Below are 72,089 nucleotides of genomic sequence, written 5' to 3' on the forward strand. Positions count from 1 at the left end.
AGGTACAGTACAGTACAGTAGTGTACAGTAAAGTACAGTAAAGTACAGTAACGTACAGCACAGTAAGGTACAGCAAGATACAGTAGTGTACAGTAAAGTACAGTACAGTAAAGTACAATACAGTACAGTAAGGTACAGTAGAGTACAGTAAAGTACAGTAGAGTACAGTAAGGTACAGTAGAGTACAGTAAAGTACAGTATAGTAAGGTACAGTAGAGTACAGTACAGTAAGTTACAGTACGGCATAGTAGAGTACAGTACAGTATAGTACAGTAAGGTACAGTAGAGTACAGTTAAGTACAGTACAGTAAGGTACAGTACAGTAAGGTACAGTACAGTACAGTACAGTAAGGTACAGTAGAGTACAGTAAAGTACAGTACAGTAAGGTACAGTAGAGTACAGTAAAGTACAGTAAGTTACAGTAGAGTACAGTAAAGTACAGTAAGGTAAAGTACAGTAGAGTACAGTAAAGTACAGTAAGTTACAGTACAGTACAGTACAGTACAGTACAGTAAGGTGCAGTACAGTATAGTAAGGTACAGTACAATACTGTAGGGTACTGTACCTTACAGTACCTTAAAGTATCCTATTTGTTGGGTTGGAATCGAGCCCACACTGTTTCGAAGGAACAGTATTTCTAGTTGGTATTGTTTTCTGAGGTGGGGGCCCCTATGACGTATGGTATACCTTCACTGATGTCTAGTTTAAACCAAAAATTGGTAACCCTGGGCAAATTCAACCGCTTCTTGTAAATTGTATACAGCATTGGTTCTCAAGTGGGGTCCGGGGACCCCTAGCTCTGGTCTGGTCCATAGTGATTGAATGTTCCAGGCAGGGGGTGCCCAGCTAAATGATGTAGGCCTACAGTTAAATTAACATTGATTTTACAATAAAAATGCTAGTTCTCAGAGATAGAAATGCCATTAGATTGGTGTCTGTAGCCTAATATAAATGTATGTACCGGTATGTGAAACTGGGGGTCCTTGAAATTAAAATGGTTTGGAATCACAGCTAGAGCTGTAAATATCTTCTTTTTGGGGTCCCTGGCATATAGGCCTATTTTCAAATGGGGCAGGCTCATAAGTGTCAATTTGGGTGTCCTTGACATGAAAATGTTTGAGAACCACTGTATACTGTTGTGTATTTCACCCATCTGTCCACTAGGAAGCTGTATGGTTCTTTATTTGTTGATGAAAGCTGCAGGCCTCCATCAAGCCTCATGCCTCAATGGTGTCCATCGCAGTGCTCTTCCAAGTCCACAGGGAGGACTAGTGCTTCTCCTGGTTCTGTTCTGTTCCGTTGCACTCACTCACTGAGCTGCGGCTTTCTTGGACAATATATACAGAAGGTGTGCAGAAGGAAATTCCGAAAACTGGACATATCGATCATTCATGAGTGAGTAACCATAAACAATGACACAGTTTGCACCGTTTTCCTTTCGGAAGGTGCTGTTGTTTAGTGATACAAGAGTCGTGTTTTGATTTCTCTGACTTTTGGGTTTAACTCAGTAAACTGTGTTCCCTGCGTTCTGCTCTAGACATCATGCAACAAAGAAACAAATGCCACGACCAAGCTGAGCTGGTTGTTTAGAAAGGCGGGTTTTGTTCAGGTTTTTGGTGTAATAATGATGATGGGACTGAGATCGAACCGAACAAGGCCCTGTGTTTGACAGCCACTTCTGTTGTGCACCTTGTCTTGTTTCTCTCAGGACACATTTGAGTTAATTCTAGTTTATTACCAAGTTCGTCGGACACAAAAATGACGTAATTTCAACTTAGAAATGTGTCGACACCTTTTTTCCCCACTCGAAACTACGTAATTTTTGTTTAAAACACGTCATTTTTGTCGTCGAAAGTGACCGACGGAGGAATTAAACATTTATTTTGTAGACAATGGAGCTGGTCTGACCAAAGTTAACTATTTGCACAAGAATACAAGTGCTATTTACTGGATCTGTTTATAGGCTACACGTCGTTAGCAGGGCAGTTGGTTTACATTACATCTCATTGTTTGAAAAAACCTGAGACGGCTGTTAGCAGGTATAAGCTAACTATTTTAGCTAGCTACAGCCATCAGCTTATACTTCATCGCGCGAGGGTGTCGCTCGCCCAAAAAGAACAGATCTGCAAGTTATCAGATGTGATCTGTTCTTTTAACACGCGACACCGCCGACCTACCGCGTTTAAACTAGGTTTAAACGGTTATCCAACAGTGCATATGAGGTCATTTTCGATCGTGCATGTTCTAAAATAAATAAAATAAAACCCATTATCACTGATAATGAGTGTTAATCCATTTGTTGACTGATAATTTATCAGTCAACAAATGGATTGACACTCAGTAAACAATACTCAAAAATTAGGGAAAAGTGTTTTTATGCAGTGTTTTTCAAAGTAGAGTCCTGGAGTAACCCCATGGGTATTTGAGAGGGCCAAATGGGAGATCATCTTTTCATATCAGGGTCTTACATTTTGCTTTTATGGGAAAAAAACAGCACAGTGGCCTTGTGGTTAGATTGACCGCCCTTGAGATTGGGAGATGGGGGTTTAATCCACTGCAAAGACTATGAAATATGGTACCCAGTGGCACTCAGCATCAAGGGTTGGATTTGGGTCAGTGCCACATACTAGCATCATGTCCATAGGCAAGCTGGAAGTGGTTTTCAATAGGGCTGCAAGGGGCTGCTAATGCTATGACGTGTTTTTTTGGTGCACCACCAGATACACACAGATCTCCCATTACTATCTTCGCCGTTTAAGATCATTTGGTGCTAGTAGACAGATTCTTCTTATGCTTTTCACGTCTGTCATTTTGAGTGTTCTTCAGTACTGTAGTACCACCTGGTATGGATGCTTGTCTGCAGCCCTTAAGTCACAACTGCTGCAACAACTGAACATTTGGTTCAGAGATAGTTGGACAACCACTTCAGAGGCTATATACGACTACGTATGATAACAGCATGCTAAGGTTGGCAAGAAATATTACCTCTAATAGTAGCCATGTGTTGCATAGAGAATATAGGTTGCTGCCTTCAGGAAGGCGATACGGTGTTCCAGAATACAATAAGGTCAGACTAAAAAGGTCCTTTGTCCATCAGTTGACATTAAGGCTTAATCAGGAGTTTGGCCATAGGTAGGCTTAGCGGTGGACACTGCTCTTATCTATATTATCCTTATGTATGTAAACCTGTCTTGTTTTTGTTCCCTGTGTCAAATGTTTGTATATATGTTTCGCATACATGGCTGCTGTGTCGCAAGACAAATTTCAGTGTAAACTGACAATAAAGTACTATATCATATCATATATCATTATTCACCTTTTCTTTTTTCTAGTGTGTTGTACAGTAGGTGCACCATATCCACAAATTTCCCAACAAGCTTACTGGAGAAAAAATGTGTGCTTCACTTCCTCTACACAGCTGATTAAAATAAATCACTTAAAGCACCAAGTAATCACAATGCAGAGATTAGTTTGCCACAGCAGCACAACAACCAATCATATGAAACAGCTAAGAGGACAGGAAGTGATGCCCATCTTTCACGCAAAGGCTCATGGGACATAGGAAACAAATTAATACACTTCCACAAGGTGCACCGACTGTTAAGAACTTGGGAGAATATTTTTTTGCTGGTTTTTAAGTCTGAGAGTGTATCAAAAAAGCAACTGGGTTAAGCACCGTTAGTCCGACCAGTTTAGCATTCACCAGGTTAGCATTCACTAGCGTCGGCAGGTTAGCATTTCACCAGCGCCGGCAGGTTAGCATTCACCAGCGTTAGTTTTACTGGGGTTAGGGTTAAGGTAAGGTTTAGGTGTATCTCCGTCCCCCCCGACTTTCGGCACCTCCGCGCAGCCAATTGCAAGCTTCGGTCTGCCTTAACCCAGTTGCCTTTTTGATACACTCGGACTGAACCATTACATGTCTCCATTCCGACATGTCTCCTTTCCGGGCATTATTTCATATATCCGTTTTCAAAAATATCCAGTTTCACGGCCGAAATATCCAGCTTTGTGTGGCTGCAAGCCCCAATCGCACAAAGAAATGTCTTGCTTCAGAAATATCCAGCTCCGTGTAGCCGGCACCTAAAGCCATGCCTACCTGATGGGGGCATACACAAATGTAGCCTTGCGCTCTTGTAATTGCTATCTGTGCAAGTAGAGGTGACAGACCCAATCAGACTTAGCAGCAGTTAAGTGGGAAGTTGTTATGATTTTTTATGAAGGTCTGTTAGACCACTGTTTCTCTTGGCTATTTTCTACCAACTGGCTATACTGTAGGTGTAGGGTCCTCCCTACATTCTACCTATCAGATCGGATATCGGCCCGATAGGGAGTCGCTCTCCATTCCGACATGTCGCCACTCCGAAATTGACTTCTAATTGTCGGAGTGGCGACACTCCCATAGGGGTTAAGTTTAGGGTTAGGGTTAGAGATAGGGGTTAGTGTCGGAATGGAGACATGTCGGAAAGGAGACATGTCGGAGTGGCGGGATGCACCCGGCCCGATATATCACATCAGCCAAAAAAACGTGGATCGGATCATGTGCATTTATTTTAGTTTTATTTTATTCATATATCATATTTCATATATAACTATCAAATATGTGCTATATCGGATCAGTATTGATTCTGTCAAATCAGTAATCGGATCGAAAGTGTAAAATCTAGATAGCAGCATCTCTATGAAAAGTTGCATATATTATGTTGTGCTATTCATTTGCTGGAATTTTGGCATTTATCAAAGGTTATAATCATTCATGTAGTTTTCCTAAAAATATTTTCATATAGAATTGTTCTTGATCTGATAAACTCAGATCTACAGTATGTCAACTTTAATCTCAGACATCACAGTCAGAGCATGTCCGCCTGTGTGGGTCACAGCATGGCGTCTTATCGTTGCGTTCATTCCATTAACACTACATCATTGTCCTCCATAAGGCCTGGAACCTGTTTGTCCACTTTGGCGGTTAGCATCATCATTCATCTATAGCTTTCGGACAAAGCTGCTAATCACGGAGGAAGCATGATGGAGTGACCCAGGGTCCAATCTTTTCTTTCATCAACACTTGTTCTTGCCAGCTGGAGCCACTCCCTCCTCTTCAGAGCAGTCCCCAGTTTGCATATGTCTCCTGACCTCCTCCTCGTCCCTTCTGAGGGCGCTGGGAAACAGGCTGATGGCATAGCGGGGCCCATCTGGACACCACTAACTACACACACACACACACACACACACACACACACACACACACACACACACACACACACACACACACACACAGACCTCTCCTCACACCTCTCACCTTGTGCTGCAAGCCAGCAATCAATGCACATGTGACGCCTCATGGGATGATGGGAACACTGTGTGTGTTATTGAATAGGAGGGTTCGTTTGCTGGTAGGCAAATACTTGTCTTTCAAACTCCCACTGCTACATCTATAGGGCCCTTTCTCTGTGCAATGTGCTTTGCTCTGTACATCAACCACAGAACTTTCAATAAAGCTCTGTAACCATGGGAGGAAAACATCATGTGGTTGCCAGTCATTGAAATTCTAGACAGCCATAGTGGTTGGCTAGGTTTTCCTCCCCTTGTGTTGCTCCCTGGTCTGATACAGCAGTTCAAAATAGATTTTTTGGAGCCGTGTGAAGCACAGGCTCCCTATACGTGGCTGTGTGGGTCTGTGTGTGTGTCTGTCTGTCTGTCTGTGTGTCTGTGTGTGTGTCTGTGTGTATGTAGCCTGAACTTCCTAAACTTCGGCACGCCACTAGTCCCACAGTTTTGCCACCACACACTCGCGCCATATGTCAAATCGACCGCCTTACTCGGGAATCGTGGGCTATTACTTTTCTAAGAGAAAGGTTCTATAGTTTAATTGAAATTAATTTATTAGTGAATTAATTTTCCCCATTGACTTATAATGGGAATCGCAAAAACTCACATTCAATTATTTGTCTCTCGCAAACCATAGGGGCTAGAGTTTCAAGACTTGGAGAGGAGGTTCATAATGATTTCAAGGATTAAATAAAAAATAATTGTGTCATTTGGCCGCATGGTGGCGCCATAACACCCCACTTTACGTTTTGCCCTGTAACTCTTGAACCGTAGGTCGGAAAATTAAAAATATTTTTTCCCTGGATTCCTTGGGTCATGACGCATCTCCCCATATAGGCCACGCCCATTTGCGCCATGATAGATTTTCCGCCATCTTGAATTTTCTCCAAAACACACTTTTTGCTCCTTTTCCTACATATTTTCTTCAAATGTCACAAAAATCGGTACACATGATCCACACACACACACACACACACACACACACACACACACACACAGCTCCACTTCACACGGGTGTGATTTTTATGTATTTGATACAGACATGTATGCACTAAAAAAGAGCACTAAAAGCATGCAACTATTTGTGGAAATTCAGATTAAAGGCTAAACAGAATATTTTTCGTTAAAGCATTGGAATGACCAATTGGATGATGAACAAAATAACGTCTGTTGTGGTGAAGGATCTCAGTGAGTTGTGTTGATGTGTGTATTGTAGCTCATCAGTCACTCAGGGCTAAATGAAGAAACAACTCTACCCTATTTCCCTTGTGTGGCATATGGCTCTGGAAGGGCCTGCTGCTATCATTATTGTGTCATTAGTTTTATAGCCCTCATTTATCAACGTAGAAACCAGCTTAACGGAATAGCTCACCCAAACAATTACGTATTTTCTATCAATTACCCCATGAAGCCTCAAATTCATGTTTTTCTTTTTCTCTCGCTTTCCTAAGCCAATATTAGCTATAATAATCTTGGACAGAAGCCTTATATCTCCATAGTCTCCGGTAGTATACTCAATGGAGACTTGAGTCTCCTCCGCTGGTTATCAAATTATAAAAAAAAAAAAAGGCTGAAATATTCTCAAAACGCCACGATTACATGTCATGAAGAACCAGAATACGCAACGACCAAAAAAGTACAGAAAGCCAATAAGAGAGCAACTTCTCTGACATGGAAAGATCCCCCCGCCTCACCGCATGTCGTCTCCAGTCACATACACAAAAGCACCTACTTCCCACTGGCAAACACTGAGGGACTGCAGTTTTCACAGTGCGCCAAAATGCATACACAGTTGGGCTTGAATGCAAGTAGCTGGGATTACCATGTATTCCATCACTTTCATAGTTTCCGTAGCAGCATAATCTTTGTCAAATAGTACAGGAATGACATCAATCACATTTCATCATCTTTCTACTATAATAGACAGGCCAGCTCCTGGTGTTGTTTAAGCATGTCATTGATAGACTCTCACACCACTGCTTCTACAGATTCCTCCTTTCACACATACATCGCTGCATTTCCCCCCTACATTCCTAGCTGCTTTCCCTGAACGTATTGTACTTGCACGATGTACAATTAAACAAAACAATAATTTAATGCTATGACGCGAATTACATCATAGTACGTCCATTATAAACCTTCCGGCCGAAACACAGACTTACAAATAGTTCCACGCTGCAGTGTACTTACGAGTGTAGTAGGCCTACTGTGTCCCCTGGTGGCAGGAACAGTGTAGTGCAGACATTACGACACACACACACACACACACACACACACACACACAAAATACAAGAAGAAACAGTGCTTTTGGTGGGCAACATGGCTTGGAGCAGTTGTGCGTGTGTGCATGTGAGCACGCGAAGCGTGCGATTTCTAGATATGAGCGGCCGCGTTAGCGGCCGCGATTTTCTAGTTTGTATAATAATTGAACCCATTATCGAGCAGAGCACGATCAAGAGACATCCATCCATATACACAGCTGTTTTGCTAAATAAAGCAGTCATGTATCCCCCGTGGGTCAAGGGCTGCCTTGACACCACCATATTTATGAGAGAGATCCTGGCAAGTCATTAATTAATGAATCGATGAGGTCCTGGTGGCCTAAACCCACACCGTGAAGATCACCTGTGCTGGGCACAGGTATAAAGCGTCGGGTTTGTCCTTACCCTGCTTGCACACAACTCCAGAGGATGTAGCTACTCTATATACATTGGGAGACCTCCCTCGCCATGAAAAGATAAAAGCGGCGCCGGTCCTGACTCCTGTATTCCCCTCGCCTGTACTCGCTTGTGTGGCCAAGGTCTGAGAAATAGCTGCAGTTGTATAGATCTGAATGATTGTTAAAAGCACTTGTTTTTGGTGAATGGTTAAGCACCTAAACTTATAACATTGCAAATATGTTAGATTGTTTTCTTCGCTTGATTTTAATTTCTTGTCATTATTAGCATGTGTAAGATTGTGTGTAAGAAAAAAAACATTAGCATACAGTACACGTCCTGGAGACCTGACGTGAGATTTGTGCAGGCCATACATTCAAGTCAAAGTGACGATGGAATGATAAATTGCAATAGTTACGGTGATCTCTGCGTACACCCGCTTTTTCAGTCTGATTAAGCTTGTTAAATGAGGGGTCATTGTGCTTCCAGGAAGGCTGGAAGAGACAGGGTGAAGAATAGGGAAAGGCTTTGATGTTTTCATTGACATGCCCTGGCTGTCTGTCACTTTCTCCTTATGTCTTTTATTTTCCTCTGCTCAGAAGGTCCTTATGCAGGAAGATTACGGCCGTCAGAAAGTAACACGCTTGGTGTCGTGTCTGTGGGCATTAGGGTGGGCATTATCTCTTCTAATAGAAATCAAATTGGTTCAGTAGAGTAACATGACCCAGCAATTGTACCTGAGAATTGACCTGGAATAAAGGCATATGTAGTTAGACATTAGAACCAGTAGAAAGAAGTAGAAAAAGACAAACAAAAAAAACATAATTACGCAGACCCTTGTGGCACACATTAAGCCCAGCACCAGAAGAAAATGTTGATGGGTGCAAATAGGCATTTACACACTGCCTTTGCAATGGAAATGAGCACCCAAACCCAGTAGGAGGGACTGCCTGTTTTGAAATGCATGCACAGAGTGCATGGATATATTTCTGTTGGCAAGGACAGTGGGAGAAAGAATGCAGGCTGATATAGGGCCAGATCACTGAAGTAGATTGTACACAATGGATCACTTGAACCAGCATGCGGATCTGTGTGCCAACAGTGATGAGATGTCAAATAATGTGGTCACTGAGCTGGAGTACTGTACCTGGTATTTATATGTAAGATGAGCTCACTGGCTCTCACCTTCAGCTGAGCTTGTCAAGAAGGCCAAGTAAGATAGATAACCTGGGATGTAGATTGAAATAATTTCCATGGTAAAGGGCAATGCATCAAGTCAAAATCTTGTATGGAGTCTTGGAGTGAACATATCTCACCAGTCTTTGATTCTGATGGTAATTTTGTCTGATAACATAGAAATATTTTTCTTTTCGCTTCATTGCAATACTTTTTTCTAGTGGTGTGCGATATCAAAATTCTGGCCGATACCGATATCCGTACCTGGTATTTATATGTAAGATGAGCTCACTGGCTCTCACCTTCAGCTGAGCTTGTCAAGAAGGCAAGTAAGATAGATAACCTGGGATGTAGATTGAAATAATTTCCATGGTAAAGGGCAATGCATCAAGTCAAAATCTTGTATGGAGTCTTGGAGTGAACATATCTCACCAGTCTTTGATTCTGATGGTAATTTTGTCTGATAACATAGAATTTTTTTTCTTTTCGCTTCATTGCAATACTTTTTTCTAGTGGTGTGCGATATCAAAATTCTGGCCGATACCGATATCCGATATAATTAATCGGTGTTATGGCCGATAACCGATTATTGCCGATATCGATATGATCTCATTGTATGCCAATTCTGAAGAATACATGTAACGGGGTATCTGCAGGTCTAGGAAAGGCAGATTTTAAGACCAATTTATCATTAACAAAAAGGCACACAAAGACAACAATATCTCAGGGGAAATTTTGTACCCATGTTTAGTGATTAAATATGGGTTCCTTATCGATCCCACTATAAATCCTTTTCTATTGTTGGTAGTTGTTGGCTAATTTGGAAAAGATTTGTGTTACATTTACATTTTAGCACACAGAAGCGCAGAAATTTGACACAGAAGCAATCAATCAATAATCGGCTGAAATAATCAGAGCTTTTTGAATATTGCGCCAGTACCGATTAATTAAAAAACAGCCAATAATTGCCGATAATGAATCGGCCGCCGATATATCGCACATCCCTACTTTTTTCCCCATCAGTGAGTTTACCTGTGTGAACTGAAGCTTGGTGCTGATTGAGTTGAAACAGACCTGTCCTTAAATATTCAATGTGTACATCTGCTTTCACTGTTGAAGTAGCTTCCAACGTGTAGTGTGGAAGTGTAGAAATCCTGCAACATGTATTTCCTTTCCTTCAACATAATGAAGACCTCAACCGTGTGTCATATATTGGGAAGAAATTCCCACGTAAATAATTTATAAGAAGTGACTGGCAAATACTGATAAGCTAACCTATCATGCAAATGTGACATGATTCAGTTTCAACATCAGTATCCATTTCTAATGTTTTGGTTCCAGGTTCAGTCCATTTATTCATTGTTTTAACTAAACCCTACATGATGGCTACACTAGTGAGTAGTGACTATACAAATATATTTTATTTAGGCCTGTATTCAGTTTAAGCAAATCTTGACAAAAGCACAAAACGGTACCTTCAGAGCATCTAGGTTTGTGATGTCATAGAGAATCAGGTGTTTATCTAGAGAAGTGAAAGCTTGGAACTCTGGGAGCAGACATTTTGAGTGCATGGCAGCAGCTCCATCAATCAATTTGCTCTGACAGTGACAGACACGTCTGCTTGACCCCAGTGACCTTGCTGCATTGACTCATAGGATATCTCACAGCACTTTGGTGCTTTAGACCAAGGTTTGTAATGGTCTTAACATATATAACAGAGAAACGTAGGTTACATCTTGGTCATCCCTGTATGGATTAACTTTTACAAATGAGGCAAATTGATTAGTGGAAGTCTGTTGGATGGCTTGTTGTTAGGGTAATTGCCTGGGCTCTTAAACACTTTGCAAGCCACGGGGAGCCCCTTAATATTAAAACCGGAATATACTGGACATCTGAGCAAGGATGTCTCAGCCGCGGCGTCTTTTACCGTACTGGGTCATTAAAAACGAAATAAATGATTTTTATCCGAAAATCGGCGATCGTCTAACCTTCCCTAGTCCATCGTCCATCGATAGCTCATGGCTGCTCTGACATGAACCGGAAGTGACGTCTGGTCCTTTCCTTACAGAGGCTTCCCAGAAGCCACCCATTTACTGTTTAGACGATAACATTAGCATAGCTGGAGTGCTAAGGGCTAAGCTAGCCAAAATGGTCACATCGACTGTTCAGTCATTATATATGCTTGGATTATATGCGCACGGATCGCACACGCGAAACGCACGGGGAGAAGACGCCTCGGCCAAAACCGCCACTCTATCCCAATGGAGATCCAGATATTCATGGTGAGCAAACGACCGGGGGATTGAAAAAAAAGAAAAAACAACGACGCGGTCCAAGAAGGAGGGGTGGCAGGCTCATGTTTATAAACATAATATTATGTCTCAGATCATAATACAATAATAGAAATTTCACGGCTAATCTATCAACAAGCCATTCTATTTCGGCTAGCAAAGTGTTAAAGTATTTGAAGTCCACCCCTACTAGATGGTTTAAGTTAAGGAAACCGTAGAGAACAGTCACTTCAAGCATGACTAAAATCCCTCGTTGTATCCTATCATAACTTGTCTTCCCATTGCCACAGCTCCCACGGTGCGGGTCCAATGAGAAACGCCTGAATGCTGGGCTACATCTTTTAGTGTGGAGAAAACCAGACATGACGGACTACTGTATGTGATTTATTACACCACCTTTCTATTGCTGGCTCTTGGCTCCGCTCCCCTATCACTCCTGTCATCCTCCTGCCAAGGTGTTGGGTTTGGCACTGGAGACGTGTCATGAGCAATGTGTAAATTATGCCGCATCAGTGAATGGTACATCTCCCTTTTTATCATAACAGCCATTTTTGCATTTAAATCTGTGCCTGATGACAGCTGTATAGGGTAGATAATCTGTTAATTAGCTTTTTGAGCGGTGGTCACAACGCTCCTATACGTGGCCGTGTGTGTGGGTCTGTCTCCGTGTCTGTCTGTCTGTAGCCTGCAGTAACCTTTTCTGACCACACATGTTAAGGGAGGGGCGCTGTTGCACACACACACACACACACACACACACACACACACACACACACACACACACACACACACACACACACACACACACACACACACACACACCACCGCTCAGTTCACACAAGTGTGATTTTTTTCCCTTCTTTTGACAGCTCTGCACTTCAGTCAGAATACTGTGTTGCCATAATAATTACTACAAGAAATTGAGCTGTAGTTGAACTTGAGAAAATGGCTTGTCTTTTTGCACACCATCTCTCATATTTTAATTATGCGGGCGTACGCAAGAAGCAGTACATGGCCATTGATAATTGTTTGGTGCTTACTGTATGAGATGGTCTTTTTAAAGGTTTAGACCATGAGCTGTTATGGACCATTGAATTATACTTTTAATCAAGGAACTCTTCTCACTTACACAATTCTCAACCATGTGCAGAGAGGCTCCAATTCTGATAGGCCTTGTTTTAAGAGACGGCAAATGGTGTTTGGAATGACCCATGTGGAATGTAAAAAAAAACCTAGTCTCACTCAGTTCTGCTTTTGTTGAGGAAGACTGTCTTCCTGTTGCGTGACCTCATTCCTACAGTTTCCTGCTCTGTAATTGAGGGTCTGTGGCACGAAAACCTGATAGAATTGAATCAACATTTGGTCTGTAAGCCTATTTGCTTCTCAGTGGACTATCAGATTAAAACATTGAGATTGGAAATATTCATTGATCATCACTGACAATTTATGAAATGTAATACATTCTCAGAATGGAACAATAGTCTCATAACCCTGCTGGTTAGGAGAGCTCTTCACAGGGAATACTGTGGTATGGTGCGGTTTGCGCCTTGCACTTCAAAGCAATGTGGTCTTAAGCGAAGTATCATTTGTGACTTTAGCAGCTGCTGTTGTAACTTAGAAAGAAGTAGGCTAATGCAGTCCTCCAATCCTTTGAAACAGTAGGCTAATGCAGTCCTCCAAATCTCCAATCCTTTTGAAACGGTATTTTGGTTGACGTTGCAAGCTGTCAAAGCAAGATGAGAGTGAATCAGGCCTGTTTGATCTGTCTGGGCAGTCGGTGTGTGATCCTTTTGCCCCATGGACTAACATTCCAGATCTGAGGGCCCTCCTGGTCTGACTCCACTCACTGTGGAAATTCGACAGTGTTCAAGCAAGAGTTAGTTGATTGGGAAAGTCTGTATTGTAAATAAAGCATTCAGACACTGAGTGAGAAAAAAGTGGAATTGTTCGTTGAGTTTTAATTGTTCACAATGTTCACATTTTGCGTTGGCACGTTCACGTGTGGCGTTTTTATCTGCTTGAAGCTGTGAAACCTGATCTGAAATATTTTCAACTTTTCAAGCGTTTGAGCGTTTTCAGCCTCAGTGAGCTTTTAAAAATACATATCTGCAGTGGCGGTCATATTTCAGTTGAGATGGGCAATATAAACTATATTGCAATGTTTTTGGAGAAAAGAAAACTATGTCCCCATCCATAGAAATAGAAACCAATGGTACAAGTCCGGCCCTGACAATCCGCTCATCCAGATGTCCACCTTCCAGTAATTAATATCAATATATATAGCAATTTATATTGCAATACAGTATGTCGCAATATGTACAGTATTGCATTGAAATATATTGTGATACAATCGTAACGTGACCCAAGTGACCGCGTGGTTCTTCCCAATACCCATCCTATTTCAGCACCACTGAAATGCTGAATGCAAATAAGGGAAACACTGATGATATAATAACACCCTGGGCTGGCTGGGTTTGATTCCTGCCTCAGGGCTTGAGTTGTGTGTCATCCAACATCCATCCCTTTCTCTTGCCCTATTTATATGTTTAAATGTTTTTTAAAAGAATGTCTCCACCAAGTACCTCCACAAGTGCTTGAATGTCCTGTGCCTCCGTCCTGTTTATCTGAGCCTAGATGAAGTTTACACTAATATATGTCAATTACTTGTACTACAGGAACAGTTTATGTTTTCCTGTGTAGTTCTGTAATGCCAGAACACTTCATACCAAGCAGGCATTTCAAAACTGTGTTATCTGAGAGCTTGTAACATCTGGCTGTCCTGCTTGGCCTGCAGCCAGGCAGCCATATAGGAGCCCTGTTATAATTCTCATCATGTGCAGCAGTCAGATTCTTTCTACATAGCCCTTGAATGGGCCTGGCAAACCCATCTGTTCTTGTGTATGCTTGTGCACGCAAAGTGCCTGCTATGTCATACGTTGCTGTAGCTGCCACGCTCGCTGCTGTAGATGTTGCCCTGTGACATGGACACAGCTGCAAATAGGCTTTTATAGTGTTCTGGCTCATGTGCCCAGATGGCTTTATGTCCTACTAGCTTACCAGGCAGTGTGGTGCTGTTTATCATTATTGTTATTCAGCAGGGGAGAGAGTTGGGGGAGGGGAGCCTGACTGAGGTCTTGGTTTGCCTGCCCCCTTTTGAGGACGAGTGGGGCCTCTCACTCCAACTGGTCATTCAAATTATAGAAGAGAAAGACACATGGTGCAGGCCAGAACTGAGTGCTAGTGTGTGTTGAATGGCATACCCGTTTACATAGTGCCCAGTCATTTAGAGCCAAGTAATTTAGAGTTGTACAAGATTCAAGAAGTCCTAGTCTAGATCAGTGTTTCTCAAATTGGGGTATGCAGAGGTACTACAGGGGGTACTTGAGAGAGAATGGAAACATTTATTTTACTGTTATGTTTAATGATAAAACATTGACACATGTATGTAAATGTGTTGCTCTGTAAAGCTTTAAACCAAATGAAGTACAAATGTGGACTAGCACAACTATTACTGAATAGAAAACAATAGGCTACTTTTATTTTCAACATATTGACATAAAACTGGACTTTTGTAGTCAGTATTTTCTTATCAAAATGTTGTTGTCGATTAAAGGGGGTACTTGGATTCAGCAATCAGGAAAAGGGGGTACTGAAGCCCAAAAAGTTTGAGAACCACTGGTCTAGATTACTAGTAGTAATTAGAGTTGTAAAAATCAAACCCAGTTTGAAGTGTGTGTGTGTGTGTGTGTGTGTGTGTGTGTGTGTGTGTGTGTGTGTGTGTGTGTGTGTGTGTGTGTGTGTGTGTGTGTGTGTGTGTGTGTGTGTGTGTGTGTGTGTGTGTGTGTGTGTGTGTGTGTGTGTGTGTGTGTTTATTTGTGGGACTGTAGTAGGGCTGTCCTCGACGCAGGATTTATCAAGTCGATTCGAGTCGCGGGGGTTAATCCGACGCGTCGACGAATCGTTTATGTAAAAAAAAGAAAAAAAGAAAGAAAAAAAAGTGGTGCTTTAAGCTTTTAAACCACGTCAACGTAATACAATAAAACAGCAATATGTTTTAAGCCTTTAAAGTGAATTAGATCCATGAACTACCGTGCATATTGAGACATGATAGAGGTGGACACTGGACATTAATGACGATAAGATTGCGTCCAGCCGTGCGTAATTTGCCGTGCGTAATTGTGAATTGTGGAGCAGAGTAGAACAACGGAGGAGAGAATAATGCATCTCTTTGACAGCATGTCGTGTATTATTTCCACAAGTTGTATTTTCTCAGAGCACAGCGTTGCTGTATCAAAAGAGCTATGTTGCCGATCTGGTGCGAGATAATAAAAAGAAAACAGTTCGCCCGTCGCTATTCATTCCTCAGCCTGAGACCACCACACACCCACGGCTGTGAAAGTGAAAGCGCATCGCGCTGGCTCTGCTGCTTCTTTGGCCAGCTCTCAAGTAGAATAACAACTCGTCGACGCATTTCCTCTCCAAGCGGTTATAACTTCAGAATAAGAGCTCCCTGTCATATGATCAAGGCAACTTTCAAGTCACGTGAACTGATTTTATTTTTAAGTCTAGTTTACAAGTAGTAGGAAGTATGGACTCAATAAGAATTACATGACAGTCACAGTCCAGCGCTCTCATACCGCACCACAGTAACTGGTGTGATTAAAAAAAAAGAAAAATTGACGGCTCGACTCAAACAATTGGCGTCGATTCCGGGGGCTTAAAACGACGCGTCGATTCGTCGATTTTTAGAGGACAGGCCTAGACTGTAGAAATTCTTCAAGCGCCTGCGTGCTGTGAATGGCCCTGTATGCTGCTCAGCAGCACCACTTGAAGGTACCCAGCGGTATTGCAGCTGTTGGAACTGCTTATGGACATGACTACATGAGCTACACACAAAGTCAAACACTGGAATCAGTTAGCACTGCTCCAAAAGAGTAGAGTAGTAGTGATACTGTTTAGCTGTCATGTGGCGTTATTGGATACTTCTTCTAAGCCTAATGGTGCATTCAAACCCAAAGAGAAATATTAGTTTCTAGTCACTTCAATCGCTTCACTTTGGTCACACTGGTCAGCGTTGGGAAAAAATTGTCACGTCAGAAATAGAATCAAGGCGAAACACCTGGAAAAAAGGAGTCCCAAAACCAAACACCGAAAACGCGCGGCATCTTGTCTTTGCATTGACTTAATCGCTCCTCTGCTCAGTTTTAGAATGAATACCAGGCTTTCCTCTGCGGTGGCTACATACTAGGGATGAGATGATATGAAAATGTCGAGTGCATCTCTCCACTCCGACATGTTTCCTTTCCGACATGTCTCCATTCCAACACTAACCCTAACCCTAAACCGAACCCCCATGGGAGTGTCGCTACTCCGACAATAAGAAGTCAATTTCGGAGTGGCGACATGTCGGAATGGAGAGAGCCTCCCGAAAATGTCATGTCACGATTATTGTGACCAAAGACATTTTGATTTACAGTATTATCGCGATAATCAAAATACGTCCAATATCCTCCTTGGGCGGAACATTTGCCAAAAAATAGAAGATCTACAAGCTCACAACATGTCGCAGCTTGTAGATCTGCTATGTTTTGGCAAAGAGATTTGGTAGAGTGAAAAAAAAAAGTAAAAAGTATCAAGTAAGTTATTTCCAGGTCCATTTTACCAAGTTATAGAAGGTTTAAATGGTACCGGATATGCAGCTCTACTCCTTAGATTGGGCATAATACGTTCGACTGCCTTTTGACAATATCCTCTATGAAACCATACTCTACATTTTTATATATATATATATATATATACATACATACATACATACACATATATATATATATATATATATATATATATAGTATTACACGTTGTGTACAGTGTCCAAGAATTCAACCTACTGTGCATTCTATAATATAATAACATTGAACCTTCAGAAATGTACCTATTTCAATTTGTCATTGAGCACCAAAGCTTTCTTTTTTCACGAGAGGAGATACTGAGGATTACTGAGACTGTCTTCTCTGTGAATAGTCTCTGTGCGATTGAGCTTGACAGGTTGTAACCTACAAAATGATGTTAAATAAAAGAGAGGCAATAAACGCAGTGACTGACAGTTAACCACAGATGTAACCAAACAACCTGACCCAAATAACGTCCAAATAACGTTAATCTATATCATTTGATTGTTAATAAAGCCATCATTTGCTGTAACGGTAGGCAACAATGTAGTCCCAGATTGATCAGCCCGACTGTTTCAAATTTGACACAAAGTGTAACATCATTTTCTGTAGCAATAATTTGGTTTGTGTGGACTTAATGCCTGTGTAACTAAAATTACTCTTACATACATTTTTCCAGATCATTTTACAGTACCCTTGCTTTCGCCAATGTTATATCATCTGCATCTTCAAGTAGTAGAATATTGACATGCCCACTGCAGTTTAGGGTAAATAAATAAACCCAAACATGTTTTGGTTCTAGTTCCGAACCAATTAATTTGCCATCAAAACACTTTAAACTGGGCAGGAGAGCCGGAACCGAACCGGTTCCACCCTGGCGGAGGAAGCATAAGGCTGTCCTCCACATCATTTCCCCTGCATCCGTGATTACATTTGGAGGATTAGTTTCAGCTGAGAGTCTAGGTTAGCTGGTTCGTGGGAGAAGGGTGGGGGTTGTGCAGAGGTGGGCACTGGTGTGGGAGCTCTCCTCAACTCTGAATAATGTGATGTAGCAGAGGTCAACCCAGGAGCCCAGTTGCCATGGGGACAGACGGGTGGAATCTGAATTACGTTGGGAGCAGGACTCTTTCTGGTCTAATGAGAAGCATGAGATTTTCAACAAGATACCACCGGTCAGACCTTTTCTACCCCTTTATATTTTTAGTCTGGTCTACGTTCATTTTTTTCTCCCGTAACCATTTAACTCGTTTTGTCTTTCAGTGTTATTGCTGTCCACATTCAGATATTATTTTCCTCTTAGCTGGAACAATTTGTTTAATATTACACTTAATCATAGGCTCCATACAGCTCATAAATGTAAAGAGAAGTGTTTCCATTAAGGTTAATTTATCTCTTTTTTGGTTAACAGCTTATTATTTGTGAAGCCAGAGCTTTTAACCTTTTCCAGAGTCTGCGTGCGGGCGCGCGCGTACACACACACACACACACACACACACACACACACACACACACACACACACACACACACACACACACACACACACCACACAGGACAGAGAGCCCTGGATTCCATGCTATTTATAGCCTTGTTCTTAGGTGCAGATTAATATGTTGTTGGGAAGATGTCTTTCTGAGTCCATGGCCAAGAGAGGGCACAGCTACAGTATACTGTACACTGTACACATTACACAGGACATGCGTATGTGCACACTCATTCAATGTCAGAAATAGCTGAAAGCTTGCGAGCATGCAAAGAACTGAATGCCGTTGACCTTGTACGGCCATATTGTTAAAGGGGAAGTTCACCCACAAAATTACTTATTTTATTACTCACCTCGTGAAGCCTTGCCTTGAGGCCACGGCAAAACTGTATAAAACATTATATCACCTCCAAATCACTAGGGGGTCACTAGGGGGACTACTACTGTCCACATTTGTAAGCAAATGTTTTAAATATCACATTGGTCTTGTTAGGCTTGGCCTCCTATTCAGTTCAGATCAAATATTGGAATATTGGATCAGCAATGCAATACAAACAAATCCATGAATTCCAATTACCAAGTAATTGATGGGTAAAAAAGGCATTTTGTGCAAGAACGTCCCCTCTAAGCCATTTAGATGTTAGACCGTGGCCATGTCAAATGGCAAAATCTGTCATAACCATTTTTGTTAGAATGGAATGTTCACTGCAAACCTCTCCAGTATGTTTGCTAACATAAGTAAGCATCTCCTAAAATAGGATCATGGTGTTTGTACACAAATATACTGACTTCCGTTCAAGAGGAGAATGTTTGCTTGAGCGCACCTCCAGGTTTTTACAGAGATTCAAACTGCCTGGGTGTTGGGAGATGGCTAGAAAGAAAAAAATGTTAACACTTTATATTAAGGTTGCCTTTATAATGCATTATAGACCTTTTCTTGTTTACAAACATTGAGACTAAATGCAGCACAGGTGACTGTATCATGTAATCAATTCCCACCAATCCCCAAACCTGTTGTTTTGGGGAGCGCTGGTTTCATTGGCTAATTTTGGTACCGACCTGCGCGCGCATCTAGTTCTTCAGTGTAACGTGGACCAGATTTATAATGCATTATAATGCACTTATAAGGCATTATAACATTTATGTTTATGGCAATAAGAGACTATTTAGTCAAACAGGGTTAGAAATTGAAGGACATTGACAAAGGGTTTTAGTTTAGTCAAACACAGGGTAAGAAAATGTAGGGACATTGACAAAGGGTTTTAGTTTTATAACACTTGAAAATGCCTCCCTCTTTTAAATGGCAGGTAAAAGCGCAGACATGGCCTTGTGATTCAGTGAATATTGGCTTTTGAGAGGGAGAGATTTATTTATCAGGCAAGGTAGTGCATACAATATTTATTCCATTCCACACGGTTCCATTCCACTGTGTGGATAAGTGCAGATGTTGCCGCATGTCTGTGGAATATAAAAGGCCTTTTAACCTTGTAACAACAGCATATATCCTCGCTGGTCCCAGCTATATTTGTGGAAAACTGGCCTGTTACTTCTGGGTGTTTCATGATCATACTTCGGCGTGTTTCATCACATTGTTTTATCATCGTCCAACATCCTGTTCCCTGGCTGACCAATCACAGCGTTTGTAAATGGAGCGTTTCCATGTCACTGATGACACATTCTGTCATCACACAGAGACACTGGGCCTACGACAATGGAAATAACTGAACATTCTTTTGGCATTTTTTTTATCAAGTTGGTAGCAGTTGCATTTCTCAAGGATACATTTACCTTTTTTTACCGGTATTTGTGCATTTTTTACACTTTGCCCATGTATATTTCAACCTAATTTGATTCTTAAATGTATTATTTATTCAAAATGAATATTGAGTGCAGTGTATTCTGTTTTCCTAACTGTAGATGACCTCTCTAGACGACTATCCTCACCATGAGCTAAACAACAATATCCCTCTACATGCCATAGATTTGATTAAGTATTCCAGGCTAGCTCTTTCCTATTGATCTAAATTTAGATCAAACTACTAACTACTGTAGATGAGATGCCGCCACAGTAAGGTAGTCTACTTACTTTGTATTCAGTGTATTTGGTTAGCATTGCTCTCTCCTCTTTCATGGTGCTTGGCATCAAACACTGGCAAAAAGCTTCTAACAAACTGTGGACTGTGAGCTTTGCAATGGAGTTTATTTGTCGAGTTGCATATACACATAGACTACTGTGGAATTTGTATGCTGGCTGCGTGCCCAGAGATGGGTACTGTATGTCGAAAAGGTGTTTTTAATGGCCAGATGAATTGCGCTTAAAAGCCCCATGTGGTGTTGGTCCATCTAATGGTTTTTTGGCTCCTCACATCAGTATAAAATCCCATTGAAGACAGCTGCAGCGGTTGGCTGCCCGGGAGGTCTGGGAAGAGAAGTGGAGCTCTTGATTCAGGCCATTAACGAGTGAGTTGTGGTTGTCCGTTTAAACACCCAGACCAGCTGGGATATCTGTACAGTTGTATAGCTGCTGCTCCCCCTGTGGACAAAAGTAGGAGTCACTGGTTTTACACATTGACCCACATAAAGCACTGTCACCAAGAACTAACGGTAAAAGTACAGTAACTATAAACAGTCAATACATTGTTTTAAAAATCATTCTAACTGAAGTTGATCTTGGAGTGAGCCCACACTACAATTATAATGACGACAGTCAGACTAACGGTTACACGTACCCATGGCATGCCGACCCTGTTCAGTTAACGCCTGTACCAAATGAGTGCCCCAAAAATTATGTTTTTGGATGCAAAAAAAATAGTTTCCACACAGTCATATATTAAGCTGTTCCACCTAGGGCTGATGAGCCAAGTTTAAATCGGTTCGACTCTGTCTAAACTAGGTTGGCTGTTCGGTGCTGCCGAGATGTTGTGACACCCCGAACCTGGCTCTAAAAGTGGAGTATGAATCGCTTCCACCTTACACATTCACAACGACACCACTCCACATTCAATGGCGCTTATTATTTATTTATTTTTCACCTCGACTTCCTTACATTACTTGACAACGAGGCAGACGGTGCAGCTTGAGGCTTGCGAGCTGCTTCTGTGCGATAAGTAAGCACATCATAACGGTGTATGCTTCAGAACGTGTCCGCATCTGCTCTGCTGTACTGATGCATGGGCATGCACAGCTACAGAGAGCCAAATTGGCTACCCATCACATCGCCCTGAGTGGTACATGCTAAGCCATGTTCTGCAATCTCGCCCTGTTTGACTGTTCACAGTAAAACACAAGTTTATTACAGTAAAAAAAAACTGCTAGTTTTCCACTTCAAAATCAAATGCAAAAAATGGACGAGACGTATCACTGACACGGATTGGAATGTGTTTACAAACTGACTTCTCTAAACATAGCAGCTGCTGTTTTAATTGTCACTGTGTCTGACCTAGTGTTTATGAAATTAAAGGTGTATTCAGTGATAATGAAAGTGGCCGGGGGTCATCTTGTTCCTTAGTGGCCTTACAGTGTGGAAATGTCTATTTTTTTATAGATCTTTTACACCATTATATGTTCTCGTTTTGATCATTAGACCCAATCACTGAATATCGCTAGGCCTAAGTCTCCAGCTTCAGGATATGCATGATACTGATTTACTACGAGACTGTGGCATTTTATGAGTTCAGTAGTTTACAATCTAGGCATTTAGCAGACGTTCTTAATTCAGAGCGACTGTGGTTCTCAAAACTTTTATTTTGACCATCATAACTAAACATCATAACATAACTATGGCCATACTCTACCCTGATTGGTCGAGGACTGGCTGGCCACCTCTGAAACCAGAATCTAGCTATGCTCGTAACACGGGCCATGGTGGAAATCCTTATGGTCAGCCCACATTCTAGTGAGGAGAATGAATGGAAAATGTACCAATTATATTTTTATTTGAATGAAATACAATCACTGAATATACCTTTAACTTGTTACATTAAATGAATGAGTCACAGATCCTGGGTTTAGCACAGCACCGAAAGATGCACCAAATTTGTATGTACCGTTACATCCCAACTCTATTGTTGGGATCACTTTCATAGCCATATCCCAACACATCACTCAAGTTCTACAGTAAGTTACAAAACGTTATCGGTTATAGTGATTCTTACTGGATGGCCCTTAAGTGTGCATAACAAATGACATACGTGATGCTGACTTGCTGAGCAAGGATTCTCTGGTTATAAATAAAACATAGAATTGAAAGTGGGTCCAACGGAAGGATCGATCCTCGTTGCCATAAAGTGTTTCCTTTATGTGCCCCGATGGCTCACCTGGTAACGAGGGCACATACCACATGAATAATGAGGATATAATGTAGAGGCCCGGGTTTGAATCTCACTCAAGGTTTGCATGTCGGTCACTGCCTCTCTCTCCTGCACTTACTGTCTATTCACTGTCTATCAATGCTGAAAAATATAACACTAAAACTCATGGGTCTGCAGAACCACTACACAACTTAACTGAAGGGTGGCAGATCATACAAACTTTTCTTTTTTCTTAAACTTGGGTTTTTGGAAAGACAAAGGTAGCCTGAGGAAAGAGACCTGTGAATGCATGTGACAATCCCTGTGAGATGGAGAGAGAAAATCTAGATCAACCGAGAAGTGTCTTCACTTCTTGCAATTGAAAAGTCATCATTTTTGACAGCATACTGTAGATATATACATGTACTAGTGGTTTGATTTGTTTACACCTGATGCCATAACAACATATTGAGGTTATTCTACGCACACTATATTTGGGCGGAGCTGCATTGGGAACTCCTTACATGGTTGTGGCTGAGTCATGGTGACATGAGCGTGACATCAGAGTACAGTCCTCCCTTAGGAGTATTTTGAGCGTTGCTCCTGGAAGGAGCTAATTTACAACATCTGGCTTTGTCCGGGCTCTGAAGCCTGGCCTAAATCCGGCCTACATCTTGGCACAAAGCTCTCAAAGTTTGTTGTACGCCCAGGGTCACATTGGCACTATCAATGCTGAAAAATATAACATTAGAACTACACAACTTAACTGAAGGCCCAGGGTCACATTGGCCAAGCTTTGTGCGATGCTTAATGAAAGTAACTCATAAATAGCACCGCTCACTTCACACTAGGTGTGATTTTAATATAGGAAGGATATATTGTGTGTGACTGTATCTATAATATTATTTATATACACAAACGTATGCATCTTGCCCAGCGTCACTGCGCTGACAACGTGTCGCTTTGTGATGCATCAATCAGTATGTTCAAGGTTACTACCTCAGCATTGGCCGGGTTATTGCATGGGTGAAATGGGCTCTCTGGACTTCTATGGTACTGTGGAAAAGCCCTAGGCTAGAAGTTTCCTCATCCATACTAGAAATGTACCAAGAACCAACCCATGTATCCTGAGTGACTGAACCTTGACTGACCCATTTAGAGTCATTAAGCATATGCAAAGTACACTGTCCAGTAACTTAATCCCAGAATTCAATGGTGCTCTTGGACAATGGGTACCATCCTAGAAGTGTATCTGCTTAACACGCATGTTTCCCCAAACCGCCTCCTTCTTTACAGTCTTACTGTTCCTCTCTTTCACTGACATGCATTTCCACTCAAGCATGTCATTTATTTGCTATTTTGACCCATTTTGTGTCATTTGTCCCACTCTGCTGGTCACTCATTTGTGTGCACAGACATGCATGCCCCAAAAAACAAACACACACAAGCCTGGTTTGAACCGAGGCTAGGCTATATGAGAGCTGTTTACTTCAGAGACAGTCTCTGGTAAATGAGAGGCATCTGTGGAGGGAGGGGAAGAGGGGAGGCTCTATGCCACCCTGTCTGTTGACGGGGGCTGGCACTGCCATGTGGCCCAGCACTGCCACTGGCTGCATTGTTCCCCACAGCAAGGTTTTCACTCACTTGAACTAGAGGAAGGGTGTGTGTGTATTGTTGTTGTTGTTAGCTACAACTTGACTCTAGACTCTCACTTTTGGAATTCCTTACACCTTTGAAGCCATATTATTCTGAAGAATCAATCCAAGCCTACTTGTCGGAGGTGTTTTTTGAATGGCAATAGGAGTAAAAAAAATTAAACATTAATACAAAATCTGTCCTTGCTGTTAGCCTATGCTGGGGGCAATAGGAGTAAAACAAAAACATTAATACAAAATAATGTCCTTGCTGTTAGCCTACGGCTACTAAAAGTGCGAACCGGAAGTACAGGAAGATCTGCCCAAGGAAGTGACATTGATGCTGTGCAGATCTGGTTATATTCCACTTGCATGAAAACCTTGTGTGATTGATTTGAAAAAAGGCTGATTCTAGGCGAAGTACATACAGCGGAAGTCCTGTCCACTGTTGTGCCTTTTTAGGTCGTTATCATGCTTTTCTTGATGAGATGAAAGATGTCTGGGAAGGAGGTTAGTTTGCCTATTGTCTATAGAATGGGTCACGGCTTGAAGCAATGTATTTTGGGCGTGCGACACCGTCTTACGACAGGGCGTGTCATAGCCAATGAATCTTCAAGCCCACATCTGCGTCACGTTGTGGCCTTGTAACTCAAATGTAAACCGTCACACAAAATCATTTTTCAATGAGAAACCCAGCCAGACAGTGAAGTAGAATCAAGAGTCAAGACACATGGCATCTCATCTGCTAGTTGTGGCCATGCTCCCAACCAATCTGGTTGTTGTGGGATATTTGCGTAGCCATTGCACTTCTTGGCAGCCAATATTTGCATCCTCCAGACCTCTTTAGTATGTAGTGCTTCGGCTTTTTGTTTTCACTACAGTTGCCATAGCTACGTGTGCGTCTGGACAGAAAAGAAAAGGGGAGGGCAAAGAGAAAGTGTCAGTTAATGTGATCACACCAGTCCCCACACCGCATACAGAGACATGGTCTTCTTATAGCTTGATGACATGACCTGTTATCTGACGTGACATTGAGTCCCACCTAAAACTGTTTTATTGTAGAGCCTGACCGATGCCATCTATAGTTCTAGACCACCAATTACTGATGCTTTCAAAGTTACAGTTTCTATTTGAGAACATTTAACTTCTTTATAATAAACAAATACAATTTTGATTAGAAATGAACACATGATGAAGTGAACTTTACGTTATTCAACCACTTTAGCCCCTGTGTTACCCCTGATGATCCCTGGTCCCTAGTTTATACGATAACCGTTTTCCATATTTGATTTTAAATAAATGTTTAAATCGCCTTTCTTAGAATATCACAATATATTGAATAGTCACCCACTCACCCTGTTTTGAGATATGAATCGTAGCGCCAGATGCCAATACACTAATTCCAGCAAGAAGAGCCATAATGTTGCAACTCATTTCTGTAGTGTAGATGGAAGCAAAACATGAGAAAAACAAACAAAAACACAGATGTCGTTCACAAGTTTTATTGTGAGTAATTCTGGGAGGACTGAATGATATCAGCCACTTGATCTACTGTATTCTTCAGATCCAAACATGCTAACTTGTGTGATACCATAGTTTTACACTAGGTTTTTACTAACTCTTGCTAACTCTCTCTCTCTCTGTGTCTCTCTCAGGTGCAGATGATGGTGTCCTAGATATGCAGGCCCTCTGTTTAATCCTGGCTCTGACCTCCACCTGCTGACAGGACCTTCAACTCAGACTAAATTCCCCCCTCTCCCCCCTGTTGTCCTCATTCCTTTCACCGCCCCGCATGCCACTGCAAACCATGCTGGATGTGGCCGAATGACAAGCTAAAGACTAGGAAAAAGACGGAAGAGTCCAGCTCTTCTAAGATCCCCTTGGAGGGCCGCCATGTTCGTGCTAGAATGATAAACTGAGTGAGGGGAAGCATCGTAAAGCAAGGGTAGCAGAGGGGGGCCAGTGTGGTCCAGTTAGTCACAGCCTAGAGAGAAGAGAAGGAGGGTCGCAGAGGAGTGTGAGAGGGTGCCATCCTATTCGTAGGTTGGCAGTGCCAGAGACGGCAGTGAGGCCCCGAAGATGACGAGTCTGTTCAGGCGAAGCAGCAGTAATGGAGGCTCCAGAAGCGGCGGAGGGGGAGGCGGGGGCGGCGGTGGGGGCTCAACCCCAGGGGAGCTCAACAACAGCAGGCCCAACCGGCAGGTCCGGCGCCTGGAGTTCAATCAGGCCATGGAGGATTTTAAGATCATGTTCCCTACCATGGACTACGAGGTCATCGAGTGTGTGCTGCGCTCCAACAACGGGGCAGTGGACGCCACCATCGACCAGCTCCTCCAGATGAGCATCGATGGACAGGGATCAGATGACAGCTCCGACTCTGATGACAGCATCCCGCCAGAGGTCAGTCTAATGGGTCAAAGGTCAGAAGAAATCAAGAGCCAAATGGCAGCAACTGATGAGCTTGTGAGTTTTTCTTTGAAAGCGAAAGACTGTATACGAATAATGTTACAGTTTTAGACGCCACGTTATGCACTGGCGATTATTCTTTTATGCTGTATCTCTGCAGGAGGCAAGTCATCTATAAGAGGTCAGTCTGTGTATCCAGAGCTAGTCTTACAAGCCGCTAGGCCAATCGGCAACAGACATTGTTTATACACTACCAAAGGCCAAAGTTGTATTTGGATTTACTGTATGTAGATCAAACACAGATGAAATTTGAAGGTCACACCAAGGTTAATATTGGTTATGAATCTTGGTTTTGAGGTAAAGAATGTATTGACCTCTAACCGTTGTTCATCGTCTTCCATCCCACACAGTTCATTTCACAATACGAGTTTTTTTGTTATCAATTGTTTTTTATTTTGTTCCATTTCACAATACGAGTTCAAATTAATGTGGATTTTTCTGAGCCACCTCTTTGGTGTTCCAGGTGGTGTTTGAATAGGGACATACTGATTTATCTGGTGTCTGACCTCCTTTGCCGGATGCTACCATTGAGGGAAGGTAGGGTAGGGCAACGAGCAAGTCATCTTTCTCCATGCGGAAGTTGTGCATTTGCCCAGGGCTTCATGACCCACTAGAGATGCTGCTGACTCAAGCACACATTGAATTCCATACCAACTCGACCGTGAAACTATAATGCAGCTCTTAGTGTTGCTTCAGCATCAGTACCACACTAGGGGTTTCAGAGAATAATCGAATATTCCACTACTCTATAATCAAAAACACTATTCGACACTGTCCATAGACGTCAGATATTTGCTAATTATTTTTTATATTTATTTTAATAATTGTTTATTATCATTATATATATTTTATTATTATTGTAAGGCAGTGGCAATATATCTATAGCTGTGAGCTCTAGTGTTGGATGGTTCTTCTAATCCATTCATATTTGATTGTCAAATAATGTCATACTGTAGTGTACGTGGTGTCACTCAATGCAGGTGGGGTGCTAAAACAGCTGCACTCATGCAGAAAGATAAAAAGACCAAAAAACGTGTCTACTCTAAAGTAGTAGCCTCGCGTTGCCAGAGGCTCATCCACCCCCCTGCCAGTGGACGCGCAGTGACTGAGTCTGGCAGTGGCAACGCGAGGGTTAGGGTTAGGGGGCGCGTGGTTGTGTACACCCTCCAACATGACCACACAGTGGGAGTCAGCAGTGACGGACTGGAATTTGAAATTGGCATAATCTTACGTAATATATTAAACATTTGAAAGTAAATCGATTTAAGAATTAAAAGTTATTAAGAATTAAATGCTTCTGTCTGGTTGGCTCATATGATTGTTGCGAATCACAGCCATTGTCCAAACAGAGAAGTGTATCAGAACCGACAGGAATAACTCCACTAGGGAGCATTTCTAGATCTCCAGTCATTTGACCAGAATAGGAAAAGAAATCACAGTGCTGTGCCTAAAAGTAGCATGTGTTTGTGTCCCAGTTGTGTTAACTGACACTAGCCTCAACCCAGATCTGAATGTCTCTAAACTCAAATGGCAGTGAAATGCTTTCACAAGTGTGAGCCCCCAGGGCTAATCCATATATTTGGGGCGATGGGAGGGAAAATATTTCAAGGTTAATGTAAGCTTAAAAATGTCAAATGAAATGCAGCTAAAACACTTCTCATCTCCTGCTCTCTGTTAGATTCTGGAGCGGACGTTGGAACCAGACAGTTCGGATGAGGAGCCGCCTCCTGTCTATTCTCCACCCACATATGACATGCACATCTATGACAGGAAGTACCCAGAGGCCCCACCTACACCCCCACCAAGGTAATCCTCCGGAGGTTCTGGGATTTGTTTGGGAGCAGCTGAAACCTTGAATGGGTTATGATCTAATTTAAAAGCTAAAGAAAGCCATATTGCTGGATTGCTGCTGTTAGTGGACATTGTAAAGTCTTTTTGATTCTGAAATGCAGCAGTTTTAGTCAAATAAAGCCAGCATTCAAATACAGGTATTAAAGAAATGTTACTATTGGCTAGTTTACATGTAATTGTGAGTCTATATTGATATATTGCTTTGACAAAAATGACTAATCTTCAAGCTAACCATGCATCTTTGTTATACCATGTAGGGTGTATGTACTATGTAGGCTTTCGTTGGCAAGGGACTGATGTCATGATTCGCACTCAAGATGTGTCTACAAATAACCTAAATTCTAGCAGGCCCAGAGGAACAGCTCCTATGATTCCTGGTGGATTCACATATCCATATCCATATCCATACTGCATTATGAATTATTGGATCCTTTGTAAATTGGGTGAACCACTCACCACCAAATACAGTATTTATTGTCATAACATGCTCCTCCTGGTGGACATTATACAAACTGCAGCCTGTTCCCTTACGTTTGCTGGAACAGATCATAACAAACTGATTTGTAATAATTAAAGCTAGCTGAGTGAATGTCAGTGATTTGCTATTTGTCAAATGTGCGTTCATAATTTACTACTGAAACCATTGAGACATTGTCAGAAAGTGGTTTCTAAGAATGTTATTGTATGATGAATACAAAATGGTGCATTTATAGCACGTTTATCCAAAGCACTTTTTACATTTTGCATTACATTCACGCACACATTCACACACCAACAGCAGAGGAAACCATGTAGGCACCAACCTGCTTATTGTTAGCCGTTGGGAGTTCAGTGTCTTTCTGAAGGACACTTCGGAACACAGGAGGAGCTGGGTATTGAACCGGGAACTGTCAGTTTCCCAAGTGGCCGCTCTACTTGGACTCTTTCTAGTCCGCACTGAGGAGTTCACCCAGGCTTTTGGCAATTCAAGTTATTATTATTATTACCTCCTGAGTCCTGAGCCACTGCCACCCCGACATCATACGACAACCATCAGACTGTGGTTGCTGTTGAAAGAGGCAATTCTAATCACTTTTTCAGTGAACATTTTTTAATGAACCAAAGTGGGATTTCATCAGGATTAAGACATTAATAAATGAACTCTTTTGTCATCCGATTTGTTTTTTAAATTGTTACAAACTTCTACAAATCCTCAAAGTGGAAATGAATCTTTTAACATTTAGATCAAGGGTCTTCAACAGGGAGTCCGGGACCCCTAGGGGGTCCTCAGAGTTACTACAGGGGGTCCTCCAAATCTTTGAGTGATACACTGATACCATACACTGATAATTGTCCTGTCAAATTGTCCTGTCAAACAATGAAACTATATGGAATCTATGAAAGGTTTGTGGGGGGTCCCTGCTTCATGTATTTCTCATCTAGTTGGTCCTTGGCCTGAAAATGTTGAAGACCCCTGATTTAGATAACTCACATTTAGTGAAACAGGAGTGTCTCACTCTCCTGTGTTGCACTTCAGCAAAGTTCTGAATAGGGCTGTCACGATTAGGACATTTTACATGACGATTAATTTTCCCTCAAATAATTGCGATTAACGATTGCATTGTGTTTTTGTCGTGGACAATTACATTTCTGTTTGGCTTTTAGGCTTTGAAGTTGCACATGGTAGATATGACACACAACCTAAATATACAAAGAAATGACTGACATATTTGACAACTTTACACTTAAAAAAAGAACATTGATAGAGGAAATAGCCGATCTACAAGCTCACAACACGTCGCATCGCGACGCGTTGTGAGCTTGTAGATCTGCTATTTCCTCTATTTTTGACTTTCTTTTAAATATATGAACATTTTTCAACATGGAAACGATTATGACGATTATGAAAGATAATCACGATTATGTCAGATAATTGCGATTATACGATTATGTAATAATTGTGACAGCCCTAGTTCTGAATAATCAATCAGATTTCAGTGATAAGTAATTGATCAGCAATTACTCATTGTACCCTGTGGCAATGTTTCCCCTGAAGGTTTGAAGCCCAGCCACCTCCAGGACACCGGCAGGTCAGAAGCTACCGGAACTGGAACCCACCGTTACTTGGCAACCTCCCAGACGATTTCCTGCGAATCTTACCACAGCAGTTAGACAGTATTAAGGTACACACAGTGAACCTTACCACAACAGTTAGACAGTATTAAGGTACACACAGTGAACCATATCCATCGGTCAATGTCCACTCTCTTTTCGTCTGTTTCTGGATTTCCGTTAAAATGGTATTGCAAATATCAAGTGAATTTTCAAAAAGTCTGCAAAGGAAAATTTCCATGAACACTGGGAGAAGAATCCAAGATAGATCGTTTTTTTATGAATTTCATAACATTGGTCTGGATGGAGCGGAGAAAATTGGGATGACGTAATTTGCGGCTTCATCAAGGGAATTGTAGTTCTTGCAGCTCTCACAGGTGCAGCAGAGTGCAGTCTAGGGTAAATGGGGTATTAGGAGATGATTCATGACGTCTTAAGCATTAGGTGGCACTATTTCTCAATTCAGGTGATACATTAGGTCAAGATATTTTCATTTTTAACCACTGGAGTGCAACTTTAATAAAAAATATTAAATAGTCTGAGGTGCTCTAGTACTTTCCTTAGCATAGATTTCTTAATGTCATGCCTAGCCTCTCTCTGTCTGTCCCCCAGCAAGCCACACAGAGCTGTCTATCGCAGCCCTCCTCTTCCTCGTCCACCTCGCTTTCCTCCATGAGTCAGCAGACATCCCAGACCAGTTCTGGGTCGGGGGCCGCAGGGACCAGTGGAGGGCCAGGTGCAGCGGCGGGTGCCACGGAACAGGAGAGGAAACTGAAGCAGTACCTGGATGATGAACGCATCGCTCTGTTCCTCCAAAACGAGGAGTTCATGAGGGAGCTGCAACGCAACCGCGAGTTCCTCATCGCCTTAGAACGAGGTGTGTGTGTGTGTGTGACTGTGTGTGTGCACACTGTTAAAGCACACATGGGCACACAAATCAGACCCTTTTGCTTACTTGGTGAAGTGTTTCCTTCAACTTCACAAGAAGAATAACATGTTTACATCCTGGAGATGGTGAGAAAAACTACCGGTAGATACAGTATGCTATCTGTAGGAGACAGTGGGGGAAGGAGCACTATTTTTAGCTTCACCAGTGTCGGCAGGTTATCGCTACTCACCAGCATCAGGGTTACTGAGGTTAGGGTTAGGTTTAGGCATAGTTTTACTGAGGTTAGGGTTAGGTTTAGGCATAGTTTTACTGAGGTTTGGGTTCGGTTTAGGCATAGAGGTTAACATTCACCCGCACGGTCCAAGTGACCACAGCCGAGCGCTCCAGACCTTCGCTCCAGCCAATCACAAGCCACGCCTTCTAATTTATTCAACCCCGTTTCCTACGGATTCCATTATCGCATACAGTATATGAAACAATAATTTTATAATGTCTAGAATGGCAAATATTGCACTGCAGTAAAGAAGAATTCTTCTGGGTTGTGGTGCATCGAGGTAGCGCAGGTGTTACTGACCAACCCAGCAGAAATTATCTGTTCAAAATAAATCCTCCATGGCCGGGTTGATACATTGGACACAGTTGGCTGTGCTTGCGTGTTAGGAGCCGGGCGGGGAAGACGATCTCTGTTGCTGCATTAGCAACCTTATTCAGCAGGGTGCGGAACTTTGTTCCTCTCAATGTGTTACCTCTTGGTGAAACTTCTCACTGTTAGGTGAAACAGAAGTGGCTGATGACTGCATGTGTATTGGAGGAGAAACCCCCTCACGTAAAAAGTAGGGTTTAGCAGTTATGGGGACTACGTGTAAGGGAGAAAAGCTGGAAATTAGCATAATGATTGTTGATGTTAAATTGGGAGAAAAAGTGGGAAAAAACTACAAACAAAACAAACTATTTCTGTGTTGACATACTAGCATCACTCAAGTGTTCATTATCGTGGAAGTTTCATCATCGTGAAAGTTACTGCAGTTTGAATGGGGGAAGAGAATACATAGCATAATGCACAGCCTAGTCTATCTTAGCCAGACAACTATTCAACATCTCTGATTGCTATATAGAATCTGGAACTACTCCCGAAATCCAAACTCAGAAGCTGCATCTGTTCGTCATTTCCGTTCACAAAAATATATTTTAAAATATCTTTACCCACTATAAAAGAAGCAAGAGGTTTAAATCCAACGCTGTTGTTACAGGGCTAATTTATACTTTGTCACACGGCAATGATGTTCCTCGACAAAATAATTATGCATTTCAACTGATTTGTTACAACAAAATTGCATGTTATCAACTGAAAAAATTGTTGGTTGTGTGACAAAGCATAAACGATCTGTTAGGTAATCCTGAACTCCTGTTTTAGGAGACAGGATTAGCGCAAAAAGCTTTCATAGTGATTACCTTAGTGATCAGAAGTCCAACAATGTGCTCACCCTCAATCTGTTTACTCTGCTTCATTGTACACAAACCCTGTGACCATACTATAGGCTGCTCAAAGCCGGATGGAGGCATGCATATTAAAAATGCTGCTCCATCCTCTCTGAGCCCCATCGTCCCTCATGCCTTTGTTTCTCCACATCAGTGGTCATAACATCTGCTCTCTGTTTTTAGATCGCTTGAAGTATGAGTCAAAGAAATCAAAGTCCAATCATTCATCTACCATGGAGAATTCCACAGGTACATATCACTCATCGAGCTTCTCTGTAACGTGTGTGCACATCTGAATTCTGAGAAATTATGGGTCACTGTGTCTGTATCCCTGTATTCACTTGTGATTTTTGTTGGCTGTGTGTCAAGAAGGCTCTGTGTGTTGTGATGTTTTAAGTACTTGTGCATGTGTTTTGATGTGCAGTACGTTGGCACAGTCCGTTGGCACACATTTGTACAGGTATGTTTGCATATCTTGCATTTTGTGATTCTATTTTTAGTTTATGTTTTACATTAAACATTGTCTTTCTCTTCAGGAGAACACTATGCTTCAGGGTCAGTGGATGTGGTCTCAGATGACGCCATGTTCCGAGACAAACTTAAACACATGGGCAAATGTAAGCTTCCTGGATTCAACTGTCTAATTTACAAATAACCTCATTTGTCATCATTAGCGACCATGATCTGTCCATATTGGCCTGTGCGAGCAGAACATCTGTCAATTGACAGCTGATCACCATGTTTGTTTTGCACATATTTCAGCGACAAGAAAGAAGCTCTTTGAAATTGCCAGAACATTCTCAGAGAAGACCAAGAGGAGAAAGTCAAAAAGGAGAACACTTTTGAAGCACCATTCGTATCCTTCAACTTCTGTACAGCAGTCTGTGTCCATATAAACAAAGAATGGTTAACTGTGTATTTTACGTACATTAAAAAGAGGGAATCTCTTGTATTATGTATTACCAAGAATAGTTCATATTTTGCTTTGCCAGCTCTGCTGTTCTTAGCTAACGTCTTGTTCAGATTGGGCACGGCTAACTCCACAGCCAACCTGCTTGATGATGTGGAGGGTAACCCCTGTGGTAAGACCTAAGCACTACATATCCATGATGTCAATGTCCAATTTGCTTGGGATAAGAGTCTGTACAGATGTGTGATGAGAGTATCTACAAGATTTACACATTGTCACACGAAAAATGACGATGAACTCCTTAAGTAACTTTAGAAAGATGACGACTTATGACTCCACCACCATAAGCTTCATGTACGTAGGCTACAGCCAACATACCTAAAGCTAACGCTGCCTGACCCCTCTGATAAGTACTTTGGAGTGCCGTCTTTAGATATTCTATCTTCTTGTATATTCACTTGATGTTGAGGTATGCCAGTAGTTATGGTTTGGATTTGACCAAAGATTACATAAGTAATTACTTGAGTGGCTCAATATTTAATGAAGAAGAGACAATACTTGCTTGTTTCCAATTTGCACTAGACTGCAATAACCTGGGGTTATTTTTACAGGGCATTGTACAGTAGATAGGAAACGCCGGGATCTTTACTGGTGTGGGAGTGCACAGTCGGTAAAAATGACTGACACGGCCGATTCGAACAGGATTAAAATCAGAGATGCTCTGGTAATATTTACATTAACCCTCCCCTATAAAACATTTACCATCCAAATAGGGCTTTTAAGACTAACTGGGGATCTACACAGGCACTGTCATGTCAGATCTACACAGTTTGCTGGGCATAACAAGGGGTGCCAGTAATGCCAAAGGTGGAGGCTGTTGGAAGTACATAGAAGTCGAGTGAATGAATTGGTTTGGTCTGGTATAGCCAGATGCTGAGGAAGTGCATATTTGTTGCTCTTTTCAAATTCATCTCACCAGAGTCACCACTCTTAAATCCTGAAAATGAAAGCCACAGTTGGTCAAAATAAAGTCATCACATTGTTTAACAAAGTAAAAATAACATTTTTATTGTGAAAATGTATTTACATATCAGTAATACCCCCCCAAAAAATACAATTGAAATGTAAAAAGAACAGAGCAGCAGAAATGACCTTGTGTATTATGTTAATCTTTTGTGCATCTTTTTTGTACCTGCTGGAGGTTGCAGCATTGAATTAAATGGAGCGTCCCTGGCATCCCCGCGTCATTAAAACGTTGCCTGTGTAGATCTCCCGTAACTCTCATCACCTGCAGGAAATGATCAAATATGTCTGTCCTTGCATGATGATTGAGAGCGCCATACAATTCTGGTGCTAAATCGTGTTCATTGCAGATGACCATCTGGCAAACCCCTACAATGCTCCGTCATCAATATCCTTTTGTATTATTAGTTGCCTGTTTTATTTCCTGTTATAAATTGAAAATGGCTTTATAAGATGGGTGTCTTCTGTGTGTTTTTTTTCCTGCATCTCCATGCAGAGGAGGATGGTCAGCATAGAAGAGCAGCCACTCAGGAAGAGAATGAACCACGCAAGGAGCCCATATCGTGGTGAGACAAGTACACCTTGTGACTCAAGATTCTCTCAATACTCATAGTGACTCATGAATACAGACATACCACTAGCTGTCAAGGTTACTTCAGGAAAGGCTTTCTGAGACTGCAACAGTTCTGCCTTAACTAAAGAAAAAGGACAATGACTTTCTGTAGTATATTCAGCAGATTATTGAGGTATAGTGGTAATGCTTGAGGTCAACATTCACATGAATCGTTACAAAGGATAGATAAATGGATGAATACATCTGCTTATTTTGCATGATTCATGACATTGAAAAGACAGGTGGGAACACTGTGAGAAAGCCTCAACTCCAGCAGATGATCTCTTGTGAATTTATGCTTATGGTTTGCCTTTAATTCACCCTTTGTCAAGTCCCATCCCATGTCGCTCTGTTACTAGGTGGGACAAGTGAATTTTCCATTCACTTCCATTATAAAAAAAGAAAAGAAAAAAAAAAAGATTTTTCATAGCCTCATTATTGCTATTTAAAGTACCAAAAGAAAAACATCTATGTGATATTAATAAAAAAGGAACAAAAAGGTACAGTAGTTACATTGCAAAACGGGGTTTCCCCCGAAAATACATGTTTTAATTAGTTTAATCGTCTGAAACAGGCAGAGGGCAGAGAGAGAGAGTGAGAGAGCAGTGCATCTTGGGTGACTCGCACTGACCAGGAAATTGAGGAACTATAGCCTCGCTCTCAACATAAAATGTATTTTAATTGTAATAGAGTGTATGCGTGTGACATCACTGTTGCTGAAAGTTATGTGGGAACGCCTACTGAGTGGCAAAAAACTCATTTCTGCCATTGACAGCCCATACATCCAAACAGAAAAGTCCTATCTGATTGTAATAAAACAAAGTTAACTCACCAACATTGTGGCTGTACTGAAAGCTTGAATTATCCTCTTTCTATCTGCAAAGTTTTTGTTTCATAAAAATCCACCATAGGCATGTTATGAGCTACTTTCTGTCAAGACATTCTGTGCAGGTTTTTATTTTTCCCTAGTGTCAGAGTTTGGAAGCGCTCGTTTTCTACAACACAACATCCTGCTGCCTCCTGCATTATGTGCAATTAGAAACAGGTGGTATGCAGGGCCGTTGAGTGATTTGCAACTAGCACTTCCAAACTCCAATGCTCCATGCTGCTCAATGTTTTGCCACTCAGTGGATGTGCATACCCTCTATTCTGCCCATTTAAAATATATGTACCCAATCGAATATCTTAGTTACATCGATATCGTTCATGTGAACTAGTTTGTTGAAGCTTATTCATTATAATTATCGAAATCGCTATGACCGCGCAGCGCCGTACTGCGCCGTGGCCCTGCCGCGCATCACCGCACCGCGGTGAAAGAATGAAAGGACTTTGTCCCACTGCATAACTCCGGCCCTGGTAGCAAAAGTGAATGATTTTTCTGGTTGGCCAGTCAGGGACCAATCAGAAGGCTGACAAAGGGTGAATTGATAGGTCACCAATTTTGGTGTGACACTGACTACTGCCATCAGTCTGTGTTGGTCGCTTGCAAGGGAATACTAACTAAATGACGAAAACTAAAATTGGGGGGGAAAAAGATCTTAGTGATCTTAATAAAATAATGAATACAAAAAAACGATAACTAACTGAAAATGTATTGTGTGTTTACATAACTAACTAAAATGAACTGAAATTGACAAATATAAAAATGCCCTTCGTTTTCCTTCTTGATTGTCCAACAGTAACTGAATATATATTTTTTAAATTGTATCTTTTGTAGAGTTTTTATTGCACAATACTTACTCTGACCTTTTTTAATCCTGAAAAATATTAAGCGTTTTCACAAAAATAAAAGAATTATAGAAACTTGAAAAGTGCTCCAACATTTCTTTTTTTTAAACAAACTGAATTCGAAGGAGAAAAAAAGTCAAAACAAACTCAAACTATAATAAACAAAACTATAACCTTGGTCGTATGTATTCATAGGTCACAGATTAGTGTTACTATTTGTTAATAGAAAAGCTTGTTCATTTATAATTTCATATGTCTTGGATGAACAGCTGGTTTTCATTATCTGATAAACCTTGGAGGTTATGACATCAGCTGTGTCAAATGTTTAGATATGTCACACGCCTTGTGAGTGAATGACTAGCATTTATTCATATTTTATTTAATTATTCCAATCATGCCAAGCCTGTACATTGTAACACTTTGCCTGAAAGCCTGACTTTATTTTTGCTGTCAATGTATGGGCTTAACTATGTTTTTCAAAACATAGGACTGGGATTAAATTTGCATTCTAATTGATTGGATGGCGGCTGATGGCGTCGCCAAAGATTTGGCTAATAATATGGGGTTGTGACTTGTGAGATCAAAAGGTTTGAGAACCCCATTTGTTTTAAGTGTAATCAATACATCCCTTCTTGCCTTTTAGATACTACCCGGTTGCACCTCATCAAGGTTACCATGGCGACTGCTTATTACCCATGGCATGTGGCCTGGAAGCTTGTCTGGCTCCTCTCCCCTCTAACACATACCAGCCAATCAAGGCCCAGCGACGACTTGAGACTGTCTTCTTACCCTGGGGGGAGAGAAGATGAAAAAAGATGAACTATACTTCTCCCCCTATGCGAACTCTCCTTGGCCTCCCATACACTGGGTTTCTAACTGTCCATAACTGAATTATATTCTCTGTATTATAACACTTTGTTAATATATTATAATTTCATATGTAAAGGAATAATGCATTAGTCCTTACCAGTATTTTTTTTGTTTTTTTGTTATATGCATCTGCTGTGATAGGTGCACCAGTTGTAGCGACGAGTCCCTTTTATTTCACCAGTCCAAAACAGATCATAAGGTTTGCCTGCGATTAAGGTCCCTCAGGCTGGCCTTTCCGAAGCCAAAGTGTGCACAACACCCCTTTATATACCTAAACTGTATAGAATGCTGCTGTTCTATGCTTTTTTGTTTTTGTTTTGTTTAATGGACAGTAATAATGTGCCATGACTGAACATTACCCACAGTTCCTGCCATGACTGTAAGAACAATGTATTTTCTGGAAGCTAGTGGGTAATTAGTAGTATCCAAACTATACAGAGAATAACGCACACACAGACAGAAACATCAGCGTGAAGGCAGAATTATGTGACTGAATCTGCTTAGCGGCACACAGAGCTTGCTCAGGATGTCCTGCTCAAATGCCAGCACCTTTTGCCCCCAAATAACCATGGGTTATCTCATCCTGTTATAACCGCCATTCATCATATCACCAAAGTTAGAATTTGCTACTAATTCTGCTATATTTCACTCTTGTAATAAACTCTTGTAATAAACCTCAACAAGCTCTCAGCAAGACATTAAGGACTTGAAATATAGCTCGAAGTACACTGCCATATCGCAAACTGTCCTTTAGTATTTTTCATCACATTTCTATTGTGAGCTCATCTTGAGTGAAAGGGAACACTATTTCTTAATGCCAGTATTATTCATGTAAATTATGTAATTATTAGACCTGTTAAAGAATGAACGCCTATGTTTTACACTTAAACGACTGACAACTGTTGACCATAATGATGATAATTTGAGGGTTGCTGGAGGTTGCCAGAGAGAAGGCAAGTCCAGAATGCAACTGGAAGTTGCCATGGTGACAAGTTACGCTAAAATGGGTTACTCACAATTTAGACATTTAGCTTAAAATGAATTGTTCCAGAGAAAACAGAAGAACTATTCACCTCTTCACTAGATTTTGAGTTCAGGTTGGGTAAGGTTGAATTTGCCCTCAGTTGATTGACTGCAATATTCTTTCCATTGTGATTGTGAATTGTGATTTTATGATTTCTTTTTTTTTTTTTCTTTTTTCTGTTTGTTCACCTATAACATATCTTTCCCCCAACAGCATTTTAGTGAAGCGGACTTCCAACTGTTTGTGCAGGAAAACACACTTACCATTTTGGTTGAGTGTCACAAGGGGGCACTGTTCAGCCTGTAATCTTTTAACTTTGTCATTTGTCTCATCTGTGTCAATTGATAACAGGAAAGGCCTTTTTAAATGATTTACATGAATAGCATTATGGTACAAGTAATATAAATGTGTCATGGAATCGTAGTGTGCAAGTATAGAAGTTAAATAAAATTCTGCCAGCCCCTCTTATAAATGTTTTGAAGGATTAACAGTTTTTAGATGATATTGCAGTGGCAGACGACAAGGAGAAGGATGTGTTGTGAGTGTGACCGCTCATGAGCCTAATTCAAGCCCAGAATGTCAGTCCCCAAATGTGGCTTGCAATCACATTAAACGGCTGACACCAGCTTTCCCTCAAATTCTCTGTTCATCGAATCAGCAGACTATACTAGGGTTCTAGATTACCACTTCCTAGTGTAAACTGATGTTCTGCTTCAGATACAAGCCAGGACCCTCGTCCAAAATACTTCCTTGCATCCCAAAATGTTTAAAGAAGCAGTAGATGGTATTACATATTCAATACTTTTAAATGACATCTGTATAAGGTGGCTTCACTGACATGTTTAGAGAAAATACCTTTCTACATGGGTATTTGATTTTGATTTGAGTCTTGTTTGTTTTATGGTTAGATGTTTGGATCAAGTCACAGATGTAATGATGTAATGTTCTCTCAGGGACTTCAATAGCTCTCCATTTTGAATTTGTCAGACATTGTACAAGCACAATGGCAACTTTCCCATCCAGAATACCAGGTTCTTCATCATCAATCTTATGTAACCAACACTCTTCTTAGTGTAAAGATATGGCTATTGCTAAAGTCATATGTCGTTCACGAAAACAAAGTATTCCTGATAAAATTGCAAAACGTTTCATTATTAACACACACACACACACACACACACACACACACAGTCACACCCATGTGGTCTTCCAACAACAGATGTTTGATCAGAACCAGATGTGTTGGGAGTGCGTTTCCCTGACCTTCACTTTGTATGTAATCTCAAGAGTATGTCTCCTTTAGCTACACATTAATGTTCCTTTTAATATTGATCATTCTATTGGTATGGTGACTCACTTAAGCTATGCCGAAGCTATCCGATCAACAGAAAGGAAAGGAGCTGTGATGTGGACCTTTTCAGCAGCGGACTGTCAAAATGACTGCTAAAAGAAATATGGTGGTGTGCTTGTACAGGTTTTCTGTGTGATCTGTCATGAATGTAACATGAATTGAGGTCAGACCATCTCTGACTAGGTATACTTGTTTACAATGCACCTGTGAGCATCTGGCTTCACTCCTAATCCTGTCATAAGAATGTATACCATATTCACGTCAAGTAGAACCACCCTGATGGGTAACCGTTCTTTTGTATGGAAGTCAGCTCTGTGTTGCCATTCATGTGAAAGTCATAACAGGAAGATAAGATCATGCATCGCTAGAATGGAAATTCTTTTGGGGAACCCCATAATTTGTATGATTTAACATGTTTTGATTCGTTTTAGGGAACCTTGAGATTAAAACATGAGTTTACTGAAATATTTATATGTATATATACACATGTATGTATATGTGTGTGTATATATGTATATTACCCCCTGACAAATGTGTAAAAGTTGTTGAAGTGATCGTTGTATTTTTATTTTATTTTTAGAATACTTTTCTTATACTTAAAGGATGTTTCGTAGCCATTTAAATAATTGTGTTGTACCCTGTCTGTTATGTTTGTGAATTATATTTGCAAGAGCATTAACATTGCCATTAAAGTTTTTCTTTTCCTTTTTTTCCTATATATTCACATGCCTTTGAGCTTGTTTTAATCTGAAGTTATTCCATAGCATGTGCATGTCAATTCTCTGAAAGCACTGCAGTACAAGTTGTTTGTTTAGTCACTATGCTGCCTGTCCAGTCTGTCTGGTTGTTTTGTAAACTTGGGATATGGTCCTTGGGAAGTAGGCCTACAAGTATTTAATTTTTTTTACGTCACCTCACATAGGCTGTGCCTTTTATCAGGTCATAATACATGACTCTATTTCCCAAACAGTGGGTCGGGACCCATTTGTGGGTCACGGACCAATTCTTATGGGTCACAACTCGAGTAAAAAATCCATTTTCTTTTCCTACATTTAAAAATATATAGTTATTTTAGGTTTTAATTTGTACATTTTGTTTAAACAATGTTATACATTTAAAAAATAATAAATACAAAATAAGAAGTATTGGAAATGTAATAGCCGATCTACAAGCTCGCAAAACGCTTTAGATCTGCTGTTTTCACTAGTTTTGGCCAAACGTTTATGCTCTCTTTTGGGTCGGGAGTCTCGGGACTCGGTCTCGACCTGAAAAGTTTGGGAACCACTGTTCTACATTCAAGTACCTGTAAAACAAAGGAGAAGGGCCGCAGCAGCGCACACACCGTCGTAATTGATTGATTGAAGACTAGAAGTTTGCATAGAAAAAGGTACAGTTTCATGACGGTACAGTTCACTGGTACAAGGTCAACTAAAAGGAGATCCTAGTAAGCACTTGGCTAAGCTTATTTGCACAATGCTTCCCAAATAATTACCATTTTAAGCTGTCAGAGGAAAAAACAAACACTTCGGGCCTCTGTTCAAGGGCCACAATGGAAATAGCAGAAAATAGCCTATAAGACCTACCTACAAGATCACAGTGTCGTGATGTGATCTTGTAGATGATAGAGATCTGATATTTTCGGCGCAAGTACGGCGAAGGCTTGTGTAGGCAGCAGTGGTGATTCAATCAATGTTTGGGGGGTCGCGAATGTCGCTCAACACCTACTATACAGGTCCATTGATATGCAAATAGGCTTGTTTCTTTGTTAAAACAGTTGTCGAGGTGTGCACTTGGGGGGGTGCGAGACCCCGGCTCAAAAAAGATATGGGTCGTCGGGGGCGCGCGACCCAAGACCACGGCAACACAGTGGTGTAAAGTAGGCCTAAGTACATTTAGGCCTTCTCAAGGAGGCCTACATTATAGCCAGACTAGATACTAATGCTTATGCAGCTAACTAACTGCAGTAGTCTAGCCTGCCTTGTTTTAACATAGGTGATTTTCTAGCTGTGCTATGCTAGGCCTACTAAACTAACAATTTTTAGGTAGGCTACTTTAGACCTATTTCCCATTTTCAATACTTTTACTTCTTCTAGAGGCAACTATTCTTGTACTTTTACTCCACTACATTTATTTGAAAACATTAGTTCTGTTATGAGTAGCCTACTTTTACTTTTGCTACTTTAACTACATTTTGATACCAGTACTTTTGTTCTAAGTAGCCTAGTCTACATCTTGAATTCCGGACTTTTAGCCTGCCCTGAAGCCACTGCATTTCAATGAGAATGGATCGGTTTTTGATTGATTGATTGAAGACTTTATTAGAAGTTTGCATAGGAAAAGGTACAGTTTCATGACGGTACAGTTCACTGGTACACGGTCTACTAAAAGGAGATCCATGAAAAGACTAAGCTATTTCCACAGGAAACCATTTAAGTATCTCATATAACATTGAATGACAGACGAATAGAACACAGTACTATGCAGTAGATATGTAAATAAAATAAAATGAGATAAACTTTTTTTAAACTGGTAAAGAATGTGAGTTGGCCTACTTTTTCCCACCACGGCGTGTAGTCCGGGCGGGTCTACTGTAAGGGGGAGGCGCGAGTATCCATGGTAACCTTTATGACGTGCACATGAAAGACCCCGCCCACAGTGGATAACACTGGAAGCTATGAGTAGAAGCCTGGTAGAAGCCGTGCAGTCCGAGAGGCCATTTATTATTAGAGAGACACATTTTCTAAATTCCGAACGATAATTCCACACATTTTGAATTATCAACCACAAGCTATTTCTTTTGCAGCGTCGGGTGTATTATTCGTAGGCAACTGTCGTCAACGAAAACGACAACCTTACCAAACCGACAAGTCGGAACAGGCATTTCATTTGTGTGAATTGACCGTTAAAGCAAGCTACGTGCGCGGAGGCTCGTAGAGAAAGTCGCTGGCTAGATTTCGTTCATTTTTGGCCAAGTACGTTTATTTTTTTCAACTTTTAAACCAGAAACAGGTTTTTCTCGTAGCTTCCCGTCCTTATTTAGATGGCCAGCTTCCCAGATTCTGTAAACGAAAATGAAATAGGTAAGTTTGAGCTTTTATCAGTTAATATTTTAGTTTTGCTGATTTGGGATGGAGGAGGTGGTGGTTGTTGTTGTTGCTGCTGCTGCTGCTGCTGCAGGCAGCGGTCTGTGGGATTCGTTGAACTGTGGCTTTGTTGTTGTATTATATATCGTATTTCGAGTGTGAAATAGTATTTCCTTCTACCCTCTTTTTTTTAATGAAAACGTCCGGGGTCTCCAGTCTCCTATTCTCCCCTCCCCCACATTTCCTCTGTAGTTGCACCACTACAGTGTTGTCACTGCAGTATGACTCACAGCGAGAGAAAGACAATTATGGATATGTATAGGCTACTGTATATTCGGCAACTGTTCAATTAGCCTATCAGACTAAATTCCCATGTCTTCTAGACTTCTACCAATGTTACCAATGCTATTCCTTTCTTTCTTTTTTATGTGTTGTTGTTATAAGCAAGCCATCATGTACACACCGTGAAATAATAGGTTGTACTGTAGGCTTAGGCTAGATGTTAACATTGCAAATATCATCATATCGACTGTAGTCTAGATAAATGATAAACCAGGCCTGTATAGTCAATCATTATCAATGTAATGGTTTAAGATTTTACTTGGGAATGTAGAGATCCAAACCGAAGAGCAATACTAAAATGCTAAAGTAACTAAAAGTTGCATCATCTTTTCGTTCCAGTCCAACAACGTTGGTAAAGTCATTATAAACATACTGTAAATGGAAGAATCAATCAGCCATGACATTCTTTATGCGGGGGCAGCATTTGTTCTGTCCTGTTATTCAAACATCGAAATATGTGGGTAGCACACCTAAGGTTTCAAATCCATGCCCCTAGAATATACACGCACTTTAGACCAGTACCAAACTTAAGAATGTATATAGGGAAGGAATACATGTATCCAGGAATAATCTTATCTAGAAACGTTGATTCTTTAATTTCAAGGACCCCCAATTTGATATGCATAAGCCACGGTTCCTCATTTGTATCTCTGGGACTCCAATCCTTTTGTTAAGGCCCATTCCCACTGGGCCAGATAACTGTTAAAAAAATCTCTTTCTCCAGATAAGAGATTTCTTTATCTGTTATCTGGCCCAGTGGGGATGGGCCTTAAGACATGATTTGGTTCTGTTTGACACTTGGTACAGAATATAGAAATAGCCATGAAACTCTAAATAGCCTTTCTTGTAAGTTTTCTACTAGTTATTTACTTTTGTATGTAATAATTGTGAAGATTACTTGTAGCTCATCTATCATTAAGCTGGGGAGTGGGGACCACCCTGAAACAACCCCAAGAACCCTGGGGGTCCCCAGTCCAGATCTCATGTTGAGAAACAATGAAGTAGAACTCTAATTCTGAAGTAGGTCTTTAGTAATCTCTCGAGAACAGACTCTAGTGCTACGCAACAGATGAAAAGGAACAAAACAGAGTGGGCGTTCCCTTTATTTGACGATGGTTAGCCATATTGGTCTTTAGTAATGGTCAATCATGGAAAGTGAAACATGTATTTTTTTGTCCAGGTACCGCTAAGTTCATTGGTGAACTCTTGGCACCTGCTGCTGCCTTCGACCAGAAGACTGGCCGAGAGACCTGGACTGTAGCCTTCGCACCTGATGGTTCATACTTCGCTTGGTCTCAAGGGCATCGCATAGTGAAGCTCATTCCCTGGACAAAATGCCTGCAAGATTTGTAAGTACTTTCTTTACCCTCAAGTACCTACTGCAGTGACACAATCAGATCACCAGCAATGGTGTGGTGCTGGTGTTTGTTTTTGTTTTTTTTGCTGACGTTTGAAGCAACCATGTGTTTTCTTTTCTCCATAAATCAGTCTGAGAATTCCAACAACTGTTGCCATGTCTAGCTGCTGTAAAACAGCTTGACAACACTTGTATCATTTTTTAAATGCATGGTTTGCACATTGTATATTCTATTTGAGTAGCCTACAATTTATTAAGGTAATATTGACTCTGAACTAGAATTGATTTTAACTACTGGCAGAGATTGTAACAGATGGAAGCAGACAGTGAATGAGAAACACGTGTGCTGAAAACGTGCTCATTGTCAGGCCATAAGTACCTTTGAGAAGCAGAGGGCTCCATGCTCCTGTGGCCACGTCTCGCCTTTCTGTACCATAACAAAGGCTACAGCATTGTGCCAAAACCACTACTCTAGCCCACACATGAAAGACTTTTCACTGTCATTCTGCTTTCATAGTACTTCCCCCCCCCCCTTCCTTCTTTTTCTCCTTTGCATTTTAATTGTGTGATTGGTTACAATCACTTATTCACAGGGTGATATCCATGAGTTGACTATGTTGTTGTGGGCACAGTGACAAGTCATTTTACCCGGTACATTATCTGCAGATTAGCAGGAGATTAAACTTGTACTTGCTGGCATTATTCTACCTGGAGACCTATTGTTTGCCTAAGGCTTGAAATAAGTATTGTCATTCACATAATTGAGAGATACAAAATCTATAACACATTGACTGATCCGGAAAGTTTTTGGCAAGAGAAATCAAAACATAACAGCTTGACATAGTTAACAGTGTTATCAGTACAGGTTAATGTGTGAGCTTGTAAAGCTGTTAAAAGGTTAAGGTTAAAAGACGGAGGAAGTGGCTCTGTGAATCAGGATGATAACATGATCACTTTATCTAAATGTGCTCAGTGGTTAAGCTCCTCAAGAATCTTCTGGAAGTTTATGGTCGATCTCCACCCAAAAGAGGAATCACAATGAGCTGTGCTTTGTGCTGCCAAGGACACGTGGCTTAGTATTATCTGCTGTTTTTCTGCCCAACTCTCTCTTTTTTTTATTTATTAATAGGGCCTTGTGACTCTCAGAGAAACAGTTTGAAATTGTCTATGGAACAAGTGCCTGTTGTTCACCAGCTGTAGGATTTGTCTGGTTGGCTGCTTTGAATCATTTATTTATTTAGACAAACATGAGTAAGCCTTAAATGACAAGTACAGACAACACAGATACCTGTATATGCAGTGCAGCACATGCCAGTTAAACAGACCCGTCCAAAAAGGAACATCCCAAATAAGACCTTTTATGGCTTTATTTATGTTGTTTGGAAGTCCTTGGCATTCAATTCATCGCAAATAGTACAAGAACACTATTTAATGCATTTATAAAATACATTATATGTATATGTATATGTACGGAGTAAATAACTACATTCAATCCAATCGTAAAATATAAATAAAATAAATGGGGGGTGGGTGTTCACTGGGAGGAGTGATGACTACCTTTGTCTCTGGCCTCCTGAAAAGTGGATTTTCAGGGCAGCCTTAAAGGGGCCCAGGGAGCTATATGTCTTAAGGGAAACAGTCAAGGAATTCCACACTTGAGTGGCAGTATTGTAGAAGAAGAATTTACCCTTTAGCACTGTTGTGGCAGAGAACAGAGTGGATCATAGCGTAATATCTCTCTTTACACAATTTTGAACTTCAGTTTCCTTAGTACACAATCTTCCATTGTTTAGATTAGATGTATCGTCATGGCTGGCTAATGTGGCTCTGGCTGGATCTCAATCCAGCCAAAGTTTGTTTGAGGATCCTCACGTGATGATAACTTGTGTGTAATATAACATTGGATGACGCACTTTAAAACACACATCATCCATTCCAGGTTAATATGTGATAGTGATTCATACCTGTCGTGTCACTGGTGGATTGCTCAATGTCTGACATGTATAGTTTCATACTGTACTTTCTTACACTCTGGAGTCTGGATGGAATGTCTTCTGCATAGAAGGACTCATGTCATCTAGGGCTAGCCTAGTAAACTGACTCCTCCCATCTTCTGTTCGAAGGCAGGAAGAGTCTGGTTTATGAGGCTAATCTAGGGCAGGGGTCTTCAACAGGGGGTCCTCATAGTTACCACAAATCCTTGTGTGATAGGATAATTATTTTCAATTAAAAATGTTGAACCCTCACAACCCTATTCTGAGGAGAACTTTAGCCAAAAATAGCAGATCTACAAGCTCTCAACGCCTCGCGCTGTGAGGCGTTGAGAGCTTGTAGATCGGCTATTTTCAGCAAAGACCAAGTACAGAGTGAAAGGTCAAGTTTACTACGTATTGACGATTGAAGTGGCTAAATGTCTGAACAAACATTAACGCGAATCCAACCTAGACTGATGACAGTGCTGTCAAACAAGTCGATGAAAATAGAATTTAAACAAATGTAGAGGGGGTCCCTGCTTCATCTCTCTCTCAGTTAAGGGGTCCTTGGCCTGAAAACGTTCAAGACCCCTGATCTAGGGCAAACCGATGGGAAGGGAATCGACCAGTTAGTCCCTGGTTCCATTCCCAGATGTCTGGACCATTTGCTGTATGTCATTCCCCTAGTCTCTCTCCACATTGTCTCTCTCCACTATCAAATGAAGAGGAAAAAAATTAGCTAAAATACAAAATAAATGAGTGTCCTGTTTGTATACAGTATATTGTCATTGTCGGGTGGAAACCTTGTATGTTCAAAACCGTTCGTTTTGTATTTATCATTTAAAAATGATTTAAACTAGTGAAAATAGCCGATCTACAAGCACACAACGCCTCAAACTGCAATGCGTTGTGTGCTTGTAGATCTGCTATTTTCTCTCTAGTTTTGTGCAACAGTCTCTAGTGATGAAGCAGTAGCCTGATTTCAGACTCAGCTCACGCTTTAGTCTGAAACTGTGCTCCATTCTGAGCGATTTACGGGGGACTTTTTTGCGAGCGTGCACGCGCGTGTCCGCGCGCGAGTGATCGCGACGCACGGTGATCGAGACGCACGGTGGACGCGACGCACCGTCGGGGAGTGTGTGTGTGTGTGTCTCTGTCTGTGCCAGTGACTGCTTCCACACAGAACTGCGACCAGAAACTTGTAATCAACATTAAACAGCTTGGTGAAATCAGTGCGCTCGTGCGTGTGTGTGTGTGAACTTCGTTTGAATCGTTTCAACTGCTGCGCGGATTGGATATTCGTTAGACCCACCCCACCCCCACCCCCACCCCACGCGCTCATTGGACAGCCGAAAATAAAAACCGATTCATGTACTAAGCTCCAGACCAGAGAAAGAGTCCACTCTGAGAGTGGGCGGGGTCTCTGGTCTGGAAGCAGGCTAATGAAGCAGGGCTTTACTTTGCGAAAAAACATACTCATTTGAAACTTAGAGATATGAGGTTTCTGCCCGACAGTGACGTTCTAATAAGTAAATGTTATGTTATGACTAAACTTCTCCTAACCACAACCTCTACCCACCCTCCCCCCTTATCATCCCTTGCTCCATCCAGCTCTCAAGTTCACGGAGCGGAGGGCACCAACGGAGCCGGCTCGCGGCGTTCGTCACGTCAGAACATCGACGGGGGAGAGGTGGTTCCTGCACTGGGCGAGCTTCGCGAACACACCATTGACTGTGGTGACATCGTCTGGGGCATGGCCTTTGGCTCCTCGGTGCCAGAGAAGCAAAGCCGCTGTGTCAACATCGAGTGGCACCGCTTCAAGTTTGGACAGCACCAATTGCTGCTGGCGACGGGTCTCAGCAACGGCCGCATCAAGATCTGGGACGTGTACACAGGTGAGGAGCATGACGTGAAGCCTAACTCTTATAATGGAAAATCAACTATAAGACTGGCCAAGGTGTGAGTTTTCTAGCCAGAGGGTCTGCCTGTAACACTCTATTGTAAGACATTCTATTGTCTTCTGTGTGGCCGGGTGATTTTCGGCGGTAACATGTCATTAGGTCGAACACCCTTTGGATCGACCACCAAACTCTAACTCAAACCCTAATCCTAACCTCAGTAAAACTATGCCTAACTCTAACCCTAACCCTAAACCTAACCTCAGTAACAGACGCAGGTGATTATCTAACCTGCCGACGCTTGCGGGTGATTATCTAACCTGCCGACACTGTTCTACCCAACGGGAGTTCGACCTATGGGGCAGTCCCCATTTTCGGTCGTACTAGGGACGGGGCAGTGTGTTGGTTCCGGGCTGGTGAGCCGCTTCCAACGGTGCCAGTTTAGCCAGATTTCTCTGTCAGGAAAAGGTTTGCAGAGAACAGGTTCTCGTAGAGGCCCCCCTAATGTGATTGCACAACACAACCGGTAGCCGAACAAGCCTTGCGTTTCTGAGGCTTTGGTTGGTGCTGCGATGACAGATATTGTCATAATGAGTACTGCACTGCAGTGTAAGTTATGTATGTCATCTTTGTGTGAAATTAGGTCTTTCCACAGCCAGAAGTCTCTCTGTCGGACACAAACTGTGGAATTGTTCCAGCTTCAGCCTTCTAGTTGACTGGTTGGTCGTTGAGCTGACACACCTGATTTATGATGTTTACACTCCCTCTCCCTTGGCAGTTCATCCCTGCTGATTACGTTGAACCTGACCCCTAAGCTGATTGGCTCTCGCATACACACCCCTGTCTACACACCCCTGTCCCATGATGAGATAAAATATTTTCAAGTTTTGGTCTTTAGTTTTTTATTGGCCTGGCAATACTTATTTGTTTAGATCTGACCATTTCTATAGTGTACACTATAGTATGTTCATAACTTTCACTGTTACACTGTCACTCTTCCTTCATTATGATAGTGTTAGAATTGACTCAAGATTTACGTCATCTATAATGTAATTGTTCCGTCTTTTTTGTATTTTCTTTTAATGGCTTTGTTTGGCATTGTTATGTCAGCTGTAGTACACACACTTGACTTCCCCTGTAATTCCCCTGGCTAAAGCTGTCTTTTGAAAAAGCTAAGTGGCAAATTATGGTATTATGATATTACTTTCTCTGCAGTCTGCACTCTGCAGATGTGGCAGATTTTTTTAAACTGAGGGTGTTATATTACTAATCGTGTTGCCTTATTGTTATTGAATCTGGAATTCGCAGATTATCAGATTATTGTCGGCAGCATTTGTTCTAGCATAATAGATCTTTGAATGTTCAGTCACATGAAGAGCAGTTTTGTATTTTAATTTCACTCAGTGTTTTAACATTTTTACCCGCATTTGTCCTCTCAAATTATTGCACTGGGTCATGATCTCTGAATGAATCTGGTGTTTTCTTTGCAGGAAAGCTGTTGCTGAACTTGATGGACCACACTGACATAGTCAGAGACTTGACCTTTGCCCCAGATGGCAGCCTCGTTCTGGTCTCGGCATCAAGGGATAAGACTCTCCGTGTATGGGACCTCAAAGATGATGGTATGAAACTATTTGGATTTTACTAATAAAACCATCAAAAACAAAAACGATCTAGCCTTGGCCTAACTGAGTACACAGTGTTGAAACAAGCATGTCCTACTCATCTAGTCTTCTTCGTTACATTTGGTAACCAAGGAGATGGAAAAACATGTATGACACATACCCCCTCCCCCAAGCATTCCAAGATCATGTCAGCATTGTTCTTTGTTCCTGTGAGGGCAATGCATGGAAGAGATAACTTGGCCTCTTGAAAGAAAATGTGTATGGCTTTGGTCACTATGACCTAAATTTCCCTTAAATTGGAACAAAAGAACACTTGCACATTAAAGACCGAAGAAGTCTTCAAAAATAACTGCAATATTTTAAAATATGATTTGGTGTCCTGTCATCTTAAACCTATTTAGCAGCAAAATACATTTGGATTAGTTTTGGAAATCCACAATGGTTACTTAGCTCAATCAAATGAAATGGCGTATTATCCACAATCAAAAGTCTAATAATTACAGAAAATAGTATGAACATGATCTATTGTACCAGAATGTGGCCTGACATGCTATGAATGATGGCCTTTATACACTGCTGTTATTGCTGTATCTTAGGTAACATGGTTAAGGTGCTGCGGGGCCATCAGAACTGGGTCTACTGCAGTGCTTTCTCCCCCGACTCATCCATCCTGTGCTCTGTGGGAGTTGGAAAAACGGTATGTACACGTTCCCCTCCTACTTCTTTACTTTTTGGGGTGTTTGGGTTTGCTAGCTACTCTGTGTGCTATTGCTTGTGCCTAGATATGCTCAATGAACCAACCAATGAAAAAACTGCCAATCACCAACTTTTCCTATCCCCACCTGTAATAGAATGTGCTTGGTGTCATTAGATGTTGTACTACCAGCCTCTTGATTATGTTTGGTTTGCAGTGGAATGAGGCTTTTTTTTCTTCTTTTAATTAAATTTGCATGCAGAATGAGAAAACTGTTATACAACTTGATATCCCCTCAAAATTATCCTGCTAGTTCATAATGAACTTATGTTTAAAAGCAGGGGAGAGTGAGACTTATTTCAAAGTACTCAGCAAAAAAAAAAAAAAAAGAAAGCCGCAATTTGTGGATAATGAATCCAATAATCCAAAAATAGACTCTGGTAAGCGGGGTATAACATCGTAGTTCAGATTAAATTCTATGAGGGTCTATTGACACACAAATGAGCATTTTCCATATCTCTACATGTTTTTGGGAGACCATGCCTTAAACAACAACATGGCAGTAGCCACAGGCAGACATTACTCAAGAGTACTATGCTGTGTTAGGCTGTGTGTGTGCCTACACTATGTGTCTTGCTTTCCCTGTCACAGGTGGTGGCAGAACTCTGTTTGTGAGTGGTTTTGAAGGGAGCGCCGCGCTGACATATTGAGCAGCCGGTGCAGACCGGGAATGCACTGTGCCCGTTGGCCGTGCCCAGGGGCAACCTGGCACCTGACCCACAAGGTCTATCCGCACGTAGGTGCTGCTCCGTGTCTGTCTACCTCTGCTGTCGCAGTTCCTCCTATTTATTTATATCTCATGTCAGTTGAAAGCAGTTTAAAATGGCAATTAAAAACCTCTCCTACCGTCCCTCCCCTGTCCTTCCACCTTCCCAAACCAACCACCCCCCCCCCCCACCCCCAACTACCCTCACCTGTCCTTGTACCATCCTAGTGTTACCACACAGTAGCTTCCATTCTATTAGTCCTTCTGTTGTGAGTTCCTAGTATAAATGTCATTTTCTCCAAACCTAGCACTAAATCTGGTGCCATTTAACTATAAATAGTTTGTGTTAATCAGCCAGCTGCTTTTAGGTCGTATTCACTCTAGGTCTGTATGTGTGCTGATGGTTAGTGTGAATTTGCAGCACACCCATAGTGGGTCTCGGTCTGCCTGGTCAGCCGCCTTTTTTGTAATGGAATTAGTGTTCAGGAACTTCGGGGCATAGATTTTTGTTGACATGAATAAGAAATGAAAGAGTTCTTTGTGCTTCGGCAGACTGCCTGTATCTATAAATGTCTGCTTTTGTGCCATACACTCTTCAAGCACTGCAAAAACAATGCTAGTGTCAAACATCTGGCTTTAGAATGTCCCTCTTGTCTTCAAATTGACAAAAGGTTAAATTTACCACCTCTAATCCTTTTTCTGTTTTGAAGATTGTTTCCCAGTTGAAAGAAATAGTTGAATGCTGCTAAAAGGCTTATTTTTAATCTCCTGCTCATCAAAGTTGTCCATGAACTAGGAATCCAACTAAAACACAAGTTAAACAAAACTCTTCGATTCATTGAATGCTCAATAAAGAAAATGCCAGTTGGCCATTATGCAGTAAATCTCCCAGTTGCTAGTAGCTGGTCTTGATTAGAGCCTGACCAATGCCATAGTTTAGGATCTGATCGTGAATCATAGTCACAACAGCTGTAGACTATAGACATTGAGGCGTTACTCACTCACTCACTCACTCACTCACTCACGGACGTACGGACAAGATGTGACGGTTATACGGTCGCAATAACTTAAAAAAAAAATCTATCAAATATATTCAACTTAAATATATGAAAAGAATAGCGATAGGGCCTTTCTGTGTGGAGTTTGCATGTTCTCCCCGTGTCTCCTAGGGTTGATACCCTCACAAAAACATGCACGTAATCCTGGTCTCAATAATGCCTCCCCCTGGCCAGCCGGGGCGCCTGATGGAGGGGAAAGGAACTGGTTGGAATAACGTGTTCCTTCCACGCGCTACGTCCAAACCAGGGAAATCTCCACTGTCAGGTGAAAAGAAGCAACTTGGACTCCTCATGCATAGAAGGAAGCATGAGGTCAGTCCGTTGCCTCCCCAGGTTGGCAGAGGGAGAGCAGAGCCCAGGATTACATAGGCAATTGGCACTGGGTGAAAAAATGGGTTACAAAATTGTGGGATAAAAATTATAAGAAAAAAAAATATATATATGAAAAGAACATTAATTTTAATTATACAATGAACAAACAAACAAGTAAAGCAAATACACACAAACTATAACCCATAGGTTGAAAATGAAAGGGAACATCATCATAATTGCCAATAATTAACCAAAAAAAGTTGAAAGATGGATTTAAAACATAAACAGATATATTGGCTGGGCTTTAGTCTTGGGGCCATTGAAGGGTGCAGATGGATTGGAATGCGGGCAGTCAATGTGAGCACTGGAAACTTTTCATTTCACACTGGGGTTAAGAGGGGTAATAATGAGTAAACTTTGACACGTGCATATCTCAAGTTATTTAGCACCTTTGCTCATTTGCAATGTTTACAGTACTCAAAGCAACTAAAGAATGTATTGTATTTCCAGTAGCGTAACAGCTGTTGGTTCTTTCAAGTCTTTTTTCAAGTGTAAACATTGCAATTTACAACTAGTCATTTGACTATATATCTTATTTTCTATATATATATATATATATATATATATATATATATATATTTTTTTTTTTTTTTTTTTTTTTTATTATCGGATTATGCATTGCCCTGGAGCAAATACAGTATTAAGATTCAAGACTATAGCTGAAGAACAAATGCATCTAGTGATTTATATTTATAATTGTATACAGATGTGTGTGCGTGCGTGTGTGTGTGTGCGTGTGTGTGTGTGAGAGAGAGTGTGCTTTGGCAAAGGTATCAACCTTTTGGCCATCAAATGTTTCTTTTCTCTTGCAGTATCTGTCTCTCTTTGTAGGCTTCTGCCGGAGATGCGAGCCTATTGTAAACACAAGTGATCTAAAATCTGAAAAGGGGAAACCAGTGGAGTAACATTATGTTACCATAAGTTACTACCCGTTTTATTTTTCTATTTTTCTTGTAGACCTTTTGTTAAACATATTTAATATATGTATAGCATATTCAACATATGTATAGCATATTCAACTGTGCCTACATAGATTATAATGTTAATTCTAAGATTGATATAATTTAAATTCAGGTCTAAATGTTAATCATACTGTTGATTTAGGCAATGATATGCATCTCATTAACAGTTTTATGTGAACTGAATTGCATTTTTTGCCACATAGTCTTGCTGTTGGTGTAGCATGTGCTCAGTTATGTTTTTCTTGGCCTGGTTTTAGCTTAAACATACTTTTCAAATGACACTGAGTATAACTGCATAATTCTGTTAAATTCATGTATAATTTGTGATTTTGACATTTTAAGATTTAAGATTTGTAATGTCATAAGTGTGTGTGTGTGTGTGTGTGTGCGCGCATGCATGCAGAAACATTCCGTAGGCTATAACATGCATCTCTTCCCGTTGTAGGTTCTCTTGTGGAACATGGACAAGTACACCCTGATCCGGAAGTTGGAGGGCCACCACAACGACGTGGTGTCTTGTGAGTTCTCTCCTGACGGAGCCCTGTTAGCCACAGCCTCCTATGACACCCGCGTCATCGTGTGGGACCCCCACAAGGGCGCTGTCCTGCTGGAGTTGGGGTGAGATATGTACACACAACTGTAAAAGCAGTGCCGTGATAAGACTCATCCTGTGTAAAGAAGTATAAATCAAGAATAATACTAGAAGCAGTGCTCTTCCAAGCACAGGTCTCCACCAGGCCGTGCGTCCTGGTGGTGCTACTGTATAATAGGCCAATGTAAAAAGGGTGGCATATGTTCTTCACCTTAGATCTTTCATGGCAATCGGACGCTGCATGCATGATTTCAAGCATTGTGTTCCAAAAATGTGTTTTGCTAAAGTCTACCTGCTGGTGGCGCTATAACAGGACAATGTTAAAAAGGTAGCATTTGTTCCTTGACCTAGTGGGAATATGTGTGGCAAATGTCACGGTAATCGCAAGCTGCGTTGATGATTTGAGGCATTTTGTTCAAAAACGGAGCAATTCTGCAAACTTTGGAAGCTAATATTAGCCAATCAGGATGGAATGTGAAATATCAGACGGATCGGACTTGATCACATGACTATAGAGATACTGTGTACCGATTTGCATGATTTTTGGATAAAATCTCAAGGAGTAATATCCAAAAATGTGTTTTACATAAGTCGGCCCAAAGGTGGCGCTATAAAAGGCTGATGTGAAAAATGCAGGGCAAAGGTTTATCCTTAGCCTCTAGGGAGTGCGCTTACAAAGTTTGAAACTGATCGGTGGAGTTATAGGTAAAACCACAAATCGGGCTGTTATAGCGCCACCATGAGGCTGATTAAAAAAAAAATAAGTGGCATTTCTTCCTCGGCCTAGTGGGAACGTGTGTGCGCGATTTCATGATAATTGCACTTTGCGTTTGTGATTTGAGGCATTTTGTTCAAAACGGCTCAATCCCACAAACTTTGGAAGCCAATCTTAGCCAATCAGGATGGAATATGCAAAATCGGACAGATCCGTGTCGATCACATGACTGTCGAGATATTGCCTACCGATTTGTAGGATTTTTGGACAAAATCTGTAAGAGTAGTGCACAGAAATGTGTTTAGCAAACATCGGCCACTAGTTGGCGCTAGAAAAGGCCCATTTGAAAAATTTAGGGCAGAGGTTCTAGATTGGCATCCAGGGAATGTGTGTGCTCACTTTGGCAGCGACCGGGCCAACGGCGACTGAGATTTGGCGCTCACAAACTGCGAGGACGCACGGACGGACGCACGCACGGACGGACGGACGCACGGACGGACGCACGGACGGACAAACATACTCTCCCTCAGCCTTCGGCTGGTGGAGACAATAAAGTGGAACCTAAATTAACATTTTAAGGGTTTAAGGAGCTGTGGAATTTCTGAATGGAAGAATTCCTTCATGTTCCCCATAGGGATCAATATATCAGCTCTATACTGTATATCCATGCATCTTTTGCTGTACTGCTGTTAAATGATACAGAGGATGCTTTGAATCTTTGTATGAAGTAGGTGAGTAGATATAAAAAATAAACACATCTTCTCCTCATCTTTTTTGCAGTCATCTTTTCCCTCCTCCATCTCCAATCTTTGCCGGAGGCTCGAACGACCGCTGGGTGCGTTCGGTGAGCTTCTGCCAAGACGGCCTTCACATTGCTAGCGTCACCGACGACAGGTGAGGACCAGAAGTAGCCTGGACTGTAATGTTTAATCTCCTTCCTAATGGAATGTTCTTCGTCGCAAACATGTGACTCGCTGTCGATGTTTGTGTTGGGGGTTATTTGCGATAAGTTGGCACTCGCCAGGTTCTACATAAACACAGGAAAATCTGAGTTCACCGCACTGTGTTGCGACCTTGTGAAGCAGTCATGAGTCTTATAGGGTCTATGTGAGAGTAGAGTGAGCTGTTGTTGCACAGGGCACCGCTGGGATTGGTCACATGGCCGCCATTAATCACAGATGACGTTTGGGTTCCTGCTCTACTAACTAAAGCTCCGCCTCTGCATGCTGGTTGGTTGGCCGGGTAACTTGTTTATAAGAAATGGTCCACTAGGCCAGAGAGAGAGAGGGAGGGAGAGAGAGAGAGAGCAGGCAAAACAAGATTTTCACAAAATGGAGGATGGAAAAAAATTGGATTATACTGCAGCCCCTCCCCCTGAAATACAGATGTGGTGTCATTTTAACTATCCGAGGACAACAATGTCATGTATTGTATATTATTGGAATCTAGGAATCCTAGCCACATTATTGTCATGTCAATCTGGATATGATTTAGAAGATGATACGTTTGTTTTTCTGCAAAGTAATGTCTTTTTACAGGTTTTTATTACTAGTCAGGACACAGTGGTGAGACAGGAAGTATAGTAGAGGGAAGTATAATAGAGAGATGTAAGTGGACCTGCAAAACATACCAAGAGCAGGACCCCATCTTTTGGGAAAGAAAAGGGTGGTGCCACTTAATACACAAGAATAAATCCTTCTATATATCCACATGTTGGTTGCTCAGTTCATATCTGCATCATTTCTTTGCAGTTGATTTTCTTCAAAGTTCACTATACATTTTACTCCCACCCCGCCAGGCTGGTGCGTTTTTGGAACATTGAGGATAGAGCCCCCCAGGCCATCTCCTCACTGACTAATGGGCTCTGCTGTGCCTTCTCCACTGACGGAAGTGTTGTCGCTGCTGGGTAAGAGACACACACACACACACATTCTGTGAGCTTGTAGTTGTAGCTCTCCTTCCGTTACAGTTATGCTTACTAATAATTGTGACAGGCCTTTTTCTTTTTTCTTGACAAAGAACTGGTTGTCCTTGTTCTACTTCTTGTCCCTTATAAAGTACCGAAGTCTGATGTCAAAACTATGCTTGGCCCTGGGGCATGAAGGAATATTTCCATTCAGAAATCCTAGGAATTCGAATTTTGTCCAGGAATTCTGTCATGGAAGTGGCTTTGTATCGTTTTTCATTTAGTTATACTAGTCTGGTGCCGGAAAGGCCCTCTCGGGAATGATGCGAGTTTGGAATGCATGCCCCACCCAGTTATGCAATACCCATTTTACTGTTCTGTCTGGCCTTTTATTTTATATACGGACATTTCTGTATCTGGCTGTGTCCCTTTAATGCCTATTAAATGGAGTTCTGTGTGAGGCATGGCCACAGGCATGGCCAGATATCAAGCACCAACCAGTCAATGATGTCACTACTATCACATCATGTTGATACTACAGGCTACTCCATATGGCCAACTTTGTAGAGTAACCACAACAGTTTGCTGGACTACTACAGTTTTTGCAGCACACACTCAAGTCATATGTCAAATCAAATTTGCTTCATCGGGAATCGTGTGCTTGCATTTTGCTAAGCGATATGTTGTTGTTGAGATAATTATTAGTAAATTAAAGAGCAACAATAGACTTTGTTCTGAACCTATATATATATATATATTATGTTTCACACTGTGAAAAGCATGGCATAGAAGATGATATTCATGGGGATAACTTCGTATATACGTATATCTGTGTGGATTTAACTGGTTACAAGTAGGCCTTCTCGCAGAAATGTCTCATAAGAGGGTCCCTCATTGGCTGGTGGGTTACACCCAAGCCATAGACGGGTTTCTTGTTTACAAACATTGAGACTAAATGCACAGGTGACTGTATCATGTAATCAATTCCTACCAATCCCCAAACCTGTTGTTTTGGGGAGCGCTGGTTTCATTGGCTAATTTTGGTACCGACCCTGCGCACGCATCTAGTTCTTATCCGTGTAACGTGGACCAGAAACCCGTCCATAGGCTGTTCTATATCACATTACTAGAAGTGTTTGCCTGAGAGACCTCCTCGATTAACCATAAATACAATGTAAAATGCACCACCGGAGCAGAATGGAATTCATGACTACATGGTATCTTACTATACATTGTCATATTGCAATACTGAACATTTCTCTATCTAAAATGCAGGACTCGTGATGGCGGCGTACTCTTCTGGGAGAGTCCACGTAGCGTCTCCAGTCTGCAGCACCTGTGCCGCATGACCTTGCGGCGGCTCATGTCCACGCAGCAGGTAGAGACACTGGCCATCCCCACACCCCTAAGTGACTACCTGTCCTACAAGATCATCTAACCATCTTCTCCAACCTACCCAACTACAGTACCTATCTGACCTACCTATACAACCTACCCAACGCGCTGTGCAGCGCCTGCTGTCTACAACGTGCTCGGAAACCAATCTAATGAATGAAAATGGGGAAAATAACTTTTTTTCTTATTCTTGTGAATGCCTCTGCAAAGAATGAAAAACAGAAGGATTGAAGGATGTCCAATTCACAAATCACAATACCTCTCCCTCACCAACTGCTATACTTCTAGTATTTATTTATTGTTGGTAAGTGGGTGTACTGTAGGCAGGGTGATGGAAGGAAGGGGTTTCCACGGCCTGCTGCCACCCATGTGCACCTAACACCTCAGTGCTGAATGCCACAGTTTCTTCTGCCAACGCATACTGAGACCAAAGACTTTGTCCAGCTGTAGGAAATCTTGCTCCACCAAGAAACTAAATGCTGATGGCCTGTCTATTGCTTTCCCTCTGACTTGAAATGGTTGCTGCACTTATCTGAGAAAATGTGTAATGCGTGCAGACTGCACTTGCATTGGTTGCTTATTTTCTTTTCTTATCAGAAGGCTACAGACGGCAGGCTTGAATGGACTGAGTGAGTCAAGGGCCCAATTCTGGTTCTAATCTCAAAACGGTAGCCAATTATACTTTTATATATATACAATATATATGCTAAATACAGTGGCAGACCGTAGCAGTTATGATTGGACAAGAAATGTTGCTTATTTATATAGCTTATTTATATTGTCAAACAATCAATGCATCTACAAAGTGTTTGTGCCCCAAAATCTCAGATTGGGGCTTTAAGCGCTGAATCCACGCATTTGTATTTTGTGTGTGTTTGGCGGTCTCCTGCTGCAAAGGGGCCCTCAGGACCCTTCAGTGACTCAGGGCAAATGCCCTTCCCATGTGCCTGTTTAGATTTACTTAGGTTTATTTTGCACATACAACAAAAACAACATGCAGAGTAGGGGGAATACATATTCCCTAAATGGAACATGAGTATTAGCAAACAATTTTCAGGGGGAGCTAAAAAGAGAAGCCCCAGGGGCTTGTTGGATCCCCCCTGACAAAAGAAAGAGATGAGTCTAAACAAAGTTGGAAAAAAGAATCTAACTCCAAACACTCACTGTTCCAACTCCACAGTGTGTTTAACAAACACAATTCTGCCTCATGGAGGCCAAAGAGAGATGGCTGTCTCCCATTTCATATTTCAGTGACTTTAGCAAAGCACCTCAACCGTTAGTATGGTCTGTGTATTATAACGTGTATAAAAGTGTATAGACGTTTACTTTACATGTGATGTACATATATAAATACACTGTATAATTATTTCGCGTATATAATATCAAAGGTGTGCTAGGCTTTTCACTGCTGTTTCTGATCCATACAATACTTGTGTTAAACGTTTTCTTTAAGTAAGATAATCTTACTCTCAATGTGAAACTGTACATTAACAACTAAAGATGTCTTATCACTAAGAGACCAGAATGCTGTCTGAATTCCTTGTAGAAGTCAGACTTGGACTGTGAAAGTGTGAACTGCAGTCTACCCTAAGACCTGTACACTGTATGTAGAATGCTTGCAACTCTTAACAAAAAAAAGTATCTTGTTGCCACAATTTCCATCATTTTTTTTTTTCAACAACAAAAATATGCTGACCAATCAGTTTATCCATTTTGGCAGTAAAACCTCCAATGGCGATAGACATTTCCTTGATAGTCTTTGAACTGGATTCTTGACTATTAAAATACCTCTTAAATACAAGATTTTCAGAGTAACCAATTTTACAGTAGTATTGGTTGTGAGTTTCATTGTTCATAGTGTACATGTCCTGTATGTTTCTGTAGGGTTACTGTTGTTCGCAAATGATGATTGCAGATATTGCAGATATAGTTTGAATGTGTAGAAGTGAGATATGGTATGCTGTTCAGTTTACGTATGTAGTCTGTATCTGTCGCAGGTGGATGCTCAGCGGCAGTCAATCATTTGTGGCAATAACTAACCCTCTGTCAAAGGCCTGAGCTTATGCCAAAGGATCCTTCATTTGTGACTCTGTGTTCTCAGCAGTGATGCAGCAATCATTTTCTCTCTGTTATGGCTAAAACTTGAATTGTTTGGTTTAGTGAATTTCCTTTTCTTTCTGTTAAAGCAAAGCCAATAGGCATGGAGTCCATGTAACCGGTTGAGTTAATGTTTGGCATGAAAGGTTATTGCTGATACATGTAACGTGTGTTATGAATGAGGCTGTTGTGATTGATATATTTTCTTTTTTTCTACATACTGTACCCTGAGAGTTGTACAAAATGTTATTCACCCGTTGTGGTGAATAGTACAGTGCAGTGCTGCCTCAGTGAAATGCAGTATGAAGCAATGAATATATGAAAAATCAAATGAATGTACAGTTATTTTTGTTTCTTTATGTATTTTGCATTTATACTGTAGTTTCAATAAAGGCTTTTTGAAAAGACTAGAACTTGTTTCTTGACTTGTTTAAATGTTCAGTCATGATACAGAAAAGGTTGATAAGAGAATAGGCATTTGAATCATGACCGTGGCTGGATTCAAATGATTGTGGTCAGTGCTCAAAATGACTGCCCCATAGGTCGAACATCGTCGGCAGGTTAGATAATCACCCGCAAGCGTCGGCAAGTTAGATAATCACCCGCGTCACGGTTACTGAGGTTAGGGTTAGGGTTAGGCATAGTTTTACTGAGGTTAGGATTAGGGTTTGGGTTAGAGTTTGGTGGTCGATCCAAAGGGTGTTCGACCTAATTACAAGCCAAGCCACCCATTACTGCTTTGTATACACTGGATTCTGTTTTGGCAATACCACTTGTCATTACTTGTGAAAAAGCTGCTTTATCTTGTACATGTTGTCTTTGCTGTCAGGGTGGAGCATTGTTTGTTGTTCTATAGTAGCTCTATAGCTACTGTACCGTATACACTAAAGGTTATTTCAGATTATTTTAAAAAACTGTTCTTTATCTTTGGCTGTACAGGAGCTGAATATCCCAGCTGGCGTTTGATGGTTCAAACCACTTTAATAAGTCAAAATGGTTAAATGTTTAAGCAATACCACTGCATTTACCAATCCTAACTATCTGATGTTCAAATAGATCATGCTGTTGACATCACTAGAAACATGAAATAGTTTTCGTAATAGGTCCTACTGGACTCCAGTATCGGTACTGAGAGCAAATTGCACAGTCTGCATTAACATTGTGTGTCTAGACACTACTGCATGTCGTCATGCATTTTTCACTGACAAAATATCTCGCATGCATGAGTTTTGTCAAACCCAATCTAACAATTTGATTAAAAATGTGAGCCTGCAGTAGCCTTTCAGTAGCTGTGGGCAGAGTTCTGACCGCCTACTGACCAGAGTTCAGCCACCCCCGCCTCTGCTTTCCCAGCTGTGGTAACTCCCTCGGCAGGAGTCCCAGACCAAAACACTATTTTGACACTCCTGATATAGACTACTACAACTAGAGTCGAATCTCGAATGACCTTAGTTTGGGGTGACAGATGTCTAAACGATACTGGAGTGCTGTTCTTGTTCTGATTTGGTAATTATACCGCAAATAGAAAGGGGGGTTAACATATAGTCTGTAATTCGTACACAGAAGGAATTAGAAAGGTGCCTTAGTTTAGGGAGATCCTCCCTCCTCCTTTTCTGATGGAAATGTACCAGCACAGTCTGGCACAGTGTGAAATGTGTCCCTGTCTCACACTGGCTGGTTTATTATTGACTTGGGCCCTTAATACACAAGGTTAAACATTAGTGTGTATCTGAAACTTTGTAGATAAGAAAAGAGATTTAAGAAAAGTTCAGAATATGAGAGTATGAGCACGCATGCGCACGCACGAACACACAAACACACACAAACACACACACACACACACACACACACACACACACACACACACACACACACACACACACACACACACACACACACACACACACACACACACACACACACACACACACACACACACACACACACACACACACACACACACACACACACACACACACACACACACACACACACACACACACACACACACACACACAGGGAGAGAGAGACAACACAGCACAACCAGGCACTTTTACAGTACATGAGGCTGAATTGTTGATATATGTAACTATATACAGTTATATATGTAACTATATACAGGTATATATACACAGGTATATATATATATATATATATATATATATATATATATATATATATATATATATATATATATATTGTATTAATAATACATCTGATTAACAGTTAAATAACTGGCCTTGGAATATGGTAAAAGGTAATGTGAGGGATTCTATTAAATGTGAAATGATTGAAATCCAGTGTTGCTAAAACAGCAACATGGGCATGTCTTACTTTGCCTTGAATGGGATACTGTGTGCTCTCAGATAGCACACATTCCAAAGCTACAACACACTCCCACCTTCTGGCTTCTCCTGCCCTCTTATCATTCAGATCATCCAGTTATCTAGGCCGGGGCAGGCAGTTCAGCACTTTCTTTTTATTCTTATCTATTGGTTTTTATTGCAGACGGTAGATAAGGGTTTAAGTGGTTAATCAATATTAACCACTTAAACACTTAATCACTAACCCCAGCATCCGTATTGTGGGGAAAGCTTTCGCAGAAAAGAGCAGTTGTGAGTTTGCACCAAATTCTGGGCCCTGGGTACAAGGATTCACTGTGGGCCCCCCATGAATGTTCTTCATAATAGGAGGGGTTTTAACCCATTTAGACTGGGAACGCATTATTACTCATTATTTTGTGCTTTAGAAGAAGAGCTTAGAAGAGCTTGTAGATCTACTATTTATGGAAAAAATTGAGAATTTGTGCAAGTCTTTCAATATATTTCTATGTCAGTAGTGCTCAACCATCGCCTAGCACAGCTAAACAATCCACCCATGTTAAAACAAGGTGGGGATGTTAGTTAGCTGCATTAATATATAGTCTGGCCAAGCCAGGCTAGCTCAACCCTTTTCATGTGAAGGACCCCCGAAATTACATGTATTTGGCCGTGGACCCCCATCTCGAAACATGTTGTTCCAGGAACCCCCCCAGAAGCAACATTTGAGTTACAAATGTTTGCTTAAATACATATATTCAAAGATTTGCACACATTTTCATGACTTTTCAAAAATAGCAGATCTATAAGGTGCGAGCTTGTAGATTTGTGAGCTTGTAGATCTGCTATTTTTCAATAGCTAAAATGAAGGCCCCTCCACCTTGGGCCCTAGTAACTTAAGTTGCACTTTTACCCCCCTTGTGACGCCCCTGACCTTCATCAATGTGTCTGTCTATTAGGTTTGGCAGTGCTTCTGTTGGCCTATATACTGTAACTTCATGATGCTAGATTAGTCTACCACTCAGTGGCCTGAGCTGGCCTCTGAAGGTTGACAACAAAACAATGTGAGCAGTTAATCAGTTCTTCCGGCACACGTGATGAACCTTTTTAAATCTGTGAAACAGATTTTATTAAAGACGTGCGATTGTGCTGAGACATTCAGGCTACCTAGGCTACCTAGGCGACCTATTTGCCTATTGGCTGTCCCCATGTCACATGGTAACCGAGCTAGTTTCATGATTGGGAGCGGCCTTGCGCTGTTCTGGCGCTGTTCTTCTTCTCGAGTTTGGAAAAAAAGGATCCGTTCCGTTTGTCACATTGTCATGATCGTAAAACTATCTAGTTTTAACGTTCAGAACGTTTTCTTTTTGAACAATAAAAACATTGACAGCCAGGGGGAAAAAAATCCATGAAGGACACGGAATGCAATCGTTCACTCGCCGTTGGAAAATTGACATATATTAGACTATTCTGGAAGTGTGGCTAACGGCTAACGCTAACGTTAGCTAGCGCTAGCTGCAGGCTAACGCTAACGTTAGCTAGCGCTAGCTGCAGGCTAACGCTAGCTAGCGCTAGCTGCAGGCTAACGCAGGCATGTTATACACAATTACTCATGGAATAAAACGGCGACCCAACTCGGAATGCAATCGTTCACTCGCCGTTGGAAAATTGACTTAGACTATTCTGGATGTGTGGCTAACGCTAACGTTAAATAGCGCTAGCTGCAGGCTAACGCTAGCTAGCTGCAGGCTAACGCACGAGTCACGGTGTTTAATAAATTCACTTCAACCTCGTGTTGAGCAGTTAAACCTATTTGCTACGTACGTCTACAAAAACGTTCATATTTCAAAGATAAAGTGCTTACTGAAGTCTCACAGATGTCACAGTATGGTACGCTCAAGCAGAATTACCTGTATCTTTCGTATTGTTTAATAAACAGCATTTTAATCCGATCAGACGTCATTTTCTGTTGTTTTTCAGCCATGCGACCCCATCGGTTGCGAGGTGTACTGCACTTAGATACATTAATACCTTTTGAAGGAAACGACGACCGATCGGATTAAAATGCTCCTCTTTAAATAATACGATCATTACGGGACATTCTGCCGGAGCGTACCCTATGGTGACATCCGTGAGCCTTCACTAAGCAATTTATCTTTGTAATCTGACCGTTTGTGTAGACGTACGTAGCAAATTGGTTAAACTGCTCAACAGCAGATTGTGTTGAATTCACGGTTGGCGCAGCGTAGCGTCTTTACATTTAGCCCAATAATGCTAATCTACATCAATAACTAAAGTTTAAAACATACATAAACCACTTTAGCCCTATGTTATACCAAGGCTATTTGAAAATAGCCGATCTACAAGCTCACAACGCATTGCGGTGCGACGCGTTGTGAGCTTGTAGATCTGCTATTTTCAAACATTTTGTACTTTTACTTTTGGTACTTTAAGTACATTTGGATACCAATACTTTTGTACTTTTACTCAAGTACATTTTTAATTCTGGACTTTTACTTGTAACAGAGTGATTCTACATTGCAGAATTGATACTTTTACTTAATTATAAAAATGTAGGTACTTTTTCCACCACTGTGTAAACGTTTGTGTTCTCATGCCAATAAAGCTTCTTTGAATTGAAGATTGAATTGAAGATTGCTCCCCATGTGGCGGAGTACACAATAATGGTAAATAAAGTAGCTTACTCTAAAATAATCCATCCATCCATCCATCCATCTTCAACCGCTTATCCAGCATCGGGTCACTGGGGTAACAGTTCCAACTGAGATTTCTAGAGTTCCTTAATAATAATAATTAAAATAAACAATACTAATGATTATAATTGCGACCGTCAGGTCGCAGTTACTATGAAAACCTCCACCGCCTGTCTGTCCGTCAGTCTGTCTGTCACGTCACATCACACTTTTTTGCCCCTATCCATGTGAAATTTTCCACACACAATCCTTGTCTGCCAATCCACAACCTCCACCCTTCCAGGGACCCCCGCAGCTCCAGGGACCCCCGCCAAATTTTTTAAAACACATTTTTGAATACTGCTCCTACAGTTTTTGCCCTAAAATCACACAAATCGCTACACAGTATGTCTACACTTATCTCATCGACATGGATCTGTCCCATATAGCGCCACCATCAGGTAGATTTTTTAACACATTTTTGGACCTAAACTTTTTTTTTTTTCAACATTTTTTTTTTTTCAAACTTTTTCTACACTAACGTCAACACACCAATCCACAGATTTTATATTGACTGTGTGTCAATTCTTGTTTCAAGGTTTACAGGTTGCTTTATAGGGTAAAAAAAACCTATAAACAACAGGGATTGTTTAAACAGTAAGAAAAGCACCGACCATTAAACAGTAAGTAAAATACAGCAAGAAAATATAAAAGGCAATAGAATATAGTGCACGGTAATAAACGTAACAATAAAACAAATGGTGTGGTAAAAGTATATGATAGAAGGATCACAGGAGGAAGGCTATATAAAAGTGCATTTTGAAAGAGACTACATTTAACGAGTATGATCTGAAATGGGGTCATTATCACTTACACGTGTTGGGAAGAAAGTTTTGAGATAGGTATAAAATTGGTGAAATATTTCTAATACAGTCTGGGTGTCTTTAACAGGGGTTGAACCCAGATCATTAAAAAAAGAGTGAGGCACCGTATTGTTGCTGAGGGAACATAAGGCTGAGGGAATAGCTATAATGTAGGCACTCTTTCTTTTGCAGCTTGAAAGACTGCAGTGAACTGATTAATTATTGATAGCACATATTATATAAGTAACATAAATTTGAGGAATGTTGCTTTGAAAAACAACACAGTTACACATGGGAGAAAGGGCGGAGTTATTTGACAGTAAATGAATAAAGGAAGTGTAGATTCCCCCCCCCCCCTTTCCTGTCGTGTACCCCTGCCGTGTATGATTCATTTCCTCCTTTTGTCAAAACAACTCCATTGCTTTTTCATGAAAGGACACAAAATACGAAGACGTATTTGAAATACAAATTAAAAATACTATTTTAAAACACACACACACACACACACGCACACGCACACACACACACACACACACACACACACACACACACACACACACACACATCAAATCTTTCAATGGGACCAAACTATCCCTCTGGACTTATACAACCACATGTCCCATCACTCCAATCAAGATCACTGGTGTCCTCTGAACAGTTGCTTCTGGTTGAAGCACAGGGGACAAGTAGCCTATCACACCTGTGTGCAGCTGCAGCCCCCCATATGGACCAAGTTGCTGCTCCATGCCTGTTTACACCCCCAAAATGTTTTTGTTTTTTCTCTCTCATTCCAAGACAATATTTGATCAACTGTACCTCTATTGATTCCGGATGCATTTGGGTCCCCATCTGGAATCAATAGGAAAAAAAGGGAGAGTGAACTACTCCTTGAAATGTCATCTAAAACACTCTTTTCCTTGACCTTTCATGTTACATGAATAAAATCAGACCCGTTTGATTTACCCAGCTGATTACTGCCCAAGTGGTCAGACTTGATACAAGGGGATACTGGGGGACAGTACAGTTAGGGGTAAGTGTCTCGCAAATGGACACCACATTGCCGGGGCTCGAACCTAGGACCTTCAAGTTTACTAGGCTAATAAGGACCTTCCGTCTCCCAGGTAACGTCTCTACCACACACACACACACACACACACACACACACACACACACACACACACACACACACACACACACACACACACACACACACACACACACACACACACACACACACACACACACACACACACTGTATGAATTGAAGAGGATGTGGTGAAACTTGTTTTCCTCCATACATTATTATATAAACACTAGAGTGAGTGAGTAACCGTAGGCTATGTGTTCTTCTAGGCGTTGTCCTAAATATGAACCCAGGAATATGTCTGCAGCAATGTGAGGTACGTAAGGTTTAACATTAAAGCATACAGTGTTTCCCCCCACCGACACACTCTTGACATTACAACACTCACGCAACTCAGTTGCCTCACTTACACAAGTCGGGCAGTAGGTGGCAGCAGGAACTTGGAAAGAGTAGGCTCAGCCAGAGCTTAAATGGCAGTCACCGTCAATCAGTCAGACCCACCTCCACCTGTCTTGTTCCAAGTGATGGAAGTTAGATGTGGGTTTTCCCTGGAAAAGTGGAAATATTCGCTGTACAAAGACAATGTAAAAGACCGTTTCTCCCCTAACCCAAGTATCGTTTTATTTAGCTTACTTACACTCTCAGTGACAGTGACACACTTGGTTTAACACCCAAAGGACCACAAGAATGCATGGATGGAAAGAAGCTCTCATGCTTTAATATGTTCTACATAGGCTGTCCATTTGACAGATGTGTTGCCTACAAATACTATTATTATTATTAATATTGTTATTATTACCCTTCAATAAGTAGGTCTAAGTATCAAATCAATCGATTAATCAATGTCCAAACCAACCTTTGTCACAGGAGAGACGCACGAAGTAGCATGATGTATCGGAGGCCTATCATGCATGATGACAGAGAACTTGGTAAGGTGCTACTTGCCTGTATGGCTGTATCTGTCGGGGAATATCAAAGCCAAGACACTGTATCCACAATTTTCCCCGGGGGTTTACTGGAGACTATCAGGACCAAACTTCCGGGTAACCGGGTTTAACAGCAGACATACAAGCTCACGTCGCGTCGCAGATGCAACCCGTTGTGAGCTTGTAAATCGGCGGCGGAAGATCGGCGCAAACGTCTGCGCAATGCACTATGGGGCGTAGGAAAATCGTGGATATAGCCTATCCACAAGTTTCCGCGGGAGTTTACTGGAGACTATCAGGACCAAACTTCCGGGTTTAACACAAGGAATATCTACAAGGAACAGACAACACCCGGAAGTTGGCACGCCGGGTGGCCACTTTTGGGTGGCGGAAGTGACGAAGTGCTCATAGACGCTAATGTTAATTTTGGGTGGCCAAAGTGTCATGGCGGCGTCCCATGGAGCCTGAAATGACGAAAATGACGTTGGTGTCCGTTCCTTCTTTGATCTTCCTTGGTTTAACAGCAGACATACAAGCTCACGTCGCGTCGCAGATGCAACCCGTTGTGAGCTCCGGCGGCGGAAGATCGGTGCAGACGTCTGCGCAATGCACTATGGGGCGTAGGAAACTCGTGGATACTGGATAGCCTACCACTACTCGGGTATTGTTGTTGATAAAGGTTGCAATTGCATTGAGGCCAACCTATAATCACATCTTAAAGGGATATTTCACTTTAAAAAAAACCTTTGGTCATTTTATCGTCTAATCAGTCTTTTATGAACACCCTGAACAGTTTTTAATTTGCTTCATTCAATATTTACTAGATATTTTATGTAAATGTTATCAGGCCCTCCCTGTCCAGGGCCCCTCCCCATACACACCCATTGTAACTTCAAACTCCATTTTAACCGCGGCCCAGCTTCTAGTCGGCGACCTGGCCAACTCGGAACAATGTAAATAGGGAATGAATGCCCCGCCCTTTAGGACCCGTTTTGACCATCTGTCTGCCTGTGTCCATTTATGCCCATATATGGAGATATCTGTATCTGTCTGTCTGTCTGTCGGCGTCCATTTTATGTCCATATATGGAGATCACTGCAGTTATAGTTCTGGGTCCATTTTATGCCCAGATATGGAGATATCTGTCTATCTGTGTCCATTTTATGCCCATATATGGAGTATCTGTCTGTGCCTCCAACTGTGTTGCAGACACAGTGCCGGTTCCCCCTTTAATGCAAACCTCATTATACCTGTTGTCATAGGACCCGTTTTGAACATCTGTTTGCCTGTGTCCATTTATGCCCATATATGGAGATATCTGTATCTGTCTGTCTGCGTCCATTTTATGCCCATATATGGAGATCTTTGACCATCTGTTTGCCTCTGTCCATTTATGTCCATATATGGAGATATCTGTATCTGTCTGTCTGCAATCCATTTTATGCCCATATATGGGGGCATTCATTTTATGCCCATATATGGAGAACGCGCGTGCCTGTGGGACGAACGGTTCTCGAGATACGCGGATTACATACATACATACACACACACTCACAGAGATTTTTTGTTGACTCATGTGGCGTACGTGATGTCAGAGCCTTTTATGAAGTGATGTCACAATGAGTCAGAGCTTTTGCCGATTTCCTCCGGAACAGCCTGATGTCAACAATCAACCCCGCATAAGGAGATTCCGAACGTTTCGCGCCGGTTCGGGAAAACCGCGCGTCGGGTCGGGTCGAGACCCGGCACTGCACTCCGTGCCGCGTTTATGTCCATATATGGAGATATCTGTATCTGTCTGTCTGCAATCCATTTTATGCCCCGTGGGACGAACGGTTCTCGAGATACGCGGATTACATACATACATACACACACACTCACAGAGATTTTTTGTTGACTCATGTGGCGTACGTGATGTCAGAGCCTTTTATGAAGTGATGTCACAATGAGTCAGAGCTTTCGCCGATTTCCTCCGGAACAGCCTGATGTCAACAATCAACCCCGCATAAGGAGATTCCGAACGTTTCGCGCCGGTTCGGGAAAACCGCGCGTCGGGTCGGGTCGAGACCCGGCACTGCACTCCGTGCCGCGGCGGGGAACGCGCGTGCCGAATCTGAAGCCGGTGGGACGAACGGTTCTCGAGATACGCGGATTACATACACGCAGACAGACACGCAGAGACTTCTCGCATTTATAGATAGACTAGAAGCTGGGGCGGCCCAGCGTCTAGTCGGCGACCTGGCCAACTCGGGAACGATGTAAATAGGGAATGAATGCCCCGCCCTTTAATGCAAACCCCATTATACCTGTTGTCATAGGACCCGTTTTGACCATCTGTTTGCCTGTGTCCATTTTATGTCCATATATGGAGATCACTGCAGATATAGTTCTGGGTCCATTTTATGCACATATGCCCATATATGGAGATATCTGACTATTTGCGTCCATTTTATGCCCATATATGGAGATCTCTGTATCTGTCTGTCTGTGTCCCTTTATGCCCGTATATGGAGATATCTGTTTATCTGCGTCCATTTTATGCCCATATATGA

The 72,089-nt window shown here is 41.5% G+C and overlaps 2 protein-coding genes across 2 annotated transcripts; both read left to right on the forward strand.

Moving 5' to 3' along the window:
• Positions 1-1,229: 1,229 nt before the first annotated feature.
• Positions 1,230-41,497, forward strand: cuedc1b (CUE domain containing 1b). Its single transcript, XM_080732312.1, has 11 exons — positions 1,230-1,396; positions 26,179-26,923; positions 28,668-28,795; positions 30,876-31,002; positions 31,544-31,808; positions 33,483-33,548; positions 33,836-33,916; positions 34,062-34,155; positions 34,323-34,381; positions 35,729-35,798; positions 38,217-41,497. Coding segments are annotated over exons 2-11 (1,212 nt in total). The 5' UTR covers positions 1,230-1,396; positions 26,179-26,602; the 3' UTR covers positions 38,218-41,497.
• Positions 41,498-43,511: 2,014 nt separating this feature from the next.
• wsb1 (WD repeat and SOCS box containing 1) lies at positions 43,512-62,060 on the forward strand. Its single transcript, XM_080731427.1, has 9 exons — positions 43,512-43,898; positions 45,424-45,592; positions 49,185-49,468; positions 50,962-51,093; positions 51,693-51,793; positions 55,394-55,566; positions 57,036-57,149; positions 58,054-58,161; positions 59,437-62,060. Exons 1-9 carry the CDS (start codon positions 43,859-43,861, stop codon positions 59,597-59,599), a joined length of 1,284 nt encoding a protein of 427 aa, XP_080587553.1. The 5' UTR covers positions 43,512-43,858; the 3' UTR covers positions 59,600-62,060.
• Positions 62,061-72,089: the final 10,029 nt, after the last annotated feature.

The sequence above is a fragment of the Nannobrachium achirus genome (genome assembly GCF_963921795.1).
Source record: "Nannobrachium achirus genome assembly, chromosome: 8".
Lineage (NCBI taxonomy): Eukaryota > Metazoa > Chordata > Actinopteri > Myctophiformes > Myctophidae > Nannobrachium > Nannobrachium achirus.

What these genes read in the sequence shown, in the direction of transcription:
- cuedc1b (XM_080732312.1), top strand. Translation starts at nt 26,603, where the DNA reads ATGACGAGTCTGTTCAGGCGAAGCAGCAGTAATGGAGGCTCCAGAAGC. An exon ending in AGCAGTTAGACAGTATTAAG is followed by an intron (nt 31,003 to 31,543) that starts GTACACACAGTG and finishes TCTGTCCCCCAG; the next exon opens with CAAGCCACACAGAGCTGTCT. An exon ending in TACCATGGAGAATTCCACAG is followed by an intron (nt 33,549 to 33,835) that starts GTACATATCACT and finishes CTTTCTCTTCAG; the next exon opens with GAGAACACTATGCTTCAGGG.
- wsb1 (XM_080731427.1), top strand. Translation starts at nt 43,859, where the DNA reads ATGGCCAGCTTCCCAGATTCTGTAAACGAAAATGAAATAG. An exon ending in TGTAAACGAAAATGAAATAG is followed by an intron (nt 43,899 to 45,423) that starts GTAAGTTTGAGC and finishes TTTTTTGTCCAG; the next exon opens with GTACCGCTAAGTTCATTGGT. An exon ending in ATGGGACCTCAAAGATGATG is followed by an intron (nt 51,094 to 51,692) that starts GTATGAAACTAT and finishes GCTGTATCTTAG; the next exon opens with GTAACATGGTTAAGGTGCTG.